The 72,089-nt window shown below is 46.2% G+C and overlaps 2 protein-coding genes across 2 annotated transcripts; both read left to right on the top strand.

Annotated features, from left to right (window-relative positions):
* Positions 1-6,868: 6,868 nt before the first annotated feature.
* LOC115312788 (U-scoloptoxin(18)-Er1a-like) lies at positions 6,869-13,875 on the top strand. The gene is made up of 3 exons (XM_040223225.1): positions 6,869-6,943; positions 11,066-11,297; positions 13,823-13,875. The coding sequence occupies exons 1-3, from the start codon at positions 6,869-6,871 to the stop codon at positions 13,873-13,875; spliced, it is 360 nt and encodes a 119-aa protein (XP_040079159.1).
* Positions 13,876-36,230: 22,355 nt separating this feature from the next.
* LOC115312789 (U-scoloptoxin(18)-Er1a-like) lies at positions 36,231-40,469 on the top strand. Its single transcript, XM_040223224.1, has 4 exons — positions 36,231-36,308; positions 37,343-37,354; positions 39,121-39,343; positions 40,414-40,469. The coding sequence occupies exons 1-4, from the start codon at positions 36,231-36,233 to the stop codon at positions 40,467-40,469; spliced, it is 369 nt and encodes a 122-aa protein (XP_040079158.1).
* The last annotated feature ends 31,620 nt before the right edge of the window (positions 40,470-72,089 follow it).

Consider the following 72,089-nt stretch of genomic DNA (forward strand, 5'->3'; position numbering starts at 1 on the left):
GACCTATACGCCACTTGTAAGTTGAACATCCTTTTTATTGCCCTACACGTTGCCTACAAAGTTTATATTATTTCTATTGACCTTTATTGTTTGTTGACTTATAGGTTGTTTACAAGTTTTGTGGTATTACTTTTGACCTATACGCCACTTGTAAGTCGAACATCCTTTTTATTGACCTACACGTTGCCTACAAAGTTTATATTATTTCTATTGACCTTTATTATTTGTTGACTTATAGGTTGTTTACAAGTTTTGTGGTATTACTTTTGACCTATACGCCGCTCGCAAGTTGTGTATCAGTTTAAAACTTCAACTTAACTTGTGACCTCTTCATACAAGAAGGCACCTCGCACGCTTATCATTTATTTATAAACTTTATTGCAGTTCCTCGTCGTTTAGGGACTCTTTCCTACTACCGGCTCACCATACATCGTCCCGCTTAGATCACCCTTTCAAAATTAACCCCATATTTGCACAAACCAACATGTTTAAAACCTCTCCACTACTCCCCGCTATATCAGACTGGAACAGCCTCCCCAGAGAAATTACCTCCATCAGTAAACCATCAGTCCTTCGTCTCCGCTCTAAACATGTTAAACCTTGAATAGTCTTGTATTACTACAATATTTGTTATTGTCAGTGTCTTGTTTCTGGTGTACATGTTTTTATTGTGCGCCACCCTTTTATATCTTATGTTCGAAGGCCGAAATTGCGCCAAATGCTTTCTACCTTCAATTTATGCTTTGAACCTTTGTTTTTTAACATTGTCTCTTTTTTTTTTTTTTTTTTGCCAGTTGGTTCAGTTTTACCAATCTTTGTATCACGTTTCCCTTGTGTGATTCCCGAAAAGGCCTTCAGGCTTGAAAAAAAAAAGTATAATATTTCTATAGTGTTTACAAGTTGTATAGTTCGCATTCGCCTACGCCACGTCAGGACAGCGAGCATACGCAAGAACCAGATCCGCGTGTACTGATGCGACTGCGCATGCGCCGCGCAGACAGCAGCGCCACCGCTGTTGTCTGACGTCAGAGTCACGTGTTGGTGTATAGTGTAATTGTCTGTTCTCACTGGCTAAGCTACTGACACGCAGTTTGCTTGAAATTATATACATAAGCTTTAAAATAATTAAAAAAACAATGCAACGTTTTTTTGTTTTTTTGGCAAATCCCGCATAGAACGAATCTCTGACTTTAATGACCTATAAAACAAGCGTTCCTTTTTCACCGCACGCAATAGAAGTCACAAGAAAATAATTTTAAAGAATCATGGGCTATTCCACTCTGTGAAGGTGGATCACCAGCGGAGCTGTTTGACACACCACGAAGACCAATACCACCTAGAAGACGAGGCCAGCGCATGACGTCATCTGAAGTAAACCACCGACCCGCCCCAAGCGGCAAACACCCCGAAGCTTGACGAGAGTAGGAGCCCCTTGGAGCGCTTGCGAAAAGTGATCGCAGCGCCCCTGGCGAGCTCGGAGTCTCCGCTAGCAGACGAATTGTCCACAACACGTTGGTTTTGCCCACCTCCATGCGAGGTGACCAACGAAAAAAAAAATTTTTTTTTCACGGATATTTGCTGCTTTGATTGTTAAAAAATAGGTGCCATATTTCATGAGTGAAGGACATTTTCTTCGCGTGGAAAAGATGTTACAGCTTCCAGGTTGCAATTTCGGGGCTTTTGTGAAGAAGATATATACTAGACAGTTTTAGTATAGCGTTGCTGGCTCTTGCGTACGCAATACGCAATAGTATAGCGTACGCTAAAAATGACCTGCCCGGACCGAATTTAGTTGTGCGTTACGTTTTCGAGTGAACACCGCGCAGGATCTTGGTTAGATTTGCTAGATCTGCAGAATTCCGCGTGCTTATCGCCCAACCATGCTCCTGGAAAGAAAGATTGAAAATGAAACCGTGTCCAATAATTTTATTTCAAATTATACCAAGCCACAGCTGCCTCGTCAAGCGTGCTTTTTTGCGGGGTACAGAGGCTACGAGTAAAGGCCGGTTCAGACACTTGCGTTTGAGTGCGTTTGACTGCGTTGCATTGAGAACCGAAAGCGAGTCACCGGCACATCTGTGCTTCGTATGAAGCGTGCAATCCAATTAAAAGAATCATCTTAGCACACGATATAAGTAGCAAAGATGTCCTGGTTTCTCGCTGCCGCAACGCAGTCAAACGCAGTCAAACGCAACTGTCTGAACTAGAGTGCGTAGCCAAATTCGAACACAGAGCCTCCGTCAATCGTCCCGTTGAAACAGCACCTTTTATCAATGCTATCGCGGAATGAAATTCATGACCCTGATATCCAGTGCATAGCGAGATCTTCGGCGATTTCTTTTAGAGTCGCTCGTCCGTCGGCGATGAACTGTGCGAATAGGCTTAGCGTTGAGCAGATCGCAGCGTTGACGCATATTCCGAGCGGCGAACATTTTCACTGTGCACTCCTTCAGCTGCACGACGATCTGATTTGACCGCGGTAGGTCCCAGAAAGAACTGCCGAGCTGAACACCACGCAATTTCACGTAACACAGAACTTCAAAAACACCACGTCGCCCTTGCTGCGCCAGTCGAGGTAACCACCATCTTGAAACTGGCGCTCTGGTTGGGTCCGAGATCGCTCGAGAGCGTCCCGCAAAGCCCGCTAGCCCGCCTCGCAAAATCCCCAGCTTTGCGTGCGTACGCAATACGCTAGCCCTTCTATTGCGTTCTGCGCAAGCGCACTCACGACCCGCAATTTTATTGCGTACGCAAGGCTTTAGCGTACGATCCACTAAAACTGTCTACTCTGTCACAACTTACGTAAGCCAGACAAAACAGAAAGTACCTGCGCGCTGCTTTTTTAAAAACAATTTTTAAGGGCATTGTACGGAAATTTCAGGACATAGCTATGTTTCACCTTTATTGTTCTTATCAGTCAATTTGTTTCGTTATTGCAATTCCCATTTCTCCTGAGCGTCTTGCTTATAACCGTTTGGTCCATTAGGCGCGCTGGCTAATCCCGTTAAGGTCGTCTCCGGAGGAAGAAGCAAAAGGCAATTTCGAACCAGGTACGTTACTGCGATGTCAATTTGTTCTGGAAGAAGTCGATTGTGCACACGTAAACCTGACGCTATTACCCTGAAATTTATGCGGAGGGCAAGTTCGACTGCTTCTCGCGCAGGGGGTAGCGGTGACGTCAGAACGCCGAGCCCTGATTGGCTGATCGCGACCCCCTATCTGAGCGTCGTCTGCTCCTTGGCAACGTCGTCTGCTCCCAACGTCGTCTGCGTCTGTCTCACCTTTCCTGCGGCTTTCGGAAGTGCAGAAGCCAGATTCACGAAACGACCTCACGCCAAAAATGTGCGTACGCCAAATATGTGCGTAAGACAAAACTTAAGAAAAAATTCGTATTCACAGAACGAAATTTTTGTAAGTTTTGCGCAGGTTACGACGAAATCGTACGACAGCTCCGAAGCTGTCTTACGCACTTCTTACAATGAAATCAGCATGGCCGACAGCGTCGCGGTCGCGACGACCCACGGACGTTTATTTTTCTACGTGCGCTTCTCACGCGTCCCGACTTCAAGCAGCAAGAAAAAAGTAAAACGTACTTGAAACAGACCACGACGAACAAGAACGCTGGATCCACAAACACTCGGGGAAAGCTCCAACGGCCACGATTGCACCGAACGCGACCAAGCGAGCACGGCAGTTAGGCCTAGAAGGCACTCGGCGACCGTCTGCCCACGACCGGCTGGCGTGCTGAATGGAATATGCCCGCGCGACCCTTGTGAACCCTTCCCGTATTATACTTTGATCGCTGACCTCAATTTTAGCTTAAGAGGTCAATGTCTTCCTCGTGTTATCTCCTTGTTTCCCGAGGCAACGGTGACTCTCGCCGGTGAAAAAGCGGTGAATCTCCGACAGACGCAAGAAAGGAAAAAGCAGCCATCGCTTTGACTAGCAGACGGAAAGCAGACAACGTTAACTGCGCCAACCCGCCGACGCCGTTAAAGAATGAGGGGTCTCGCCGCACACGAAAGGAGGGAAAAAGTATTTGGGAGGGAACTTGCGGGCACTAAGACGCTCACTCTCGGTTCTTAGCAAACAAACCTCCGCGCCTCGGGACACGTCGCCAGTGAGTCCTTTGACTTCCCTCCTTGATGCGCGTCTGCTAGTTGCTAGACAAAAACAACGTACCGCTCGAGTTATTTCGTCTGCCCTCTCTAAAGGCCAAGTCGAGCTCGCTCGTAAAGACTTGCACTTCCGAATGTCGCAGGAAAGGTGAGACAGACGCAGACGACGTTGCAAAGGAGCAGACGACGCTCAGATAGGGGGCCGCGATCAGCCAATCAGGACTTGGCGTTCTGACGTCACCGCTACTTCCTTTCTCATGCGCAGAAGACGAAAATGAGCCCACTTGCGAGGCGTATAAAAGCGGAGTTAAAAAAACAAAAAGCAGACTTCTCGCGCGTCCCAAAGAGAAAAAGAGGAGCGCGTAGTAGTGCAAATAAAGGTGATTTCGGCCATGTTATATAGACGCTTTCAGGTCGCTGTGCATGGGCGCCGCCATAACCGACCTTCAGTTTTTGTTCCCTCTTATTCCGTTAGCTCCACTTCATCATTACCACAGCAGGACAGGTTATTGCCATTTTAAGTGTTACTGTGTCCTTCTCCCGAGCATAGTCCTTTGTGAAGGCTTGTCAACGCCCGCTTCAGTGGCTCGACATCTTGGTAAGACAAGAGAAGGTCGGCTATGGCGGCTCAGTCTGGCGCGTGCTGAAAGCGTCTATACGGTTCACAAATTCCGATTGTTAGCGCCAGGATGACTAACGTCTTCTGCGCCTTCTATACGACCCGTTGGACCGCCTAGCAACTCCTTCCAGTTTTCAAAACCAATTTTTTTTTTTTGTTAGGCTACGTTAGGCCGCTGTCTTCTTTCTTCCTCCAGTTTTTATGTTGCTGTTTTGTTTTGTTTTCGCTTTTTTCCCCTTTTCTTTACTTGAAGTTCGAACTATCGCGTATTTTGCTTTACCTTGCTTGGCTTAGTTTTTACTCTCTTTCCGCCAGTTCGTCTGACAGACTCATCCCGGACATTTTGAGGGCCGTTTGCGACTTTGTTTTTGTTGTTGATTTCTTCCACCGGCCGTGTGCGATAACCTCCTATTTTCGCCTTCGATTGAGTTTCTAATTCAGAATCTTGATATTTGCTTTTTGATATTTATTAAATATATTAAAAAGTGCAAGCTCGTTATACATTTCTATTCTAATTTTATTCGTGTACGCCGGCACGTCTGCTATGGACCATCGTTTGTTGATCAGTTGGATGCCTTCGGGCATACACCAGCGCATACTTGGAGATGGGCTTGTGGAAACGCGGCACGTGCAACAAGCGGCGGAGAACCCGCTTGTTGCACGCGTCTTGCGCGTTTCCACAACAATGGTTGGCGGTACTTGTAAAAAGACTCAAGGTCGCACAGCGGTAAATCTCTGAGTAACCTAATTAATCTACTGAATAGACCTAATGCTAAATTACCCAAGCATCATGGAGAATGCAGGGAATGGTGTTCCACGCGCGGCATGTGCCGGAGTCTGCAACAGTCTGTGTTCTAAAGCAAATGCTTGATCAAATGGCATCTTTCATGCGCGTTCGTCAACGCTTATATTGGTAAATTACTTCGGATCTTTTGTATGAGGAAAGCCTGCGCGTGCGGCGCGTGCGGTGGTAAAAGCGTAGAGTTTCTGTCACGCGCACGAAAAACCCAAGGAGCCCTAGCCATACACAGCTTCGCTGTAACAACGAGCTGCTTTCACCCCTCAACTCGCAGTCACAACAAGCTACCACGTGATCTGGAGCCAATTACACGCCGACAATGCTGATTATAGCCACGCGCTGCGGTTGGCAAATCACAGGACGCGCGCTGAGTCCTAGACATTGTTAGGGTTCAGCTCTTGTCGTCATTGCAGCAGTTAGACACGGGCCACTACCTGAATGCCTCTCAAGCTATCGATTATCATGATCGAGTGCTCACACAATGGTCGGGTCTAATTTATGATTCGCATTTAAATATCGTCACTAGGACGTACTGCAACCCTTCAACTACGTTATCAAATCTTCCGAAATAGACATAAAAAAAACGCTCGCTTTTTTCCACGAAAATACACCGCAACGAAGAAGTTTCTTGGTGAGTGGCGTTTCGTGCGAGTATATGCTTGGTTCCCACTAGTGCCAGTAAGCTCGTGTAAAGTGAAACACTACCCAAGCGAATATCGTTGGACGGAACCGTTAACATGCATTCACATAACCTTTTATTTTCTCTACTTTCAATGTGCATCAAGTCCTAACAATCGACTATCCTCCGAAGAGCAAGCAAACTCTGCCGAAACAATTACCTGGGACCGTATCTTGCCCGGGTTTACGCTTAGGACCATTATGTCCGGGGCTATTTTGATGGGAGCCATTTCGTCCAGGGCCATTTTGTCCGAATCCCTGTAGCTAAAGCATAAGTTTGAATTAGATATATATTCATCTTGTACACTGCTATTTCATTCCAGTGCCAGTGAGTGGGCGGAACAGAAAAAAAAACAGTCTGCAAAATAATGTTTTTTTTTTGTTTTTTTTTTAACACTGACGATTGATTCTTTGATTCCCCGAATCACTGAAGACAGCGTTGCAAAAGAAATAATTTGTAAATGTAATTATGCCGCAAACTAATGTTAAAAACTATCAAGTAAACGTCATACAAAAAGATCATACACGTTTTCAAAGAAATGTCATGAGTGGGAAAGAGGGAAGAAGCTCGACTTATAAAATGGGACAGGGATTGATTTCATGTTAGCCGGTTCGTGTGCGTCGCGAGTAATTCAGCAAGAAAAAAACATTGCAATGAAGACCGATTTAGCAGCGCTCGCTTTGACCTTTGTCGTGTCCTCTCTGCTGGCCGATGTGATTTCATCTCAGGTAGGTGCGAGTTTTCGTCGCCCAGTATGGTAGCTTGCCACTGAAAAGACGTTGGTGACGCTTGGAAGCGAGATGACGAATAATTACCGCATTTGAGAATAATTATACGCCTACATTGCTTGCAACAGAAGACTATTTGAGACAGTCACAACTATCCATAGAGGAAGCTGATATGATGAGGAGGCTAAAAGGACGTGGTAACCTAAAATTGTTGTCTGCATTGCAACAATAAGCATCTCGTTAACGTGCGTTGGCGCAGCGTCACAGAGTAAACTTGATCGAGTTTGGGTGAATTTCTTTCGGTCTTTTATTTTAGTTAATTAGGTCTTAGTGATATATTTATTTATCTTTTTTATTTATTTAACCCTTTCATGGTCGCATTTTTGGTCCAAAGACGCGCCTTCGTGGTCGGGATTTTTCACTCGGTGCAATAGCAAAGAGTATACGCTAGTTTATTGTCGCATAAAAAAATCTAAGACTTAAAATAAACAGTACACACACTTCAAAATATCTGTGGCTCACTCGCAGGAGGCTGAACAAAACAAAAAGGACTAAAACTTTGACGCGCCCGCTTCCAAGACGGTCTAGCAGACGGTGCGGCTGTGTGTCAGACTCCGGACTCCGAACCGAGCTGGTTTCTAGTTGTTCGTCGGATGTCGAGCTGTCATCCGACTCGGAGACCGAGAAGGGTTCAAAGTCTGACCCCGAAGAGCCATCGCTCCCATCTCCACTACGCTGCCCCCGGAGCAGCCAGCACGCGCGGTCATCCCGAAGGTATCACTTGCACAGAGCGTCCAGTTTCGCAATTTCAAAAAGCCGCGCCAAAACAAACACGACCGGAGTTACATGCTCGTAGTTCCCTACAAACCTACCAGATGGCAGCACGTCCCCGCGAACGCGCCCGTTCAAGCAGAGGCGCGAATTTTTGAATGAGCAGTCACGGACGTACCGGTACGTCAGCAACCATGCGGGACGCTCCCGCGGTGGTGTACAGGTACGTCGGTGACCATAAAAGGGTTAAATAAGCTCAGGGTTCATAGTTCAGTATAGAGCAGGAGGACACTCAAATTCATATCGAAAGGATTACCGTAATTAGAATACAAACTAATCAATTCTGTTAGCAAAATATTAGTCCGACGTGTTAGCAAAGATGGTTAACGTTAACGCCTCTTCAAATAGTTCAATAGACCGATATCTTCACTCAGTTTTGTTACGTCACCGCTGCCGACATGCATCGTGGAAACTGTATTCTTGCTGCACGCGCGACAACCCTGCTCCGGGTCGGCAGGAGAAGACCACGAACAGGTGCGGGCTGTCCCGTGCACAGTCGTCTACCCCCTGTGAACTACAGTTATGGCGGCATCACCCATGAGTGGAACATTTAGTGAAATCGGTCTATACATAATTCTAATATCTACAAGTCCTCGCCCAGCGTGCGATCTCCTCAACCCAGCACGGGCATGTTCGTTGCTTCGGAAAGCGAGCAAATCACTCGCCATACGCACGGACACTTCAAATGGAACAGTCCAGGAGCCCTTTCTTGGAAAGGTCTTTTAATGTGTTTCTCTACCAGAGGTATTCCAAGGCGGTTCCAATCAGAGGACGTTCTTGGTATGAAGTTTGATAATGAGGTATGCCGACTGTAAAATTATGATCAACTCGCGCAGAAATGCATTAGGAGTTAAGGTATAACTCCCTGGTTAAAACGTTAGGATTAAAAAAATTGTAGAAACTACGTAACCGAGATATTTTGCGACGTAAAAAAGGACTATTCAATCATTGATTATCCAAGTGGTTGGCCCGAACTTCGACGTACGCAATTTTTAGAGTCAATAGACAGTCTGAAACTCCGCTTGTGTTCATATGTATGTTGCCTCTCGATCACCACCTGTATTATATATATATATATATATATATATATATATATATATGTCAAAGATACATTTGGAGTTACTATACTAGGAAGTTTATTGAATATGTTACGCCAGTTTTGCACAGAGGCTCGACTTTGTCAAGAGACGACGTACATGTGAGGACATCAGACTGCGCAGAGCAGTAAGCGGCCAATAGGGCGAGAAAGACGCGACGTCAGAAAAGGAAAAAGATATATAGAACAAAGCAACACTATGGCAGCAGAGTCAGGCGCTCAGTATAGGGCGAGAAAACTTGGCTTGAATGCGTTCCCATGAGTAGGGTGGCGGGGTTCAAAGCCGAAAGAGGCGTACCGGAGGTCTTCTGCACTGCGGGGGGTACAATGGCTCATAAACGGTCGGAACAGGCTCTGCGACGACATCTTCGATAATAATTGCGCGTAAAGCTAAGCCTCCAAAACCATTCGTTGAACAAACTACCGGCAAGGGTCCTTGAAATCGGATTTAAGTGAAATCGCGAACGCGAACAGCACAAATCTCATACCGATTCAACGCTATTGATACAGGAAGAAATGAAAATGTAGGAACACTTGCAGCAATTAAAACGTTGTTCAATGATTAGCAATAGCCAGGGAACGTCAATACTAACCCTGACCAAATGGCATTCTATTTTCAGTTGTAATCGGACACTGGATTCTTCTTTTTTCTTTCAGTCGTGTATACGTACTTTCACCTCTGCCGCAGTTGCAGTCGCGGGTGTGCTGCTTTTGAAAGGGCGTTTCAGTCAAATAAAAAAGTTCGTCCCTGTGTCCTCCAACACATGCAACATCTTGCACAGTCGTTGCAGCAAAGCGCATATCTCCTCACACACGTCATCTATAACAATTACATTGAAAGGAAAGAACTGGGGCTGGGCGATTGATCGATTAACCTACCGATGGTGCGTTTAATGCTTGAATCGCGATTAATATTTTTAACCGGTTAATCGGTAAAATTTCGACAACCCAAATATGAAAATAAATATTAAATGCTTTCACCGCGCAAACATGCACGAGTACCCTTATATGAAGGGAAAACTTTAGGTGAAATTTTAACCTAAAGTGAACTGCAATGGAGAGATTTGTAACTCCAGACAAGTGCAGAAGGTTTCACTTGTCCGGGCCACTTCGACGTCGTCCGTTGAGGGCTGCAGGGACAATTGTGAACAATGAAAGAAAACCACTCCTGCGGAAAATATAAAGGTACCTCTCTGTTTCATGCAGCTGAAGTAATACCCTGTAAGTGTGAGTGTCTTTGAAGTGCTCTCAACTACGTATCGCAATTGATTCATAATCGAAATTGAATTTTTCGCTGTTTATTACACATTGAGCAGAAGCTAAAAATATGTCATTTTGACTGCTAAAAATACGCTATGCATTAAATAAACGAGACCGATTAATTGATTAGTTATACGATTAAAATTCGGCTATTAATCGGGCTAAAATTTTACAGCGGAGCTGTGAAGGGCTAGGTTCCCCAGGATCGTGTCCGGTATGTCGACACAAGCCTACCTGGACAGCTACCGCCATCTATAGGCGACAGCGGCAAGCACACAACGAGTATGGTTTCCGCCGTCGCTCGTAGATGGCGCCAACCTTTCCAGCTCCAATATAAGAATGGATAGTTGAGCACCGTTGGAGGGAATTTATCGTAGGAAACAGCGCGAAAAACAGACGACGACGAAGAAGAAGCACACAGTGTATCGAGTACAGCTCCGCTGGTCTTCTTTATTCACGAGAGTGGAAAGGCTGAACGTCTTTAATCGACGCCCAACCCTAGAAAGAACCCGTATCAATCACTTTGCAGCACACTGTCTGAGGGCATATCTCTATCAACATGCCGTTCCACAACGCAGCAGAAACAGCCGTCGATCACAGCGCACCTTGGGTGCTCGTTTGCAATTTGTTTTTTTGTTTACTTTTTTTTTTTGCTCGTCACGTGCCGGAGACCAGCTCGGGCACACATTATACGCGAATGTTGAGTCAGCGTTCGACTGGGGCTCCCGTTCGGCCAGGAAGATGCGAATCCCAGCAGAACGCTGATGTCGCACTTGTGTGACCCTCTTCTGTAACTGGAATGTGTTAGAATAAGTGTAGGCAGGAGTCAGCTATATATGTATAACACATTCCATTTTAATATATTCTTATGCAGAAATCTTTCCTAGGATACTCTAAACCTCATACGTATCGGTCTCACGTGTTACGTTTTTCAGGACCAGAAACCGGTCTTACCCGGCCCTTTTACCAGGCCTACTCCCTCTCCTGGAGGAAAGGGTGAACCGTGTGGCCCTTACAGGAGTTGCCGGAGCGGCTTGTGCTGCTTACTAACAGAGAATAATGATGGTGCTCGGTCCACCTGTGAACCTAAAGGGAGACCCGGACAGCAGTGCTCAGAGGACCAAGTCAAGGGTGGCACCTATTCTTCTCTCTGCCCGTGCCTCACAGGTGATTGCTGAGTCTCTTTATATATATATATATATTGTAGACTAGGATTGGGGAGTTGTCGTGCGCAGGAGATAGGGTCGTTGCTAGAGCGATTTTAGTTTTTGTTTTGGACAGGAAAAAATCGATGTTTCAGTCAGCTTTACGGAGGTAAAAAAAAAAAAGCTTTAATTTCTTTTCTTTTTTCTTTTTGTAGCTTGAAAATATTATAATATAATGAATAGCGGTGTCAACAATACCCACTGCATGTCAGTTTTATTCTTTTGATGAGTTTTATAGCCGCCACAGTTAACCTACGGCAAAAATTAAAGTTCTGAAAGAATTTCCATGAAAGCCATCGGGCATAGAGCTTCAAGCTAAACATAGAACTAGTCAGAGTTATATTAGGAGGAACTTGAAAAAGATCCTCCAAGAGGCGAATGAGCCTCTTAGCCAAGAAACGTAGATGTTTCATGGCTATGTATCTTGTTAGAAGCCTCAGAAAGCTGCGAATATTTTGCTCTACTCTTGGTGAAGTCATGCCTGTCACTCTGAGGCTGCCAAAATGTTCCCAGGGCCACACATAGGTAGGACTTTTCTAAACAATTTTTGCTGGTAGTTAACTCCAAAATGCATTTATTATTATTATTATTTTTCTTTTTTTTTTTACAGAACAGAATTAAACGTTCTATGTGAGACTCTGAATGGAATCACTATAAACGGTGTTTTCTCAAGAGGGTCCATAATTTTTTGTGGGACGATGCCAAAGAGTTAATATGTCGCTTTGTCTAAACTAGAGATCATGGGTAAAACTAGAAAAAAGGATAAATTGGTTAATTAGTTAGCTAATGAACTTAAATGTTTTACTTCACTTTTTTTTCCTGGTACATAATGTAGTTGGAAAATGGTCGCTCGACCTACTTAGACTCTAGCCGTGACTTAAAAGTTTCATTAAAGAATGCGTAGTGGGCGCGTTGAAAGATGGGAGGCGTGCCGTGGGGGCAGAGGGGGAGCGGAACTGTTGACAGACTCTGCTTGCACGAGCCACGCCCTCCTCTCTTCGTATTTCCTTATTCCCCGCTAGTGCCTTCGCGAGGCGTTCAGTCGTTCGGTGCTCGTGAAGTAAGCACGAGTGATAGCAAGCCTGCCAAAAAATGCCCTCGCGCGCAGGATGCTCGTGTTTGAGCATAGCCTCCTTTATTCTCTAAAGCCTGTGAAATCAAGAAATATTCTAGTTTGAGGCTGTCGCTGTTGTTTGTTTCTGTTTGCCGCTCTAGTGGGAGTCGGGCATAAGTGAGCTAATGTAATTAGGTTGCCGTGGTCGCGCTGGGTTCCGCGACCTGTCAGGATCGGTATGAAGTAGTAGGGTGACCATAATCCTCAGTGTAGAAAACAAAGCAGGGAGAAGGGGGGGGGGGGGGGGGGGGGGAGGAGGACAGTGCGAAAGGAAAGCTCTGCTTCTATTTCTTGTGAACGAAAGCTGACGGGCAGTGGAGGTCTAAGCCATTGCTTTCATGGTAATGTGATTTGTCACATAAATAATAAATACCAGTCCCCATAAACCGAATTTGGAAATTTTTTTATTCAATTTATTGCGTGTTTCGATCATTTATTTTTCACATCTGCCTCAAAACATAGTGCGATTTCGCATGTGATTTCCAAACAGCAACATCGCTCGCGCGGCAAAAAAAAACAAAAAAAAACAAGTGTGGCAAACATTGTAGTGTTTAAAGTATTATTTTTTTCTGGAACCATTCATTTCTTCCCGTACCATTGTTCCTACCCCTCTCACGTACAGGCGTCTGTGCAAACTAAACATATCAACAAAGTTAACAGCAACAAGAGCTCAAAACTGTACCGGTGTGGAAGCTACCATTTTCATAGTATGTTTACATGTTTATGAAAAAAACGTCTGTAACAAGTAAACTTTCGTCGGTTTTCTTCCACTCACCTAGTACTCAATTTGCAACTGTACACATTCCCATAAAACGGCTCACGAAACTTCATTGGGACAAAATGAAAAGACGACAGGAATGAGCCTCTACAATGGGACTGTCGCGACCAAAACAGGACTTAGAGTCACCCTATGATAAAGGCAACTTCGACCCCTGAACATGCCTCCTTCTACAATCCCCGCTATTCCGAATCTGTCTGAATACATCCCCTGCATTCCGAAAGAGTAAGAAAGTCGCTAACGCTGGCCTTCGTTGGCGAGGGCGCAGAATCTGCCACCTTGAACTGAGCGGAATTCAGTTCAGTTAACTGGTGTAGGCGAGCTCAGTTGTTCAGCTGTCGTTAGCGACTCAATTACAGTTGGCACCGCTGTGTAACTGCGGCCCAATCGGGATTGCCTACTATAGCTTTAAAGTATATCAGCATTAAAACAAACAATTTTACTCCGAAGTCTATGTTTGTTTATTTCTAATACTAAAGATATTGCCAATGTAAAACATAAGACAATTATTTCTAGTTGTAACGATTATTTCTGCTTCTTTTTTTTAGGTGCGATATCTTTGCAATTACGTTGACATGATTATTTACTTTTTCAGGTCCATGTCCAGCAAGTCCGAATAACAGATGTCTTTATTTGCCAAATAATTGAATAAACAAAGTACGGTTATAAACCTCCATCTTTTGCCGCGTGCAGCTGCCGTGAACTACAGAATCAAAGAGAGTTTATATGGCAATCGCACGAAATCTTATCCGGTGTAACGCACAAATGCCAAAAACAAATGGTAATTTCTCAAAAGAAATAAAGCTTTGTATTTGCACCGTGCCTCGTTACTCTAGTTTTGTTTTCACTGACAAGTCGCGCACTCTTTTTCTTTGTTTCTTCGTGAGGCTCGCCCATTGAATATGTCACTCCCTAAGATAACGGGAAATGGGCCCGATGTGCGAATTTTATCAAGATACTTACAATGTGCAACGCCGGAGCGACCCTAGCAGCTGAAGGGCGATCTAAAAAACGAATGTCAACGAAGAGCTCAGTTTTTGTTTCAACAGTCGTATCGCGGCGTCATATCGTATCGTACCTAACATGTCACCGTAGCGTACGCGTAATAAATAATTGGTGTTGTGTGGATATTTATACAGCGTGTGGTTGGTCAGCCATTTCCAAGTTGCGACGAGTCACTCCCTGTAGATGCGTAATTTAGCCAGTGCAGTAGAACCGCTAGCCTGGGGTCTTTAACGTGCACCACGCAGTAGTGATACACGACCGCACGCCGGTACGATGCTCATCCAGATCGAAACGGGCAGGGTTTGGGATTGAAACCAGGATCCCTGGGTTCTGCGCGCGAGCTTTCGCTCCACGTTCTCTGATCTGGTGTGGACTAGCACAATTGGCCACCGATCCCCCTAGCATTCGCGTACCCTGCCATAGCTTTCGTGGATTAATCGGCATGTGCAAGTGGTGCAGAATGCCTACCTTTCTTATCGTGACCTTATTAGACGGTTAAAGTTTCAAAGCGAAAATAGACGACGTCGCCACAACGAAGCCTAAATCACCGCCGATCGGCATACGCCGCTTTTCGCATCAACTCTGTGCGTGTGCTCGTTTTCGACTTCGATGCACTTTGAGGACGGCCAACACCAAAATTAGCTTCGGTTTTTGACAATACGCTGAGTTTATCTGCCATTCAGAATCCTTCTTTCACTGTGGCTATTGTAATACGGTTTTTTTTTTTTTGTCTTTGAGTAGCTCAACGCCTGATAAACCCAGGAAAAGAAAAACATGCTTACCGCACCCCGTCCACACCTGGAGAAATCCACCAAGACTACGAAGAGGTACGCCGCGATCGAGTGTGAGGAAGAGATTCACGGTGTCCGCGGGTGGTCGCTGTACAGTGAAGGGAAAGGGAAACTCTTGGACAGCCGTTTCCCAGAATGCATCTCAGCATTCAGGGACGCTCCGGCTTTGCGCATTTTTCATTCTCTAAAAGACAAAACAAACTCAAAAACAACTTTCTAAGGCACTTTGAAAATAAGTATAGAGCGCGCGCGCACAGCCGTCATGGGCGCCGCTGAAGGTGCGTACACACACGTGCGCCAATAGCTGTGACTGCATAGCCTCAAAACGTCCGCGTGTATGCACATTTACAAGCATGTGGTCCCGACTGGTTCGCCATGCGTTCAAGTGCGTGCAGAATGCTCGTGAAGTTGGCTTTGGCAGGCTTCCAATAGACCCTTTACGAAAGTCAGTCTACCCACCTTGTGCAGAGCCAGACCCGACGCTCTAATGGCGGAACTACACTGTTTCTCCACACCAGAAAAATCGAACGTCTTCGAAAGCATAGAGCAGAAAAAAGAAAAGATGTTGGTCCTTTCACGTCACCTTCGATGCACGGAATCGAGGGTGTTTGATTTAGCCGCGCATGATCTCCTATCACCGCCATTAGAGCGGCAATAATGGAGCTTTTTATACAGCCACAAGAGGACTCTGACTTTTGAAAAGGGTCTATTTCAACTGCTTCCTCACACGAGCCAGGTGCCCGACAGACGATCATCATCGCGTGCATTCCTGGGGGGCTAAGCTCGGCATCAAGGCGAATTCTCCGCCGAACTCGCCACCCGTCGCGATTGGTCGGCGCCGTACATGACGACACGCGCCGTCACTCCCTAGATCGTGACTTCAGAACGGAGGGTTTGAGGCGGTCGGAGAGTGGCATATTTAGAACTCGCGGCGAGATGCTGTGTCGTCATTATAATGTGGCGAAAGCCGCCGCGGATAGGAATAGCTTGCCGGCTCCTACCTAGGCGAGTTAGGGCGAGTTGGGCGCGAGATGAGGGAGAAGCGTTCCAAATGGCAGCGTATTTGTTCGTGTTTCGCCGCCGGCGTAGCTATTTAAGCCACGCCAATGTGCTTGACATGGACGACGTTGATTTTTAACCACACTATCGCCTCTCGAAAGACGTAGTAAGGTGGCTGTGTGATGAACTGCGTGGCGAACCGGGCTTGAGGCGATGGAGCCATCAATGGACCGTCGTCCCCGTCGTGAATCCTACAAGCGAATTCTACAAAGTGAATCCTACAAACAAATGTGTTTTTACGGCAACCTGCAGCCAGAAACGCAATTTATCATTGCCTCCAGGCTTTTACAATTATTTTGAAGGTTTGCTGCGCTGCGTAGATGCAAGATAAACGCACTTGATAAAGTTGAAACTAAAACAGATGATAGAAGAAATGCAAATGCACGTGAATGGCGCAGTCTTTAACCTAAAGGAGCTGAAAAAGAAGAAAGAGAAAGCCCGGAAAGAACGTTTCTTCGCGCTCCTACCTTCCAACGCCCCCCCCCCCCCCCCCCCCCCCCCCCCCAATCCCACGAGAACTTCCACGATGTGAGCAATTGGTCCTGCACAGTCTACAGAGTCGCTGCATGGTGACCCCCATTTGGCGTGCCAGGTTCCGCAGGCCAACGGACCAGCAGGACACAAGTCCTGAACCGAATTGCACGCACTGTGGCTTCCCCGCGACTTGCTATCACCTGCTATGGTTCTGTCCGGGGACATCTCACGAACGGGTGGCGGCGATCAACAGTCTACCACCGCCCCTCCGACCGACGACCCTACAAAAATGTACTAACCCGAGGACGTCAGTGCCTGCTGACCGAACACTAGTATTTTTATCAATCACCTCCTACCTCTGGTCATCCGGGACTGAATGATACATCGTACCCATCGTCAGCTCTAAACTCCCCTTCCCCTTCAGTATGCCATATGAGACTCAACAGGCCAGGGTATAGTTCACTAAATAAACGTTTCAGTAAAGTTGCTACCCTGGCTACTTACTATAAGTTGCGACGGCAAGTTCAATATTGTGCTTAAGAAGCACATGTGCTTCTTAAGCTATGGCTCCTAGCTTACTACTACTAGCTTATACTGCTATGGCTCCTAGCTTATACTGCAGTATAAGCGAAATACTATGGCTCCTAGCTTATACTGCAGTATAAGCTAGGAGCCATAGTATTTCGGAACTAACATCGTCGAAGCTGGCAGTCTGATAATGCTCTTATGCCCGTGGCTTGGCCAATCATATAAAACTGACCTTAGCGGCGCTTTTGGTCGGGCACGTCGCTAATAGCATTCAATGTACTAAAGCGTATAAAAAAAACATGTGAGCAAAAATCGCATCGAGTCGCGTCGCTGAGCGGCGTAACCATCACAACCATCACTGCACTTTGACGAAGTGACGCGGCATTGTGAGCATATTTAAAAGTACCCAATATCTTGAAGTGAATGAGCGGGAGTGACCTGATGCACAAACAACGCCATAGCAATAATTGCCCGTGACCGCCAAAATTGTTATACAGGGAATTTGTGTCTGTAAATTGGACCGCGCCTTCAGCAACGAACTAAAAAAGCTCAGTTGGATCGCTGTGGGTCGTTGTTGCTCTGTGTCTCCCAAGCGGCAGGCTTGAGCAAAGGTGCAAGCTGCCGTTGCTGGAAGGACCGTAGTGTTCACCAGTTATCTTTTGCTGAACCATGACTGTAATAAATATCGCTTAGAAATGCAACAGGGTGCGTAGTTGGGCTAGTTGGTTGGTCATGTCGAAAAGGTATTAAAACACCGCAAAAAAGTGATGAAGCACCGGTGGAAGGAAAACACAAAGCGCTGACTTACAACCGAAAAATTAACTTGTGCACTGCACACAGATAAACATAAAAAGAACCGAATAGACAAAAACAATCAACCCTATAAAACACCCTTCCCCCACCATGCGACACACAAGAGCAAGTCTGCCAGGGAAATTGACGAGGCCTTTTGACCTGATGTGAGCGCTCCGTTCATAGCCCTAGCGAGTGACGAGGTTTCTTTTATCAGGAAGTCGGCCAAGTACGTATAGGCGTGTGTCGGCATGATGGGGGAGGGGTGTGTTATCGGGTTGATCCTTTTTGTGTCAATGTGGTTCTTTTTATGTTTACTTGCCTTCCAGTGCGCAAGTAAATTGTTCAGTTGTAAGTCAGCGCCCTGTCTGTGTTCTCCTTCCACTAGTCCTTCGTATTTCTTTGCGCTGTTTTATTACCTTTTCATCTAGAACCACTAAGAAAGCTCTAAGCTTTTTTAGTAACGATCCTGCAGCCATTTTTGTGCGTAACATAATCTTGCCAGTCACCTGAAGCTTTATCTGGAATCTCAGGAAACGCATTTTTGTTTCCAAAAAAATGGTAAAACAGACCGCCGCAGAGAAATCACACATCACCTTAGCATCGGGGCAGCGAACCTAAGCTCAGACAGTCCCATTTGCACATGGTAACTGTCGCCAACGGCGTACGCGCTGCCCAAATTCTCAAAATTGCGGCGCCCAGAAGACCGTTTCCAAAAATCCCCGCAAGCAACATTACGCGCGTTGCACTATGGTATTTGGCTGATTATGGAAAGGGGTTGCATGGTTTTTGTTTAGATCACCTCGATCACTAAAGAGTGCATCTGCATAGAAATAACCACAGCTCTCGCTTTCATTGGACCCATTCATCTTCGTGAGAGCCCTTGTTGAAACAGTACATTCAGCGGCCGTAAAGGCCTGCCTAGACTTAGCGAGAACTAGGAGTTGGCACTGCCACTTGCCATACAATTCTGGAGGCCTGGTACCACTGCAGAGTGCAGAACGACGTTCCCGGCTCGTAGATATTTTATAATGCTTAGGAAAATTAGGTGACGATGAAATAGGATAACCAGCCCAGTATACTTCTTCCATGTACCCTGCACGTAGTGAGCTCTAGAAAACGTGCCCCAGCGTTATATACATATCGGTAGTCCACACGCACAGCATTATAATTTAAGAAAACTCGCATATCCGAAAATGCGAGCACTGCGTTTGGTCGTGATGGGGTGTTATGAAGTGATGTTAGCACATCGAAACCGAAACCTAGTGGCCAACGCGTGCCGAATATGCTTTGCATGGTACTAAGCCGCAAGGATCGCTTCCGTTCTGGAAGAGGTTTATTGAGGAACCGAGTGTCGATCCTCTAAGCGTAGTTCTTTATAATCTCTAATGCAGCGCCTGGAAATTGTATCGAACTGGTGTGTTTACCGCGTCCAAAAGTGGTTCCTCGATTTCCGCTTGATGGTGTCATAGAAGTGTCATGCTCTCGTCACTCGCGATCTTGGTGGGGTTACAGCAGCGGGTCGTGGATGCGGCAGACGCTTGTTCTGCCGCAGGTCGCTCTCCAGCTTGATAGTTCACAGAAGCTTCGCCAGTCAGGAGTTGTGAGACGCCGTGACGACAGCGTCACTCACGTCTGCTCCTGCTTTTTACCGGAACTTCTACGACCAGCCGCAAAGATCGCAAAATCCGGAACAGCATGACACTCCGGCTTTTGTGACGTCATTTGTTGCCACTTCGAGAGACCACTTTCGAGGCACCGGCCGTATAGGACGCTAAACGCACCAGTCGGCGACGTATTCCAGGCAGCGCATTGGCAGTGCCGAGTCGAGCTTTGCGTCATTCTTTGTCTCGGTGAATACCCCAAGCAGACGTTGGTTTCACCGTCGCCGTTGGTTCACTCTGGAGAAGGAGCCCGTCCCCTCATTAGGGAGTTCATTTTGACACAAACGGTTTGCCAACGAATACTTTGCCAATGCCACTGCACATCCATGTACGAATGATCGGAGACTTCGGGATTACTATTTTTTTTTCTCCCCTTCCAACCGCTGGAACCGTAACCGTAACCAGACCAGAACCATCGACGACCCGGGAAAAGTACAAGATGGTAGTCGCTGCGACGATTACCGTGTGCCCCGAATGCGGAGGAATATTATAAGGTGATTGCATAAATTGGCTTGTTGACGTGTCGCGCTACGATTTACAACAGAGGTGCCTGAGCGTTATGGAAGTGTCGCATCAAACTAAAAAAAAAAAAAAGCTTACCTGAATAAAAAGTAATAAAAAAACAAAACGATAACTGTTAGTTTTTTTTATTTATGGCGCCCGTCTGCTAACCGCGCACCCTCTGAGTGTCAAAACAACGGACAGATGGCGGCAGTGGCTCCGGCAGCTTAGTGAGCCTTTTCCAGCTGTCAGGAAGGGATGGCGGACGCGTGCGCGAGCACATACTTATCGGCGGCGTGAAAAAGGTCGGTTTTATTTGCTTCGGAAACTTCTATTGCGATTCTGTAATAGCCCGGCCGGGCCTAGTTTTGAATCCATAAAGACCTGCTGAAACAAAGCTGAGTTTGAGGAGTATCTCAGAAACAAACCTACGTCATCAGACCCGACTGTATCCCTTCCCGTCATCAATGTTTTAGGAAATACCCAGCAGTATCACCAGTGTCACCGGCACCCGGGGCGGTTGCTCGGGCTAGAAACCCTGGTGAAGAATATTGGAATCATAAGATGGGACAACTTCAGAAAAGCCATAGAGTATAATAGAACAGCTTTATTTGCAACATATATCTTCTTGCAAAGTAGAATAACGAGCGGCGGGAGCCTCAAGCGCTTCTGTGCCTAGCTCGGCAGGTGGCGAAATTTGGTAGATTGAAAATAAAACATACTTGTGAAATGAGTTTACATTCAAAGTAGCACATCTACAGAGTGACTTATTAGAGAGATCAAGAGAAGACTAAGCAAAATAATCAAAAGCACAGAATATATTAGATCCGAATCAGTTATTGAAGACAGCGACAATAAAGTATATAAAAATACATCTGACTGTTTTAAATATGTTTAATGATTTCCACAGTTTTATCTAGAAGGTATAGAAAAAACGATGTCAGGAAGGTCATTGAAAACATGAGGTACATATTTTTTACATATCGCCATATTTTGTTTTGATTCGCGGGAACATCATATCGAATGAAAGGTCTTAGTCGCCGCTGCAAAGCGTGAGACATTAAAACAAAAAAAAACCCAAGAAGTGATAATGTATGACTGCTTCCCCAAAAAGTTCCAAAAATAAAGGCAGATGAAGTGCGCTAAATATACATGGACTTGAAATTTTAGGTCTCTAGGCGATACGTTTCAAAATATTCTTTAAAGGAGAGTTCACTCTGGTACGTCAAAACAAAGAACAACTATAAAATATTGTTATAGCATGACGTAAGTAACTATGCGCCAGGGGTTCTACTACCATTTTTCCAACAAAATACGCCATGAGCATTTTTATATTGTACACACAGCGTGAAATGCTGCCTAATTTTTTACATCAATATGTTATGTGGGTCCACCAAGAGTAATCAGTGTCGAAGTGTATGCGTAGATATTTTACCGAATTGACATTCTCAATGGAGCCACATTCAAACTATCTACAGCTGGAGGCATTTAACACTATTAGATATAAAAGTTTAACCTGTTTAAATTATGGCTTTTAAAGAAACAAGCATTTGTTTTGGAGGTGTTTACTTTTATCAAGTTAGAATTAAACCAGCCCGTCACGAGATTGCGACTATTTTGAAGTTCTTGAACAGCAACCTGATAATTTTTATGACAAGACAGCAAAACCGCATCATCTGCGTACTGAAATACTCTACAGTAGGAAATGCCATTAGGATGATCATTTACATATAAATTAAAGAGCAAAGCTGAAAACACTGACCCCTGCGGAATTCCCCGTTAAGACAGTTCTGCAACTCTGATGGTTTTTAAATGCGACAACTTGAGTTCGTTCTAATAGATATCAATTTAAAAGTGCAAGAAATCATGAAACTTTGGATTCCGCAATCCGACAACTTCAGGAGCTGTTCAGCCGCTCTGGAGTCCCACGGACTGTCCTCACAGATAATGGTACACCATTTAAAAGTGAAGAGTTTTCTCAGGTCCTAAAGAGGAATCACGTGAAGCACTACCGGACGGCGCCCTATCATCCACAATCAAATGACCTCGCCAAACGAGCTGTCCGTACGGTTAAGGTTGCCTTGAAGAAGACCACCGGGTCCACACTGGACGTCAAGTTGTGCCGACTGCGTTTCAATTATCGGCGGACGCCTGTGGCTTCGGGCTAGTCTCCATCCCAGCTACTTTTGGAATACCAGATCCGGTCACGTTTGGACACGTGCCTTGCGGACAAGAGTTCAGGGCCGACTGCACGGGGCGGGAGTCAGCTTACTCCGACATTTTTTTAAACCAGGCAGAAATATCTTCTTCCCAAACTTCGGTAGTGGCTGCCGGGAGTCGTCAAGAGCGTGGAAGGCTCACGCATGGTGACGATACAAGTCCATTCGGAACTGGTCCGTCGCCATCTTGACCAAGTTCGCCAGGGGCTGACAGAAGACCCCCTTGTGTTTCCCGAATGGACTGACCCAGAGCCGCCACTCACACCTACAACATCAGGGGGTGAGGTTCCCTGCGACGGAGCTCTAGCTGAATGAGGCCTGGGCCCGTTGCCGGACAAGAATCACACTAATTCAAGTCCCGCAAACTCAAGTCTCTCTAAAAGTCCCTCAACAACCCAGAACCACCCTCTCTCAGCTCTTGTGCCACTTCCACGGCGCTCGACTAGAGGTAGGAAACAGGTTCAGGCCTTCGAATCTTCTTTTTAAGGTGGAAGAGATGATGGGAACTGAGACCAGACGATGACGACACCGCACACTCTTCTGGAGCCAACTGCGCGAGCGGCGATGTTCGGGATCACCGTGTTCGGAATCCACCACCATGGAGTAAAGACGTTTATTTTCCTGGCTCTTCATTTCTTATGCCCGTGTGCCACCTGAGCGTGAGACAGATACAAATGACAGCGACAAGCCTCAAACCAGAGCTTTTCGCAATTTGAGAGGCTTGGTAGAATAAAGGAGGCTATGCTCAAACACGAACATCATGGCAGACTTGCAGTCGCTCGTGCTTACTTCACAAGCACGGAACGACTAAACGCCTGCCAAAGGTATACCGCGAGCATGCTGCACGGGTTTGACGCTTGTCGCTGTCTTTTGTTTCTGTCTGTCGCTCTAGTGGAACACCGGCATTAGTAAAACATATTGCCACACCGGCGATTCGGTAGTACTTTACAACACGTACTAACTACCATTTTAAGCGTTTGACTGGAAGTGGATGTAAACGGGCTTTGTGAATTGGTTAGCCAGAAACCAAAATTTTGACAACAGACTGAGCTTATGTAACGGCCATTACAGTGCCTATAAGTAACCCAATATTGTTTTGGTTCACTCGTTTATATTATATATTGTGCTTTCAGCCTGCCAGCAGTTTATGGGTGATCTCATGACCTCATTGTTTTTTAGAGCGCAGCTCTTAGGCGACCGTTTCTAGCTTGAGCGGCGTCGCCGTCGCCGTCGGCGTAACCGCGCGGTGCATTATGGGTAAATTTCCCCGCTAAATCTAGCGAAAAAATTTACCCTCTAAATCGAGCGGAAAAATTTCCCCGCTAAATCTAGCGGAAAAACTTCCCTGCTAAATCTAGCGGAAAAATTTCCCCGCAAAATCTAGCGGAAATATTTCCCCGCTAAATCTGGCGTAAAATTGTCCCCGCTAAAGCTAGAGGAAAAATTTCCCCGCTAAATCTAGCGGAACAATTTCCCCGCTAAATCTAGCAAAGAAATTTCCCCGCTAAATCTAGCGAAAAAATTTCTCTGGGTGTCACGTGACCTCCGAGGTCACGTGACACCCACAGGTCACGTGACCCCCTTAAGTCACGTGACCCCCCCTCCCCAGGTCACGTGACCCCCACGTGATTTTGGGGACGGGGTCACGTGACCTCAGGGGGGTCACGTGACCTTTGTGGTCTTGGCTCCTCCTCCTCAAGAGCTGCGCTCTAATTCGGCGTTGCAGGGAGTTGTAAACGGCTTTCACTTTTTCTTGTAATTTTAAAGGAGCGGGGCAACAATATTCAATTGGAATGTTTTTCACTTGACACGAGCTCACTGGCACTAATGGGACTCAAGGATAGTCACACGCAATGCAACTGGCCAAGAAAATCCTTTGTTGCGGTGTAATTTCAAGGACAAAAGCGATCATTTTCATTCAATCTCTCCTTTGCAAAATTCGATGACGTAACGTGGGGATCGCAGCACACCCAAGTGACGATATTTGAATGCGGTTCATAGATTGGACCCGAGCATTGCGTGGGCACTCGACCTGGGCTCGTGATAATTGCTAGCTCGAGAAGCATTCGGGTAGTGACCCGTGTCCAATCGCTGCAACGACGACAACAGCCGAGCCATAACAATGTCTGGAACTGAGCGCGTGTCCTGCGCTTTGCCAACCCCAGCGCGTGGTTATGATCAACACTGGCGGCATATAATCGGCTCCAGATCACGTGGCCGCTTGTTCTGGCTGCGAGTTGAGGGGGTGAACGCTGTTTTTTTTCTTTAATTTTTTTTCTGGGACTTCTATTGCGTGGGGTGAAAAACGAACGCGTGTTTCATAGGTCATTAACGTTAGGGATACGTTTTGAGCGGTATTTGCGCAAAGTACAAAAATTGTTGCATCGCTCCTTTAAGCAATTGGCTGCAGAAACCACTTTTGTTAATTGTCTATGACTTGAGATAGCATTCGTTATAAGACTAACGACGCAGCTCACTTCGAATACTACGACGCAAAGTTAGAATAAATACTTTATCTTATTAATGGTTTACGACGCAATCAATAACGTCAGCGCGACTGCAACAAGCCACTTCGAAATTGAGTAATTGCTTCGTCTCTGTGTAATCGTTTAATCTGCAGTCTCTGTGTAATCGTATAATGTTTCACCACCATCATTGTTCATGTACCAATTAACTCAACTCAAACCGATAATTGCTTCGGAGTTGGGGCGCAAATGTGAATGTCTGCGTAGCGCCGCTTTGTGTATGCGCGCGCCGCAGGTTGATCTGCCTGCTAGGACCACGTCGAGGATGACCTCCTAGAGTACGACGTCCTAGGGGACGACTTCCTAGAGGACGACCTTTAGGGCAATCTCAAGGATGACCTGAAGGACGACCTTAAGGGCGACGTCTGGGACGACGTCGAAGGTGACGACGTCAAAGACAACGTCTAGAGTGACCTCGAGAGGCCTGACCACACTAGCAGCAACGCCGCTGCCGGTCGGCACAGCTGGGCGGCACCGCCGTTCGGCGACTGAATGCGAGAAGGCCACATTGGCCTCCGTTTTGCCAGCCCCTCGACTGCTCGAGATCGCACGCGTGCCTCCGCAGGATTACCCGCACTTTCGTCGTCTGCTCTTCGTTAGGTTCTTCCATTCCGGCTCCCATCTTTCGAATATACCAGCGACGAAACCGCACTCGCTTCCTACATGCAGGTGTGATTGATGACCTGGCAATCAGCGTGAATGTGATTATCCTAACCTGCTCGTTGATCTTGTGATGTCGCCGCACTCTGAAGGGAAGGAGGCGCAGGCCCTGAGTTTGGAAGGCAAAGGAAAAAAAAAAAAAAACGCTTTTGGTTTTCCTAAATGTTCACTTTAGAATTATTTTGCAGAGTTCGATGCTGTTACAAAAATCTATTATTTTGTTAAACACTGTAAAAGTACACTTGAACCTGACAAAATTGTACGCTCTTATGGTAGAAACTGTGGTGAGCCGCGAAATTATGGTTCAAATTCAGGCCAAAATATTTTTGACAATGGGACCCTCGCAGCTACCGTCGGACGTGAGCAAGCATCTGAACTGCTTACAGATGGTCTCTGCTACGCCAGAGATTTTCAATTTTTAATTCACTATCCAGCGTCATAAGAAATGAACTCCAAAACATTTTGGTGTCGAACTGCAGAGTGAAATATTTGGTGATCTAATTAATACCCTAGTTACACTAGCGCTCTTAACTGTCATTAAGCCAACGATCGTTGGCATCCTAACTCATTGATTTCAACTAAGATGTTCGGTGTTACGCGTTGCATATGCCTAGCAACACCAGTTGAGATGCGCGTCAAAGGTGTCAGTCAAATAAATTATATGCACACTTTTCATTTATTAGAAACGTTTAAAACAAAATAAAATAAACATCTTTTTTTTAGAGTAAAGAAATAATGATCAGAACGTTTCACATGAATTCAAGCAAAATAGACATAACGAAAGTATTATCGGCACCGACACCTCGATTGCCACCTTCGCCGAGTCTTGGCTCCCGCGACGTGTCGTGATCGCTCTAGCGGCAGCTCCGGCACCGAATCATAACGTTTCTGAGAATATTTGCTGCTACGATACTTACTAGATACTTCCCCAAATATTCCGCAATAGTAAGTGCTTTGCGGGCGCTGGTTATGGGCAGGGATGCGGTGGACGCCGCCAAATTTAGCTTAATTGGGTGGAGCCTCCATCAGTTAGCTGAGGTAAACCAGCTCAGTTGAATTCACTTACCGTTAGCGGCTCAATGACTGTTGGCTCCGCCGTGTAACTCCGGCCGATCGCGATTGCGTCAAGTGTTGTTGATTTAAGGACAGTTAAGAGCGCTGGTGTAACTAGGGTACAAGACGGATCATCACATAAATCTGGGATGAAAAAGGCGCTGCATTTTAATTAATATTTTCAATCAGGATTTTTTCTTGTTATCTGCGCAACTAATTTATTGGATTTTTTTTAGTTTTTACACAAAGATTTCGCCCGTAAGTTGTATTTAAAACGTTTCACTAATTAATACTTAAATCCTGCACGACTTCTCATAAGATGCTAATGTTCACGCTTTAATGTTTCAAGCATTGTTTTCTACCAGTTGTAGAATTCTTCTCGACTGACTTTCAGCACGCGACGTTGCAATAGTCAAGAGCGTGATCTTTTGCGTTACGGAGTGGCGGTTATACTATCCGATATATCGCCTACCTCTGTTCCGTGTCAGCTAATAGCGATAGGACACATAAAGTTGCAAGTTATAATGAAGCGTTTTAAAATATTAAATGATTACAGAATTCCAGCATGACTTCCGAAAGTGATTATAAACTGTAACTCGATTCGCCAGTTCAACTGACACCTTTAGTTCAATAGTTGGCAGGACAAGGCAGATCACCAGGGTTTTTCGGGAAAGTATATGTAAACCTGCAGGTGGTGCGCGCCACGGCTCATTATGTCATACGAACAGACTCCTGCTTTTAAAGCTGATTCAATGAATCGGCCATTATCTACTAAAATGGACGCAATACGTTGACGAAAACTGCACAAATTCCGACACCCTACGTGTGGATTGCGGGGTACCAGAAGAAAAACAAGGCTCAGTCCTTGCCTTTTAGGTGACATCGGTAAAGACCACTATCGGTCATATGGTTCTAACTTTGGTAAACATAAAAACGTCGGCGTTTTGTGGGGAACGATTCTATTCCCACTGCCAAAACTCCTATTTATATCAGTGAGAAAGTGAGAGCGCAGAGCAGAAATCGCGTAAAAAAAAGCAGAATTTATTAATTTTTTTTATAGTCAGTACATAATATTTTTTTTTTGTGTTTTATCGCAGAGAAGTTGAGCTATAATTTGGCGGATGCGTCTTGTTTATTATTGAAGTCTAACATTATTTTATTATTTTAATGGCAAAAAGCTATGTTATTTCTAAATTAGCAATATTTAAAGTAATAAACTCTGACGTTCGTTTTTTCCTAACTCATTGACAGAAATGTCGTTATCTACCTAAAATATTTTACACCTATATCTAAACATCAAGGCACCCAAACAATTGAATTAATAGGGAACAATCTGTGAACGTTAACATGGTTAAGACTAAACCTTTGAAACATATACAAAGGACTTTTTGGCAGGCCATACATTGGAGGTCCTGTACCACTACCATAAAGGTTTTTGCTGTCTGAATTTTTTTACAGAGCCGTTGCAATCTTCTACAGTAAAGAAGCTGTTTTCAAAGTTAAAAAATTGGTCACTACAAGATGAACGAAAATCTATAATAAATATTTCATTAATTTATTAATTAGGGAAGAAGTGCCTATAATATACCTCCATGATTTTATTGAAAATCTGAAGCGGACAAGTCGCCTTATCATGCGGTTTGGCGTGGAATAAACCGGATGCATTCATATTTCCGTGCTTGTCCGTCTTAGTTCTTCAGGTACTTTGGGCATTTACCATGATACTCTATCTTAGAGGTCTGCACGGGCTTTTATTTAGGGGCCCGGCAGAGCTCGACCCGCTGTCTTCTGGCCCGGGGCTCGCCCGCGGCCCGCTATTCATGACGAAAATAATGCCTGAAGAAGGGGAACTAGGGGGAGAAAGGACAAACATAAATCTCCAAACACAGCTAGGTAACATGTGCGCGACCGCAAAAATCCGCCTGGTCCTTGTTTCGGTCGCGCACCAGTCATGTAGCAGTGTTTGGAGATCAGTGCTTGTGCTTTGCACCCCTTGTTCTCCATCTCCAGGGATTATTTTTGACAGACTTGTCCAGGTCGCTTACACCTTCACATGTAGCTGCAGTATCTCTTTTATTCATTTCCAACAGCCGGCCCGGCCCGGCCCTGCCCGGCCCGGCTCGACGCTGAATTTCACGAGCCCGCCCGCTCTGATTTCGCCCAGTATGAATAGCTCACAAATTGCGCGGCATGACAGCTCGCTTGCCACTGCTACACATGTTGACTACGCTACCCATAAATCAATGCAGTCAGCATACTCTTTTTTAATGCGAAGGCATGAACTGGGGGGTCCTATGGAGCGAGCCGACGTCAGCAACTTTGAAATCGCGCCAAACGGCACCTTAAACCTTTTATCCAAGTGAAGCCAGCTCCCGGCTATGAAACCACGCTAGAAGCCTAGCCAAACGGCACCACCGATCCCAAAGGAGCGGAGTAAAGCTGATGGAGTTCGGCTTCAGTCCCATTGGCTGGCGCGCGTCGACGAGGCTCCCATTGGCCGCTGAGCGTCAGTTTCAACGACGGCCACCCCATGGTGCTGCGTGCCCCCGAGGAAGCGGCTCCACCGCTCCACGCCCATGGTCAGCGCGCCTACTCCACCGGCGTGCATGCTTTCGCATTCACAACTCATAAGAAGTGCTTAGGTGTACCTCGAGCCTTTTTTTTTTTTTTGCTGCTATTATTACCTGGTCCAATCTGTGGGCCTATATAGGTAACTTGTTAAGAAAAATCACCTCTATATCGTTCTTGGTTGCGACCAAACCCACTCATCGGAAAGGATATAAAAAAATAGCAAGCAGCACTAAACAAAATTATCTGTTCAAGTTGAAAAGGAAGGTGAACATCGCGACGGGTTCGGACAAAACACGAACAGACTTCGAAATTGTCCATTCCCGCTGAGTGCAACCAAAAAAAGAAACAGTGTAAAAAAATACCGCCTTCTTTTGCGGTGGTGTGACACGTCTTGAATTTAAATGGTGACATTTGTGACCGATAATGGTAGTGTTTATTGCAGATCGTGTCGAAGTGCAAGTTTTTACGATTGGTTACCACGTAGAAGTAGAAGCCCTTTACTAGTTCAAAAAACTGTTAAAAATGAGATTTCATGCTATACGTCAGCAACAAATGCTTACAAATTCTTACCCAAGCTCCCAGATTAGTTTTCGCGGGCAGAAATAAAAGTTTTGAGCCCATGAGCAGAACATAGGTCATGATGACGTGTTGTAGAGAGTGATCTTTGACGAGCTAGGCCAACCAGGTGCAACTAAAAGAGTTGAACATATATCATTTCTCAACGAACAAAAGTAAAAAGCAGAGATTGTCGAACCCACAAAATCTACCGGAGCAAACAAAAGATTTAGTTGTTGTATTGTTTTAAATATGAGATTAAAAAGTACTTTCTACAGAAACACTCCATTTATAATTGCAAAATATCCGTTGTGTCCATGTGGTTTTAATCTCGAGCTTAATCGGTACCTACTACAAGCAAACGATAGACGTTGGTGTGAGCATGGCTGTTTAGGCGTTCTCTGCAACAGCAATCTTTAGAAACTCGCACTGTGTTTTACCGTATTTTCCGGGCTATAGTCCGCGGACTATACATGTTTAAAAGTTGAAATTTGTGGCTGTGCGGGCTATCTACGCGTGCGGACTAAACAGGAATTATGTTTTTCAAGATCGTTTATTATGACGAGACGTGACGAGTTTTGTGCACGAAAGTGTATGTCAATGATGATTTATGCACATTATAGGCTTTATTGTGAGCTAAAAAGCAAACATTTGTAAACGTGTGACGTCTATGAGAAGATTTTCGTGTCGACTAAGCACCAGGTACTATGCACCGGGTGCGGGCTATGCACCGGGTGCGGGCTATCTAAGCAAAATCTTTTATTTTTGACCCCAAATTTCCCCCTGCGGACTATACACCGGGTGCGGACTATAGTCCGGAAGATACGGTAATAATGTCTCCGTAAAAGAGGTGATGCATCGATTTTTGTACTTTGTGCAAACACCGCTTGCAATTAATCCCTGGCGTTTCTGAACTACGAAACACGCGTTAGTTTTTCTCACTAGCGCAATAATAGTCACATTAAAAATAAAAAAAAACGAAACAAATAAATAATACCGAGCTGCTTTCAATTACTCATCTCGCCCCAGAGCAGACGGTCATGTAATTTGAAACCGATTATATGGCGCCAATTTTTATTATAGCCACGCGCTGGGGTTGGCAAAACACGGGACAATTGCCGAGTTCCTGACATTGTATAGGGAGTATTCACTGGCGGCCATATTCGCTGAGCACGTGTTACTGACGAGCTTCCAAAGTACTCTTGCAACGTGTATTTCACACTATGAGGATTTTCGAACTTAGCCAGTGTTAGCTATAACGCGTTACACGTAACGGCGTTACCGGGAACGCGTTGCCTTTTGCGGTTACGTATAGTAACGTACTCGTTACTTTTTTCAAAACAGTAACCGGTAACGTACTTACGTTACTTATTTTAAGTAACGTGCAACGTAGTTACGTTACTTATCACTTTTTCTTCCTAGGACTTAAAAGAATGACACCTAAATTGTTTTGTGTTTATGTCGCCAAGTCATGTGGATTCCCGAGTTTGTTTCTGTTTTCTTTGCGTTTTTTTTTTTCTTGAGTATTTAGAACCCTAGAAACGATAAAGTAATTATATTTAATTTTTGCATCAACATAACATATCTTGGAATATAGCGTCTAGGCATACCTGTACCGTCAAAACAGTAAAACGTGTTAATTCATAATTAAAGAAGTAACGCGAAAATACCTGCGTTACTTTTTATCGGTAACGTTAATGGTAACGCGTTCCTTTTATATTGAGGTAACGTAAGTCAATAACGCGTTACCTTTACTTGCAAGCAACGAGTAACGTATTTCGTTACTTTTTTCGGTAACGCCTTTAACACTGGTCTTAGCAGCCTTATATTGTGAGTTCGCTCTGAGCATGCGCTTTAAACAGCGCCCTCAAATATGGCGCCCAATGAATACCCCCTAAAAACAAGTAACAACTAATAACTTCGGACACGACAGCTTGAGAGCGCCTCGCGAATACTAATGTTGAATCCGGGGTACCACAAAAAAAGGCAAGACTCAGCACCAGCTTGCTAGAAACAGCATCTCAGCTGAGACTGAGTAAAAGGAAGAACTCCCAAAGCCACCGCACGATCTGAACAGGACTCAAACCGCGTCTGAAGACGCTCGCACGGCCCAGCCTTTGCAGCTGTTTTTTCATCCACTGTCTCAGCTGAGACACTGTTCTAGCCAGCCGGCCCATGCCTCGTCTTCTAGGTGACACCTGTAAAAGAGCACTATCGGTCAGATTATTCTGACATTGGTAAACATAAAAAAGGCCTGCCTTTTATGGGGAACATTTTTATTCGCTTTGCTAGCACTGCAGTGTCTCCGGGCGAGAAAAAGAAAAAGGCTGAATAAAAATCACTGAACTGATTTAGGGCAACGTATCTTCGTCATCCTTTAATATTTCATTGCTGAAGAGGGAGCTATTATGGGAAATACACAGGGTGTTTTAGGCTTTGCAGATTCGTCTTAAAAAGCCGTGAAGGCTCCACTAATTCGGTTACTATAAATGAGTCATATGGCCAGGAGAAGATGGAGGTTAATTGTCGCAATAAATGAGACAATTAAATGATTACCTATAATCTGTTAATTAACAAATAAAAGTTGGGGCTCCAATCCATGCTGTGAAGATGGTTACTCAGCGAAACTGTGGTACCACCTGCAACGATTGCCTACTGCACTATACGAAATGCCGCCGTCGGTCGTAGCACGCCGCTGTTGGTCGTATTGCCGTTTCTTTTCCCTTTGCCGCTCCTAGTATCCACTCTGCTCCTCGGGAGTCCTGACTACGCGTGGCCTATTCATCGCAGTACTGCAGCAACAGTAAAATCAGTTGCTATACTCCGTTTCATTTTACGTTTAAGCGCAGCGGATGTCACGAGCCATCGGAGCCAATCGGAGGGCGTGTGAGTATCACGTGACCTTAGAGAGGGGGCAAAGCGACGCGCGGAAAACGTATCACGGGCCACGTCCACAGAACGGGATGGGCTAAGAGAGCTCGTAGCCTCCGCTGCGTTCGGACGTAAGGAGAAAAGGAGTATTAGGCGGGTTCTTCTTTTATGTATGAAAGGCTGGTGACGTCACTCCCCACGTCGCAAGCTGCCGTCGCCGCGGCAGGTAATGACGTCAACCCCTTTCGAAGCAGCTGCAAACCTAATCTTTACCGGAACGCGTGGAAGGGCGTTCCTATTGTTCACACGCGCCTTATCCTCCAACATGTGGTTTCGATGCTAGTTTTGCGGTTTTCTTTATTGAAACGGATACTGAGCCCTATGCTGTTGCGCCTGATTTCAAAGGAAATATCCTGTTTTGCCTTCAATTGTTGGCCGGGAGTTTTTTGCTTACAACTCTAACGACACGAAAATTTCCTTGGCTGGTAGAAGTATACAGCTTCGCTGTAAAGCCCGTGCAACGTGGCCGCTAATCTTTATAACAGCACGTAGGGGGATTGGTGGCCGAGTGGGCTGGGCAACACCAGCTCGGAGCACGCGGATACATTGAACTAGTAAAGGCTCGTTCACAACACGTGGTTCACACAGACCCGTTTTCTTACGTTACGTTACGAAAAGACACCGGGAAATGTGTGCTTCGTATTAAGCATGGCAACCAATTCAAGGAGATCGCCTGGCACACGACATTGGAGAAACGAATGTTTCGGTGACTTAGACGTAACGTAAGGAAATGGTGCTGCGTGAAATGTTGAACCGAGCTCGACTCCTTACGTTCCGTTACGACGAGCCTTGCGTCCTTGGTTGCCACGGTAACTCACCGTCCTAGCTCGTCGTCACCGAAACATTCGTTTCTCGAATGTCGCGTGCCAGGCTATCTCCTTGAATTGGTACCCACGCTTAATACAAAGCAAAAATTTCCCGGTGACGTTTCGTAACGTAACGTAAGAAAACGGGTCTCTGTGAACGAGCCTTGAACAAGCCTTAACGCGGAGAGAGAGCTCGCGTTGCACGATTTTGGGTTCCATCCCCACCCCTGCCCGTTTCGATCTGGATGAGCATCGTACCGGCGTGCGGTCGTGTATCACTACTGCGTAATGCACGTTAAAGACCCCAGGTTAGCGGTTGTACTGCACTGGCTAAGTTTCTCATCTACAACTGGAAGACTCGTCGCCCATATGAGACAGAACAAGTTCTAGGCTTTATAAACGTAAACACAACCCAGTTTTTTTTTTTTTTTTTTTTTTGCTAACAGCACGTGCTGTTTAGAATTATGTGACGGCAATTCTCGCACTTGCAAGCTTTTGGGGAAGCACAAAGAACGCTGTTCGGAATATCCAATCAAGGACAAGGAACACCATCCGTGGAACCTAGGTGATCGCAGTGTCCTTTTTTATGCGAATCAAGTAGAATTTTGACAATGTTGCGATCGATGCAGCAAAGAGCGTCATTTCTAGTGATGCTTCTTTTAAGCTGCATATGGAGCGACTTACAAAAAAAATCGATATGATTTTAAAGTTTGTGCGACAAAAAACCCATAGAAGCAGCATGCACTTCGGGTGCCAACCACGGTTGTTGTTTTTCTCACGGGCGTTCCCGCAATCACTGAACAGGCTTCCAGCGTGCAGATCAAAGTATTTTATTTGTTTAATTATAATACAGTCTACGTCATAAAAAACGGACCATCGAGATTTGCTTGGTATTTTCACATAAAAAAATAAGATAGGTAATCATTAAATTACTCAAGGACAACTATCTGCTCGCTTCACATCTAAATTCTTATCATCTCTCTTGGGGTCCCCACAAACAGCAACTAACATAAACAAACTTCATGTTCTCCAAAAAAGGCCATTCGGTCTACCAGTAATGTACCATATTGCACATTCAAAATTTTAAAAGGACTGCACATGTTTCTAATCATCCATCTCTTTGATTACACCTTAATTCTCAGACTCATTAAAAGCAGAAAAATTAATATGTACATAATTGACCAAATAGCAGATTTAACGCAAATTTAAAATTTATATACCATTGATAATACGGACGCTTGCAAAATACCACAACGCAAGACATATTACGGAACCTAGATGCTAAGACGTAACCTCCCATCATAACTAAATGAGTTATTAGGAAGCAACGTCACTGCTAAAACGCTACCACCACATTTTATAAAAATTATGTTTACGTAACATACTGAGACGTGTGAAGACTGTAGCAATGATCAACTTTTTCATGTTTTTGAGTTTTATATTTGTTTAATGTTGTTCTTTGCAGTTAGATTGTGTTTTTTATATTTTTTTAGTGTCTCTCTGCCTTTGCCGAGGAAAGTTTGATGGGCCTTGTCAAGCCAACATATGCTGGCTTTTTCCCCACGTCTCCCGTCGCCTGTAAAAATGTACAGACGAAAATAATCTGAATTTTACTTTGAATGTGAATGTTAAAGGGAATAATCTTAAAATTCTGCATAATCAACTATTTGCGCGGTAATTTTTTTAAATTATATTCAGTAAGCGTTTTCTCAGTCAGCCGCAATAATAAGATTTTGACGAATTCGTATTGTTTTGTAGAAGAATATTTAATATTCTGTTATATTACCCAACCTAACACCTAAATTTTAAACGGATGCACAGATAAGCTACCACAGCATTTACTTTGATGTTCTGAGCTTCTCTTTCTATAAGTTTCGATTTTTAAATTGACTTTTGGCACAGGTCTTTTTACATCTTTAATAACATTTTCGTATTACAAACTGCAGGTTTTTTTTCATTCTCATCTATCTCGCGTAAGCTAATTGATTGTGCACGTCGATGCAAGTACACGAATATATAGCATTTACTTTATTATAGCAATCTAGTATGGCTTAAGAGAAGGCCGATCAGTCACCACTATTCATTCATCTTTAATTAAATTATTGGCATGGGAATCTAAGGAGCAGTGCTTTACAGTCACTGCAGGCAATGAAGTGTTTGTGATGGTGGTCTATGGCAAATTGAAACACAAACAAATTTTTCTAATATCAAAGCTCGTTTAATGAACTGGCACTTTGTTACGCAATCGGCAACAATATGTTGAAACAAACGTCACCCCTTCAGACACCCTACCTGTCGGTTTCGAGATACCACGGAGAACCTTTCTTGGGCCACGCACGTTTTTAATGTAGATTAATAACGTCAAACTTTTTTTCTCATAGGATTGTGCACTATTTTGAGCTTTGTCGTCCTTTGGGTGTCCAGAATGTTGAAAATTTGTTTTGTTGATTAGTTGTTAGTTGACAGTTAGGTCCCGAACAATGCGTGTCTGCAAGGCTATGGCTTGAGATCCAATTGTCTTCTTCCGAGAAAGTTACGAAAGTCTACGACCCTCGATGTGCGTCACGATGACGCACATCGGTGGGTGAGCTCAAAAAGTAACTTTCACGAACAATCGACCGCTATCGCCGTCCTGACACTCTATCTAAGAATATTTTTGCAAATGTACATTGTGTTTTAATGTGACTTCATAAGAATCCATCGTCATATATTCACAGCTGGAAGGCAATGATTTTTATCTTTATATTTATTTTCAATCAATATGCGCGAGAAACTATAGAGAGGACGCGGAGAGGATCTTTCTATAAAAGGAGGCTGGGGTTGGGGTTCGGTTAAACTATTCCTGCGAGCCGAACACAAAAACAAGGCCATGAAGACACTTTGCACAGCTCTGGTGTTGACCGTCATCATAACGGCACTGCTGCCAGAAGTCACTGCTTTTTTTGAGGTAAGTTATCCCTTTAAAAATATTTGAGGAAACATTTTATTTTTGTTTAAAACCCGTACACCTTTATACAAATTGTTGTCTTCAAGCACCCTTCTGGGCTTTCATTATGTACAACTCTCCACACACTGCTTTTTTGCAACCTTTTTTTGGGCCTGGGGACTTGGATTGTTAAGTGGCGCCTTGTCCCTGGTAAAGCAGCAAACAGAGTACATTTATTGCAGTTGAGTCCAGTATACCCATGGCTGACAATTGATTCGACGCCTAAAGTTAACGCTGAACTCCATGGAGCAAATATGCGACGAGTAACTGACGAAGTTCGCCCGGCGTTACGCTCGCTTTGCGCGTGACGCAGCAGTTACTGCACTGATTGATGTCACGCGCAGAGCGAAAGCCGCCGGGCGAAATTCGTGTCTTTGTTTCGCTCCACGGAGTTCAAACTTTATTGACACAATCTGGCCGTAATGTTACATGTTGGCTCACAATCGATACCGCAGAAGTTTTGCTGGAATACCAAGCATGCTCTTTCAGAAGACTTTGACGAGCGTGTTGGGACAGATGTAACAGTAAGAAAGCACAAAACAAACAGCGGGACAAAAACAGACACGATAAACAAAAGATCCACGTTTTCAACCCTGATGCCCTCTAATTGTGCAGGGATTCAGAGCATAGGTTGGAACCTATTGTACCACGTGCAATTGCCGGTTTTCGATAAGCAAAAGGTCCACGTTTTCAACATTGATGCCCTCAAATTGTGCAGGGATTTAGAGCATAGGTTGGAACCTATTGTAGCACTTGATTCGCTATATGTACATACGCGAGTAAGGTACGATTATCAAAGTATGAGACTGTGGTTAAGTTAGATAGTGGCGTGAGGAGGATGTGGAAAGCGGAGGTCTGCCTTGGACGTGACATGATTGGAATCACTTCACATCCTCGGTTAATTAAAACATAAAGCAAAATTCTTAAGATTTTACCAGGCCGTGCTGTTAACATAAAACCGTGTCGGTTTTTTTTTTTTATTTTCTACTTTACAGGGACAGCGCCCAGTCCCTATTGAAAATATTTCTAAAGGGCCCGTCAGCCTTGAAGGATTATGGGACCTCACAGGCCTTCAAAACCCTTCAAAAATACCCTACAGAAAAACCCTTCAGGGATGCCCCATAGAAAAACCCTTTAGCCCCACAGCCCTTCAACCCGTCAGACCCTTTAGCCCATCACCCCTTTAGACGCGCAAATGACTGTGAACCATAGACAAAATGCAGTTCAAAACGTTATTCAAAATTTATTGCAGACATTTAGTTTTACATGCATATTATAACTCAAAAAGGTGATAAAAAGCAACGTTTGTTGAAACCCGGCGCAACGAGCGGTAGACGAAAGAGATCACATCAAACAGGGACAACTGACTTCATTATCACAAAGAAAAATATATTTCGAAGTACTCACAATGCCGCTGGGTATATTCCTGATGTGTGGTAGTTCAGCTAATAAAACCGAGCAGGTGCACCTCACGTACACATACACAGTCTTAGTAAGCGCGTTTAGCGAAAACCACGAAGTCGCAAGCGCTAGCACCCGCCGCCGTTGAGAAATCCCGAGCACAGTCACGGTTTCGTCCATGATGACAATACGCCGGCGTCTTCGGCGTATTTTTCGCTCGCTGGATGCTTCTGAAGTCGGACGGACGAAGAGGCGCAAAAACCAAGTCCGGACAGCGACCGTCATCCACCGTCTCAGGGCCCACAGCGCCATAATCCCGGTGCGCAGGCACAACATGCGGTGGGACGCTGACCCCGACTGCCAGGCTTTGCAGCGAGTAAGCCGACACCGGCCACCATCTCCTTGAATGCGCTGAACACGACGGCGCTCGAACGGTGCTGAAGGCGGCCAGCGCCGAACTATGGTGCACCTGCGGAACCAAGGAACAATCAAAAGAGACCAAGGGGCGAGCCCTGAAAGGCATGCATGCTCACCTTGCTGGAGGAAATTGGTCCGCTCCAAAAATCCGCTGTGTGGGCTAACCGGAACTGTCCACGAGCAGAGAGAAAATGGCTGTACTGGCGGCTGGCCTCCCCCGCTTGCACACACCACCCTCTCCCGCCGACCGCTGGGCTGGCAGCCCTGCACCCTCTCCCCATCGCCGGGCGGAGAGAGGGGCAGTGTGACTTGCTTTTGGGGACCGTCTCCCGTGGAAGAACCGGTTCCCGGAACGAGTCGCTTCCGCGTGGGTCCCTCTTTCTGGAAAGCGCGCAGCTTGTTTATTTTTTTTTTTTTTTATTTAAGGTTCCACGGATTTCGCCTCCAGCGGACAGGATTGCGTTCGCCTCAAAACGCCGCTCGGTCACCACCACTCGGCCAGCGGCTCGTTGATTCTCTACGTGGGGCGGTCGCCCTCAGTGGCCTCCTTGGCGACCGAACCCCCGGGCAGTGACAGACGGCCCACTCGTATTTGATAGAAGAGCAGTACTACAAATCTGACCGTACATACATACGATCGGCATTCTCCAAATACTTTTTTCCCCGTAGCGCACAATAAGGCTATATTCTAATTCTGCGAAATGTGTTTTCTCGACCTAAGCCGTGGCCCGCCGACATCTCAAGAAGCCTGAAGGTTTTCCCGACCCCATTAGAAAAGTTCTTGACAGGCTTCCAGACATTTCAAGGCATTGTAAAGGGGACTTCAGACATTTCAGGAGAGCCTCTGACGGGGCCAACGAACCCACCAGGAAATATCGGTGCACCTTTCAAACATCACAAGAATTCCTGAAGTCCCTTTCACACCCTTTAAAAAAATCCTGAAGTCCCATCAGAGCGATTTTCAATAGGGGTGTTTCCCCCTGGCGGTAAACCTGCCAGTCCTGGAGACGTGGGCGATCCGTGCACCACCGGCTTCGATTGCAAGAATGGCACGTGCTGTGTACAATCAAGTCGCAGGCACTCGCGCACATGCGAGAATTTAGGACAATTCGGACAAGTGTGTTCGGAGGAATCAATTAAAGGTGGCATCTACACGGAGCACTGTCCGTGCAAACCAGGTGACTGCTACGTCCCTTTTTGTGTGCGAATAGAATTCCTTCAAAGTTGTGGTCGGCGCTGCAGAGGGCGTCATTTCTTCTATTTTTCTTTTTTATGGGGTAAATTTGGAACACTGATGTTTTCGTCAGTTTTGCGGTGCTCAGGAAGCTTGCTTTGTCACTGATAATTATTATATAATGTTGAGGACTTTAACAATATTTGGGGCGTTGTCACGCAAAGTTGTGTAGCATATGGGCGGTGGTTTCCCCACTGCGAAGATGAAGCTTCTGAAAGAGGTTAGATTAATATTTCGTGTATACAACTCTAAGCAAAGCATGAATGAAGGCAAATCTGTAGATAAAATCTAAACCAAAACACCCCGAAAACCTTCCACGGGCAGTCCAGCTTTTATTTGTCCATTTAAATTATTTTCCAAGCTAAGCCTCTGAGTGGAAGCATAAAAGGGGACGGAACGTTAAGCTGCAAGACTTTCTCTTGGCGAAATGTTGGCTGATACTTTCAAACCGGGGTAACACTACTTATAAATCATACAAACGACAGTCTACATACAGATTCGAACGAAGGTCACCGCGAGATCCGTGCTTCGAATGCCGTATGGCAATGAGTTCAAGGAGAAAACTTTGCACGAGGCATACGAACCACGGAATTGCGCTTACTCATGCATGCAGACTATCGTTTCTATAATGTGTGAGCAGTGCGACCTCGGCTTTAGGCTTCAGAGTGAAAAAGATTGCTGGGGGTTCACTACTGAGATGTAATTAATATAATTTAAAAGAAACCCGAAACGATATGATGCCAAAAAAATTTGTGACGACGCTTTAAGTAGGTTTGGTATTAATGTGGTTAGTTATTCTCAAAATTTTAAAGAAAGCAACTGCACGACGATCAAAACTTCAGACTTAAGTCACGCGAAGACACGCAAATAAGCTCGAAAGAATATAATGCGTAATCTTTGAACAAATATTTTAAAGGTATGTAAAACTTTCTGGTGATTTCAAAGGTGTATTTAATTTCCAAAAGACGCACTTACTTTGTATGCACATTTATGAGATCCAATACTTCCTTTCAGGTCTGCAATGTCGGGACTTTTCAAGCAGGACACATATATGTGTGAGAGGAAAATGACTTCCCCGGTGAAATACATACCTTGCTCAAGCATGAAGCCTTGAGAGCATCATGTAACGCTCAGACGGTTAGCTTAAATAACAACTTGGACAAAAAAAATAAAAATTCATTACAACAATCTTATTTCGTGACTTTTTTTCGTTACATTCCCATCTGTCGGATCCGCTAGAAATAAGAAAACGTATAATCTTTTTCAACACTAATTTATAATGACTGTATCAATTAGCGAGATAAACGGAAATCCACAAAAAGGTAAAGGACATACAAGCCACGTACACATATAAACCACATTCGTGCCTTTAGAATAAAAAGTGGCGAGCAAGTAGAAGCAAACATTACAATCCATTTACAAAGGATAAAAAAAATATTTTAATCCTCGCTATTGTCTCTGTGTATTCAAGTGGTACCTTTCTCTGAATTTAGTGAGAGGGGCAGTGCAACGATTTTAGCGCTGCAGGAATCGGCAGCCTGTTACTTCTATCTTGTCAATCTTAACAAATTTAAAAGGAAACACCATGCTTTTCCCTGAAATACCATGATTCCACCGTGAAACTGCAGTGCCAAGAACAGATTATTTACCCACCTACAGTCGTGTACGGCGGCCATAGGAACCCCGACATGACGTCGACGAGGGTGGGGCAGGCTATAGGGAATCGATATGGTTGTGCAATTATCTGTTGAGTTTAAAGCTAGTTCTATACATTTAGTTGCCATTTATTAATCAATGCGTCAAAGTGTTATCGTTGTCAAGATTCAGTTAGGCGTAAAGACCCCTAAACACGCTTTGCGTTCCTTACAAGTTCCGCGAAATATTATTATGGGAGCGCGCAAGACATGTTACGAGCGAGTTTTCTGGCACCGTTCGGTTGCAAAGGCCGCTGATTTCAGTGTTGTGCCGCCAGTCGCATCCAAGCGCCACACAAGGCAGGGTCCTTGGCGCTGGCCCATTCGACGCTACTTATAAGACGCATGCGAATACACCAAGAGGATTTAGTTAGCTGTAAAACCTTTTGATAAAATCCAAGTTTAGCGTTTCTTGCAGGCACACAAACATCGTTGTGCGAACATGCGAGACATGCGCCTCTTATACGCGCTCCGTCGACATGCGCTTCCAAGAACCTTTCACATCGCTATTGGCGGGGAGACCGAATTATAGGGGGCGGAGTCCAGGCTTCTTTGCAGCGAGCTGTTAAGGGCTAGTTTCCCCAGGATCGTGTCCGTCCTAAAATAACCAAATGACACAGAACTCTGGACCGCTTCCGCCATCTATGAATGACGGCGGCAACCAGACAATCGGCTTGCCGTTTTTCTGGTTTTCGCCGTCGCTTATAGATGGCGGCAACCTTTTCAAGCCATTCCACTCTGGCTTGCCTACCTGCGGCCGGCCATTACTTCATTCCCACCATAATACAGCTTCGCTGGTCTTCCTACTTCACCAGGTTGGAAAGGCTGAAATTTTTTTAGAGCGCAGTTCTTAGGCGCCCGTTTCTGACTTGAGCCGCGTCGGCGTCGGCGTAACCGCGAGCCCCCCCCCCCCCCCCCCCCTCCCACCGAGGCGCTCGGGAGGACTTCGGGTTCCTTCGGGAGGACCTCGGGGGTGGGGGGGGGGGGGGGGCACGTCACGTGACCCCCCCCCCTTAGTACCCTTCCCTCCTCCTCCTCAAGAGCTGCGCTCTAGTTCGGCGTTACAGGGAGTTGTAAACGGCTTTCACCTCTTTTTCGATGTTTTCCCAGAGTTTTATGTCTAGTAATACAAGGCATGAGCACCGAATTCTTAATTTTATCTTTTTCGATGAAGCGCGGAACAGAGATGGGGCACGTGTTATTCCCCATTTTTTTTCCCGCGCTCAGTCGGCAAAGGTAAAATAACAAAACATTAAATTAGTGTCTGTACAGTTATACAGCCGGCTGTTAGTCTGCCTCAATATATGTCTAGTGTCTGAGCTGTAGATGAGCAATTTAAGCAGTGCGGGACAACCGCTAGCCTGTGGTCTTTAACGTGCACCACGCAGTAGTGATACACGACCGCGTGCCGGTACGATGCTCATCCAGATCGAAACGAGCAGGGGTAAGAATTGAACTCGGGATCCTTGGGATCTGCAGCTCAAGCTTTTGATCCACGTGCTCCGAGCTGGTGTGCGCTAAAGTCACTGGAACCTGGGAAAGCATCGCCATTGCCTTCCCTGCCTACTAGCCGAACACAAACAAATACTAACATACAGACGACCAAAACCTCGCAAGGCGACTGTCTGGATAGAGAATTTTATTTACACTCTGTGCAAAGGGCAGTGATGGACTTGGTCACTGTGATAAAACAATGCACTTCACCTTGAACGGAGAGTGGCAGAACTGACATATCTTGAGGGGACATGATCTGCTATCCGGAAAACTATAGGTTTTTAGCTCTTAGCCTACAAGGCAAAAGAAAAGAAACAAACTAGGACAGCACTTCAAACACAGCGAGAGGAGTGCACAGAGGGGCTAGAACAGCGGGTGAGGGCGGACATCACTCAGGCATATGTGGAGACGCGAAAACCAAGACGGCTCATTCATGGTCAAGTGGGCCGTAACGAAACGAGCATCGCCGCGGAAACTCCTCCTCTCCCAGCCAGAATAGCTCTGAATCCAGAAGCCGGTACAAAGCTCCACGCAACCGGGAGAGGAGGGGCGACATTGCTCGGGTTCACCGGTTCTTATCCAGTCCAGAACATCGATTTAGCCAGAGCATGCTGTCCAATGGCCATGAGCAGTAACCACGGCCATGTCAACCACGGCCGGAACCCATGGGCTCCGGCCGTGGTTGACATAGTTTCTTGGGCCCAACGTCCGAAAGTCATGATGTACTAGGCCTCAGGAGGAGCACGCCACCGAAGAGTCCCGAAAGACGCGGAGGTTCGGTTCCACCTGCCAACAGTAGGAGCAGTGTGGGCTGGGCACCATGCCCCAGCTATGGAGGCGATGCTTTGTGGGCCGGACCTACGGTGGCCGAACCTCCCAACCCCAGCGCCACTGAAAGTCATTCACAGATGCAAGGAAACGGCGGGAAACGAGTGAGGACCATGGAAACGCGGTGGCTCGCGCGCACTCCTCGGCTGTGATGCGAGCTGCGGAGAGTTCCTTCATTACCAGGGCAGGAGAAACGTCACGTACTGAGAGGTACGGCTACGAGTATCTCAATTGGTCGGAGAGCCCATCCGCCCTTCGGTAAAAGCAGGGTCGTCTCCGCGCTCGGCTAGAGGTTACCCAGAGCGCGGGAAAAGAGAACCCAACGCGAGGGCCCCAAGGAATATAGCGCCAGAAAATGAGCTGGGTGCTCCAGCTCTTCTAGCACCCCAAGAATTGTGTCGAGGGCATGAAGACGGGACGCAGTCTCCACACAGCGCGTACCTTTGTCCTCAAGAGACGTCGGTAGGTGGAGCACCGACTGGGTCACCAGCTCCGTGCCTCCCCTCCCCCCCCCCCCCCCCGCCCCCTTTTTCCAGTACAACCGGTGGTGATCATTTCGCCGGGCGAGCCGAGACGGAGGGACAGCGACGAGGGAGACGAAAGACAGTTGTCCACAAAAAACTACCTTCACCAAGTATGCTCTGTCGCGGAGCGAAAGTTTGACGTCTTCCGCGGCAGCGACCTGACGCTCTAACGCGGCAAGAATAACTTCCGAGTTACGGGGCGCTATTCCACGAGGGTTGAAGGTGACGCCTAGGACACTATCTTCGGACATGACCTACAGGCCCGCCGACAGAGTTGGAGAGCTGCCATCGAACATTCGGACTCTACCCTTCGAAGAGTTTAAAAGAGCTTTGGAGAGGGCACCGTATTCTAGGAGAGTGTATGCAGCAGCATCGAAGCTCCCGGAGTCTCGAAGGAACAAGCTGACGTCATCAGCGTACGCGGCAACAGCCATTGTGTCTCGGCCGATCAACGGAAAGCCACGTATCTGAGCCACGTCGCAAGACGTCGAAGCAACGGATCCAGGCTGAGGACGTACAGAAACTAGGAAAGGGGTAGCTCTGTCGAACTCCCCGAGTGACGGGAAACGGCTATACGGAATTCCTCCGTTCACTTGTAGGTCGCTGGCAGGCACGTAGCCAGGGGGGCGGGGGCATGGGGCTCGCTTTCGGATTCTTCCATTTTGCTGGGACCTCCTTTCTCCCCTCCCCATCATACACCATTCTATCATGCCCCCCCCCCCCCCCCCCCCCCCCCCCGAAATAAAATCCTGGCCACCTGCCTGGTCGCTGGTCAGATCACTGTACAGTGACTAAATTAAGGATATGAAAGTATCTGCGAAACCAAAGGCTCGCGAAATCTCCAAGGATAAAGAAGTGTTCGACCCGGTCGAAGGCTTTCACCTGCACGAGGGAGACGAAGGTCTCCGACAAACCGGTGAAGTTTCCGTACGCAAAAAGCTCTCCAGTTTACGGACAACGAAGAAAATATATTTCTCTCGGGTAAAGAGCACACCTGCAACGTACTGTCGACCTCTGATAGGACGAGGCGAAGGCGCTTGACGAGCAACGACGCGACCATCTTATATTCGATGTTTGACAAGGAAATGGGTCGCCACGCCGCAGGATCAGAGGGGACACCCCTTCTTTTGGTAGCAAGGTAGCGTCCACGTCCTCGTTTGAAGGATGGTGGGACTGCGCCAGTCTCCAAGACTTGATGAGAGTGATTCAGTAGATCGTTCCGTCATTCCCGCTACGCTATCCGCAATCCGCTACGTCCTCCACTATATGTAGCGTAGCAGAACCACCATTTCAAGTTTTAGCAGACATTCGCAAACCGCTACACATTACAGCGTTCAGATAACTAACGCAACGCCACTACCGGCACTTTCAGACGCCAAGGCTGGCGTAAAACAAAAGTTTGTAAAACAAATTTTGCCTTCTTTTTATTAACATCGCTATCTTAATAGATAATCATTTTTATCGAACAAAATGATAATCTTTGCTTTTTTAAGTAAATGATTATTATGTTTGTAATTGAATACAACTTACGGCTAAGCTATCCAAGCCAATCCGTTATGAGTCAAGCTCAAGCGTCAAGGCCATCGAGAGCGTTCTTCAAAAATAATTGACTACGACCGTAGCTCTTATGTTGTGTCAACGCCTGGTTGTTTCGCTGCGATCGGTCTCTCTTTCATCATTCTCAATGTTCAATAAAAATGAAATGCCACGGAAGTCACAGAAAAGAAGACGACTACATACTCTGTTTTTCTTTCCTTCTGCCTTCTCTTCGTTCTGAAATCACGAACTGTTAAACCAGCGTAAACGGCGTCTTTACCGCTTAGGTGTTTCACATGCCGCACACCTGAACGTCAAAATGCGTAAAGCAGACGCTGGGTCACCACATATTTCCGGAAAGATCTATTGTGTAGCTTTTTTTTTTCTCTCGTGGTTGTATTTAGCATGTCCGCTATAAATCGCTACCTATTGCAATCCTGGAACGGCTTTGTCGCGGTTAATTCTCGCAGCAGCAAAATATAATCCGCCCCTCAGAGCCGCCATCGCGAAAAGGGCAGGCGGCGTGGCGGGCATCTTGAATTGCTCCCCTCGCTGTCTCTCCCTAGTCTCGCCAAAACTCGTTCTCGCGAGACCCACGCTGAGACACCGCGCTATGCGCGCTACGCTACGTTTCTCGCAACTCTCGTAAAATAGCGCGCCTCCGCTAGCTTCCGCAGCACATGCGCAGTAGCGTCGTCGCTCTACCGTATAGCGTAGCGGGGGTGCCTAAACGATCTACTAAAACTCTCTATTGACAGGGTGAACGAAAGGGTGAGCAAGAATGTCTCATAAAGAGACATAAAACTCGGCGGGTAAACCGTCCGGCCCTGGGGCAGACCCTGTCTTCATGCGTCGAAGGATTTCAAAACACGCTGAAGGTGTGGTAGGAAGAACGAAGGCCCACAGTAAACTTCTAAACACCTGTATAGGTTTAATCGGCAATTTATTCAGTGTGTATAACCCACACCTTATGATAGATTTTGTTACACCTTTTGATAGGTGTTGTTGCATGCCCCATTAAGCATTGTTGTTTCCCCTACTTTAGATTTCCCTGCATTTCTCTGTTCTATCACCTTTTCTAGAAATCAAATGCACACCGCCTTAGAGACCACTTCAGCTACACATGACACTTAATGTTTTTCATTGTTGGAGAGCGCCCTAACGATAGAAGAATTCAATTTACGCGAAGTCGCTATCTGTGGGTCTCTTGCCAAACGACTAGAAGACCGCTTACATAGTCCCAATTCACAAAGGTGGTTCTAGGAAAGATGTCGGAAACTACAGGCCTATTTCATTAACCTCCATCTCATGATAGGTCATAGAACATATTTTATGCACTGAAATAATAAATCATATCACAAAAAACAATCTAGTATCTAGAGAACAGCACGGTTTCCGTAAAGGCTGATCTTCGACCACGCAACTTGTCCAATTTTATCATGACTTGTCATCTGATGTTGATGAGGGAGGCCAAACAGATTGTATATTCCTGGCTTTTCGCAAGGCATTCGATACCATTTCGCATTCACTTCTGCTAAATAAACTTAAGATATTAAATATAGACTTTACGGTACTAAGATGGATTGAAAATTATTTGCTAGAACGTTGTCAGTGTGTATTAGTGAATGGTAAAAGTTCGGCATACGTTAATGTTACATCGGGAGTCCCACAGAGCTCTGTCTTAGGGCCGGTTTCGTTCTTAATATATATCAATGATATTTCCTTGGGTATTTCATCTTGTGTTTGGTTGTTTGCCGATGATTGCGTGGTGACAAAGATGATGCCACCCAGTTACAAATAGATTTAGAATGCATTACTACGTGGTGCTCTAGATGGTAAATGACTTTAAATCCCCAAAAGTGTGTGCATTTATGTTTTACTGAAAAGAAGGAACTTGAAACCCAATATTATATAAATTAACAATATAGTAAACAAGGGCTCCAACTATAAATACTTAGGTGTCACGATACCAACTGACTGTTCGTAGAATTCACAAGTGGATGACGTGATTGTAAAGGCTGGCAGGGCACTGAACTTTATTCAACGAAGCCTAAAATGTTCACTCCTTGACTTAAAGGAAACCGCGTTTTTAACATGTGTTAGGCCGATTTTAGAATATGCCTGTGCCGTCTGGGACCCGGAACAAAAAAACATTAATAGACAAACTAGAAAAAATACAAAATAGAGCTGCTAGGTTTGTTCTGGGACGGTACGGGCGGAGAGACAGCTGTACTCGAATGAAGACTGAACTGAATTGGGAACCTTTCTCAGCCCGCCGTAAAAAGTTCCGTTTAAAGTTTCTGTTTTGATATTTAAAAATAAAACTGGAATTAACAGTGAAACTTACTTAAAAGAACCATAGTATATTTCTAGACGGAACGATCATGCTTTCAAAATTAGAGAGTACCACGCCGGGACGAGCATGTACGCCAACTATTTATTTATTTATTTTTTTGTTAAAACGATACGGGTGTGGAATGGGCTGTCGGAGTTGCAAGTGTGCAGTGAAAATTAAGAAGTGTTTTTTTTTTTTCTTTCAGCATTGTAACCCCACTGCTGTCATGCCCTCGGACACTGCGGGGTTATTTCTAAAAAAAGAATAAATATAAAATAAAGAAGTAACATGCAAAGAGTCGTGCGCCGCTCAATTGCTCCGCAAGGCTGTCGGTGTTCGTTTTCTAAAGAAAAAAGTTGATACAACAAATAAATGTATGCTACTTTAAAAATGTAACAACATTTAAAGCGTCAGACATATCAGTCAATCAATCAATCAATCAATCAATTTTATTTCCTCTCCATCTGAGAGGGGAAGGCAGGGAAAAAAAGCAGCATGTCGCTACATGACGAAGCCCCGCCTCCCCTTTACATCCGCAGAAGAAACACAACATATCAGTGAAAGAACAATATAACATATATAAAGACATGTAATCGAGTGTTTAAACAAGACAGTGGTGTCAATTATATACAGTGCGAAGGGTTAAACAAGGTAAACATTATTCAGAGTAGCACACGCTTGCTCCAAGAGTTTAGTAATGAGCACATGCACTACAACGCACATCGACTTTGAAAAATATATACGCAACTGCCTCTGCACCTTCAAAACATGACAACACCTAGTCAATAGATCACTCAAATAGGTCACGAATTTCCTTTTTGCTTGTGTTGGCCACGGAAATTCCCTTTCCTTCAAGGTTGTTTAAAATTCTTGGGAGAGTAAAAGCCAGTCTCTGGTGGAGCGCGGTGCGGCCCGGTTTCGAGAATGGCGAGTGCTGTATGTTGCGTCCGACGGCTCCAAACCTGAGACTGAATTAAAACGCTAACAGGGTTGTTTAATAATCTTTTATATGACATCAAAAACTTCTAACTATAGTAATTCGTGATTTTTAACGTGACAAAACATGACCACACCTATTCAATAGATCACTCCACGAAACTAAGATTTCGTGGAGTGATCATACGCTACAATACATATTATTTGTATTGCCCTCTTTTCCATTATAAAAAGTCTCTAAACGTTCGTTTTCGTAGTGGTACCCCAAACCAGGAAACAGTAATCGAAATATGTGCAGAACAGGGCGCGGTATATAAGCAGTGAAAGTGACAGTGAAGGTGCTGCATTAAGCAGCACTTTCACTTTCATTTGAAACAGTAAAAAAAAAGTCTTGTCGATGTGTTTACTTTGTCAGTTATGGATGCCCGGACATTTCGGCGGAACCCATGGTCATTTTATCTGATCCAGTAAATTTTCCAGAGTACATGTCTCGGACTGCACAGAAAAGCTTAAAAGGACCATGAAATGATTTTTCGGCTGGAGTAAATCGGAATTTTACTAATTGCATAGCGTTTAGTGCGCCAAAATAAAACAGTGCACGAGTGTAGAAAGCCTCAACCCTGCTATTCGGTACGAACATTTGTAAATTTAGCGGACTACTTCGTACCACCTTTCCTTGGAAAGTTCTCTGCCTTTTCACTGTCATGCCTCCGCGGTGCCCGAACACGTCAGCCGAACCCAGCTCACGCACTGGACACAAGCACTGCGTAAGTCGGACGTATGCCCTCGTCAGCATCCAATACGTCGACAAATATTTGAATTCGCGTTCCTGGTCAATGAGTGGCCTGACGGAACTTATCATCACTTGAGAATGACAAGTTTTGTGGCGTGCCTTAAAAGCACGGAGAAAGCTTGGAGTCATCGCTTCCGGTGCTCATGCAGCACGTCACGATCACGTGATTTCTCATTCCGCTTTCGAGTTCAGGAATAAAGGTAAGGCGGAAGAAGTTGAAAAACCACTTCATGGTCTCTTTAAAGAGGAAATATTTCATACCAAACTGCACAGTGAAGCTTTGGGTTTTCAATAAAAAGACATATTTTTTATCCTTTTTTGAAACTGAACAATAAAAAATCGCTAGATATAAAAAAGGCACTAATGACACAGCAATAAAATTGATTTATTTAGTAAGGCGAATGCCCTACTTGTCCCATTGAGCTAAAAATCGACGTATAAGCCGATAAAAATACGATTGAGCGGCACGCACTGCTCAACGGGCGAACCTGCGTGTCCCATAACCTCTGCGTCGTCCTTGCGGTCGTCCTAGAAGTCGTCCTAGACATGTAGGACAACATCACTTGTAACATTACGTGAAAATCAAGCGTCGACGTCGTCGTTGTGCCCGTCATTATGCGTGATCAACGTGATGTCACCGACGGAGCACCGTGTGCGCTGCGGACACCTTCTGTGCTCGTTGTGTGCTTCGTGCGACGTACTGTGAGGCGACCGCGTCTATATCTACGGCTTCGACATCGGCAGCAGCGTCTACATCTACATTCCGTTTTGCAGTTCACTAGGTTTTACCCCATTGTCTGCCCAGTGCTGTAAACGTTCTCTTAACATACGTGTGAACTTTCGATAAATCACCGAGATCACTGTTATCGGACGATAGTTTTCAAGGATCAGCCTGACTCCGTTTCTTTTGCACAGCAATCTGACACGAGACTTCAACCAGTACTCCGGTGCCTCACCTGTATTCATCACTTGTGAGGGTCCCTCCCGCAGTCGTTCCCTAGATTTCTTCCCCGGTTTTGCAGCAATACTGCTGGGATTCCATCGAGACCCACTGCTATTGCCCCAACCTGCTTGTCGTATAATGTTGCCAAGCGTTACTTGCTAGAGAGAAACAAATAACAACAACAATAATAATAATACTATTTATTTGCATACAAAAATGTAACCCTGGGAGTGGCAAGGTTGTGCAGAAAAGTTGAAACGTGTACGCGAATGCGCCTGAGAGAAATAAAAAAAAATGGAGATGAACGTTTTTGGAAACGATTTTAGCGCGTGCTACGGGCCATTCCCATTCCATTTAAAACCAAAATGAAAATATAAATGTTTCCAAACGAACGCAAACAAGGACATCAGAAGCAGCATGGCCATTGCAACAGCAATGGCTGCCGCCTGGCTGCGCTCGCGGCTGTGCTGTCTTCCACGATGTGCTAGAACGGACAGGGCTGTAAACATGATTAAAATAGCGCAAATTTGACAAGGACAAAAAGAAGGCACACGTAGAACAGGACTGGCGCTTTGCCTTCTTTTTGTCCTTGTCAAATTTGCGCTATTTTAATCATGTCTAGTAAGAACCAACTAGCCCAAACAAAAGTCGTTTTACAGGGGTGTAAAGGTGGGTGAGGAGGAGTGGCGAATCCCGTGCGACGACATCCGGAGTCCCGAGTGAAAGATCGTGAAAGAGAGCGACAGAACACGAGAGAAAGACACTAATGTTGCCAGCTGAAGGACGACAGTCGCAATGGTAATTGCGAAGACTGAAAACTCTCAGCAATATAAACAGTGATAATTTAACGTTGTAAACTAAATTCTGAGCTATTCTAACGCTTATAAAAAGCAATATACTCATTACTCTGATTTAATTTCCCTTCTGTCGAAATCTCGAAAATCTGGTTGTTGCGCGGTTTCGTATTCCTGGGGCGCGCCCACTCGCTAAACGAAACCAGATAACCCGCGAAGCCGGTTATCTGGTTTAGTTTAGTGTTGACGGGAGGCCGTACTTCTGCGCGCTATGCAGAAAGAAAGCTTCGAAAGGAACGCGAATATCTTTCCACCGGTAAGTACGTGGATTGTTGAAGTTCATGAAGCTGCTCTGTTGATAGAATTATATTCGTGCAATTGAAGGCGTGTGTGGGACTCCGAAGGTGTGCCTCCATGCTCCGCCGCTTGCGGCAGCCAGAATGCACGGGTAAATGGCGGCCCTTTACCTCTAGAGTTAGTATGTATAATCTCTATGGGAGCGGAGGCTGCGATCGTTGTAATGTCAGCTCCAAACCTTAAACATGCTATCTCCAACAATACTTGATTCTAAGATCGTGGGCGGAACCCTTCCCCTGCTTTTCAAAACAGCAAGTACGTTGCTTACGCTGATCATTAGTGATGCATGAGACGCCGCCATCTTGTCCCTGACTCTAAAGTAATGCAAGATGTCACAAAAAACAATTACGCGCTAAAATAGTTTGCAAATATTAGAAACTTGACAGATCTTGTAGCAACTTTTCTCAAAATGTCTTTAACTCGTCACATTGTTGTACCAAAATTTTCAAATAGGACCTTCAAGTACAAATTAATTTTAAAAAATTCAAAGGCAGGTGTCGGGAAGACACCAAACGACCACCATGTTTTTTTTTTTGTTCTTTTTTTTTTTGCCTTATCCAGGTATGGCATTCCAGATTCACTGGACGTAAAGCCCCTCAATGTGGTTTGCGTTTGTCTTGGAAGTAGTGTTAAATGCGCCAGTGAACGAGGCCCGTGGCTCGAGCGGCCCTTGGAAGCAAATGGCGGCGCTGCACTGCAATGAATGGTAGAGTGCCTTCATACACACGCGGGGGAGGGGGGGTCGGTGGCCGAGTGGGCTAAAGCGCACACCCAGCTTGACGCGCGTGGAGCGAAAGCTCGCGCTGCTGAAGACAGTGCACAAACTGAGTGAGACTCAAGGCTGTCTTCCAGGACTACGAGAGGAGGCTGGGAAGATGTGTCGAAGTTCGCGGTGAGCACGTCGAGCTGGGAGACTACTTGTTGTTCTTCTTGCCAGTGTATGTGTGTGTGAATGGGGCATTTCACCGCAGCTACGAAGACCGTTATTCACATTTCAACGGCTCTTTTCAGAGCCACCAGATTGCTGCTTTTTCGGGCACACTCCTCTCTGCCTTTCGTGTCTCATTCAAAAGTCAAACTGGGAAAGCAGACGATGCACGAAACACGAAGCGTCGCAGACGAAGATACCTTATTTCAGGAGCAGCATTTGGCCGTTTTATTCATTAATATTTTTGCCGTGACACTTTCTGCAATGTGGAACTTAACTGAAAACCCAAACAACTTTATTTTGGCAAATATCCCACGGAAAAAAAAAATATCGGATGAAGGCGCGTTTTATCGCTCCGCGCGTCCACTCTGCATACAGTCCATCTAGTCAGAGCCGTTTATCGAGAGAGTTTGGCCATACATTGGTTTGAATAGGCGAGCATGTTTGCGCCAACCACAGGCCGGTTGGCGCAAACATGCGGTGGTCGTGAGCTCTAAATTTGTGACACGACTAATTCAAGCCGTTTTAGCGTCGCTAGAGTTAAAAGGTGTAACTCTCAGTGACTGAAAACTTTGTGCGTGCGAGGTTTTCGTCACGCCCGTCACGCCAATATTCAAGTGTAGAATAAACGAACGTGCGCTCCAAACCAGGGCTAACTTGCTAGAAACAGCGTCTCGGCTGTGACGGTGAAAGGAAGCACTGCCAAAGCCAGCGCACGAGCCGAGCGGGACTCCGCGTCTCCAGACGCTCGCGCGCCCCACCCATTGCGCTGTTTTCTTTCCGCCAGTCACAGGACGCTGTTCTAACTAGCCAACATCAGCAGTGCAGAGAAAGGCATGGGCACGAGCGCGTGGCTTTGGAAAGAGGCTCCTATGCACGAGCTCTCGTACAAACAAAAGCGTTTTGCTGAGCTAGGTTCACGCGCCTGTACCTTTGTCTTCACTGCCGACATTTGTGAGATGGAGCAGAGAGGCCGAGATGGAACGCCTCTATTGCACGCTTTGAATGTCGTTTGTCGAGGTCTCCTGATTGGTCGACGCTGTGTCACAAATGTAGTTTACGCTCTAAGCACGGGGGGAATATTCGGCGCTGGCGGCGGCCTTTGCTCCGCCTATTGGCCAAACTCTCCCAATACACGGCTCTGCATCCAGTGAATCTGTAGCGCCATCTCTGGATAAGGCAAAGAAACATGGCCGCCGTTCGATGTCTCTCCGGCGGCTGCCGCTCCGCCATTGAAAAAGAAATCCGTTTTTATTTCCTTATTCTCTTTGCACTCGGAATTCCGACTTGAACTTTGAGCACAACAATGTGACCAGTTGAATACATTTTCGAGAAAACTTGCTACATGATTCATCAAGTTTTTTTGTTGTTGTTTTTTGCAAATTATTTTAGCGTGTAAATTGTTTTTTGACAGCCCTGTAGGTGGCCATTAAAAAGGAAGTAGCGATCAGATAATGGATATAACGGCTGCATTTATAAGCCTTTTACTAGCTTTTTTCTAAGAGTGTCCGAAGAGTCCCGAAAGACGGGGGGGGGGGGGGGGGGGGGGGGTCAATTCCACTTGCCCACAGTTGGGGCAGTGTGGGTTTGGCCCCATGCTCCAGCGAAAACAGCTACACTTCGTGGGATGAACCTACAAACCCCTGCGCCATTAAAAATCATCCACAGATGCAGGCAGACGACGGGAAACGACTGATGATCATGAAAACGCGGTGGCTCCCGTGCGCTCCTTGGCTGTGATGCGAGCTGCGCATAATTCCTCTATTACCCTTGCGGGAGGAACATCACCCACTGCGAGGTCCTGCAATCAGTGTCTCAGTTTCTCAGAGAGCCCCACCGCCGCCCAGTAAAACGGGGAAGTCGTCTCTGCAAACAAATGGAGGTAAACCAGAGTGTGGGAACGATCAACCAACGCGGGGGCCCCAAGAAATAGAGCACCAGGGAGCGAGCTGGGTGTTTCGTCTTATTTAGCACCCTCAGAATACTGCGGAGGGCAAGAAGACGGTTCGCAGTCTCGACACACGGATGAAAGAAGCTAAGACGTGCGAATCTCTCGTATCATACAAATATATCTGCAGAGCGAATGGTTTTTGCCTGATTCTGGCGCACAAGAAAGATGACCTCACATTCTTCAAGGCCCTTGTTAAGCCTTCTCATCCGGTTAATCAGAAACTCCTAGAAGCCTGGATCTGTGCGCGCAAATCTGGGAAAGTCCTCACAGCAGCCTACACCTGCGTGGCAGGCCAGGCACGGGTCTGCAGTCATACAGGTGCCATTATGTGGAAAGTTAACATGGCTGTGAAGCTACGTCTTATGGGAGAGTCTTGTACGGACGGTACTAGCACGTGTATAGAAATATTGGCTTACCACTTGGGAATGCAGCAGCATTTTTCAGATGGTCATTACCAGCTTGATTCAGGCTGTCACAGGTCGCATGCAGCGTCAAAACAGATATGCTTTGATTTTTATGACGTGCAATGGACATTATTTAAATCTGCAAGACTGTCTCACTTGGAAAATACTATTTTCTCGTCTGGTTCAGCAGTTCTAACTCTCCATGTGGACATGTTACAGTACCCGTTAACTGACCTAAGACAACCCATTTGCACACCGTATATATTGAAACGTAAATAGGGAATTGTAGTAGACCGTTTTTCTCCTCCGCTACGGTATCCCTGAAAAAAAGCCGCAGCTGCGCATGCGCGCCGCCAGCCTTGTCTGCATAGTTCAAGGTCTTGTGGCGGATTACGGAGTGCTATCCCGGTGCTTAGCGGGCTGCGGCAACGGTCTACTACAATTCCCCAATACTTAACTCTTGGCACGCTGCAGCATAGGTCAGACAGTCATCAGCAGCTGGATCCAGGTTGTCGCAGGTGACATGCTAAATCAAAACAGACATGGTTTGATTTGTGTTACACGCGGTGGAGGTTATTCACATCTGCAGAACTCTCCACTTTGAAACGGCAATCTTCTACTTTTGTGGAGCAGCCATAACCTGTTTGGGTCTGTTACAGTAAGCTTTGACGGACCTAAAACAACCATTTGCACACTGCATAAATCGAAACATTTTCACTCACCCCAAGCTGGAGCATGGGCCTAGCATGCTACATACTGAAATTATAAAGCGCAAGGAGAGACAAGGACATGAAGCATACAGGACAGCGCTAGTCCTGTCTACTTTATGTTCGTGTCTGTTCCTTGCACTTTATATTTTCAGTACGTTGAACCAACTAGCCCACCCTAATATTTTAGAGCATGCGCATCAAAGAAAGACAAATTGTTTTTGTTTGTTTGTTTTTAATGGAGTTAACAGAGTTTGTTTTTTTCTCGAGATTCTCCATACAGAGCAAAATTCTCATTGCATTTGGAACCATCTTCCACTCTTTTTTTAGGCTCTCTTTTTGTGTCGAGACGATGTCTACGCCCATGCAGAACCTATGTCTAGAGGCGCTTTGATAACTGTGCATTCGTTTTTATTTTATAGTCAGAGAACGAATTTTCCCATTGAACTTTTTGCAGGGTACCGGTGTCTGGTGATAAATGGCGCAAGTGGTCTATGTCCTTGATTGTTGGGAATGTCAAGGACGTGGGAAGCTCGGTAGGCGGGAGCTAAAGTTGCCACTTGTGCAGCGGGAGGAAGACCGGCAATGCTAAAACACAGACGGTATTGTTGTTATTCACGTTTTCGCATGGCCCCAGCTGTCATAACTGGAATCGCAAGTGTTCCAGTGTTACCCGATAGATGGAGCTAGTGTGTTATCTCGTCTACATTTCCTTTATAGGCTCCCTACGGGAGCCAGAGTTCCGCGTTCATCCCCGTTACGCCGGCTGTCCGGCGTAACGGGGTGCGGGCGACGTCTAAGCGGGGGAACCTACGGCGGGGTGCGGGCGACGTCTACTTTCCTTTGAGTCGACTCCTCACGTGATCGGATCTCGCCCATTAGCGGCGTGACGGCACGTGGAAAACAGGCGCGCAACTCTGGCGCCCGTAGGGAGCCTATGGAGAAACTATGGAGAAACTATGGAGAAACAAGAGGTCCCTAGAAGGTATACACCAACTCACCTCCCTGACGTCAGGCGGCTGCGGTGGCGCTGCTGTCAGTACTGCGCATGCGCAGATGCTTCCTCTCACGCGAACATGGTTTCTGCGCACGCGCAATGCCCACACCTGCTGTGGCAAACGTAATCTTATTTGTAAATAGTCTGTTGGTTTCTATATATGCACAGGCAAGTGCCCCCTGTGCTGCCTGTCAATGCCAGCCCAAATTCAACATCACCATCATCGGGAGGGGCACAGACAAAACCACCAGAGAATTATTGGAAGAGCATGCAATTATAGAAGAGGGGCAGGATGCATGCGGCAGCCGAACATTGGTCTATCTTCACAAAAAACAAATTGCTTATCTTGACACGTGGTGAAGCGATGGTGCGGTTTACTTTATTGGTGTGTTAGAGCGCAGCTCTTAGGGGCCCGTTCCCGGCTTGAGCGGCGTCGGCGTCGCCGTCGGCGTAACCAAGGGCACTCCAAGGTCACGTGACCCCCAAGGTCATCCCAAGGTCACCCCAAGGTCACGTGACCCCCCGAGGTCACGTGACCCCCCTCCTTCGAGGTCACGTGACACCCCCCCCCCCCCCGAAGTCACGTGACCCCCCCGAGGTTACGTGACCTCGGGGGGTATCACGTGACTTCGGGGGAGGTCACGTGATACCCCCAGGGTCACGTGACCCCCCGCCGAGGTCACGTTACCTCCCCGATGACGTCATCGTCACTGATGATGTCACCGGCATCCGCATCGTCATCATCATCATCACTGATGACGTCACCAGTGATGTCACTGATGACGTCACCAGCATCCGCGTCGTCATCGTCATCATCACTGATGACGTCATCTGTGACGTCACTGATGACGTCCCCGGCATCCGCATCGTCATCGCCATCGTCACTGATGACGTCATCAGTGACATCACTGATGACGTCACCGGCATCCGCATCGTCATCGTCACGGATTACGTCATCAGTGACGTCACTAATGACGTCACTGACATCCGCATCGTCATCGTCATCATCACTGATGACGTCATCTGTGACGTCACTGATGACGTCCCCGGCATCCGCATCGTCATCGCCATCGTCACTGATGACGTCATCAGTGACATCACTGATGACGTCACCGGCATCCGCATCGTCATCGTCATCATCACGGATGACGTCATCAGTGACGTAACTAATGACGTCACTGACATCCGCATCGTCATCGTCATTATCGCTGATGATGTCATCAGTAACGTCACTGATGACGTCATCGAAATCCGCATCGTCATCGTCACTGATGACGTCATCAGTGACGTCACTGATGGCATCTTCGGCATCGTCACGTGACCCCCCCAGGTCACTTGACCCCCCCCCCCCCAGTACCCTTCCCTCCTCCTCCTCAAGAGCTGCGCTCTAATTCGGCGTTACAGGGAGTTGTGAACGGCTTTCACTTTTTTTTTCAATAAATGTTTAGTGGTGAGTCCAGCGGTTGTGTCGTTCGCATCCTCCCTTCGTCCTTGTCTATATATTTTTGCACCCTGTTTATTTCCGTTACCATGAACCAACTCGCCTACATCACGACACTAGACCTTGGCTCACGCCTAGCCTACTATCATTATACGAAAAAAATAATTTTTTATATCAGCCTTTAAAACTTGTCGAAATAAACTAACCAGTCAGCTAAGGACTGCTAAGCGTGACTATCGCAGCATACTTGTTTGCCCCTTTGAAACAGCAAAACCTTATATTATGTGGAAGAGAATGCGATCTTTAATAAACCATTAGCCACCCCAAACGTACCTCATGAAGTAACCGTAAGCGGCGCTCAATATAACAGACGTCACCATGGCGAACGCGTTTAATAATTTGTAAATGTTGGTACGGTAAACGTTTGTGTCATCGTCCTCCATACAAAAAGCCCTAGAGTTCATGAAATCGTCGCAGACGAATGCCATTCTTTTTGTTCCCCACTGATGAGGCAGAAGTTTGCTCAACTATCATGAATCTTAAAAATAGTAAAAATATTGACGCCGATAACATGCAGATAAAGCCTATAAAATACGTCATTGATAAAATTGCACCATATCTGACACCGAAAAAATTCGGCTTCAAGGGCAAGGTTATAGATATATAACCTTGCCCTTGAAACCGAAATTTTTCCACTTAAAATGCAGGTATCAAAAGATAGTGTCCTACATGAAGGCGGTGATACGTTCGATATAGGCAACTATGGGCTCATTTCAATTCTTCCTGTCTTTTCCAAACCACTCTAGAAATTTCTACATCAAAGACTCCTAACACATCTTGATAAACATGCTTTAATATCTGAGTCACAATTCGGATTTTGTAAGTATCGATCTACTGAAATAGCATTGCTGAATCAAAAAGAACTCATTGTAAAAGCATTTGACGAAAAGAAGACATCCTTGGGCGTTTTCCTCGCTTACTCAAAAGCAATTGATTTCATTAATCATGACATTTTGATTGCAAAATTTCCATTTTATGGAATAAGAGGCATAGCTCTCGATATTTTAAAATCCTACTAATTTAATAAAAATCAGAACGTGTCTTTTCCAAATTTTCATTCAGATACGCTAACCATAACATCGCGAGTTCCCCGGGGCAGCATTTTAGTACCATTGTTATTCATTTTGTACACAAACGACATCATAAACGTGGCTCAAAACAGTGAAGTAAAACTGGTAATTTACGCAGATGATAACAGCAATTTTTCTTCCCATAACGATATCCGCACTTCCACTTCCACAATGCAAGAAGTGTTAAAACAAATTACTGGCTGGACACTCAACAACAAATTAAAGTTAAATTGTAGTAAGACCAAACACTTCTGTTTAAACCTAGAAATAAAATGGTAAACGATCCACTTTTCTTAAAATCAATAACGAACAAATGAATTTGTAAACCGTATTAAAATACTGCGTGTGTTGTTTTCACAAGACATGAGCTGGAATGCTCATATAGATTACATCTAAGCAAAGCTATCCAAGAGCGTTGGCCTAATAACAAAGATTAAAACAATACCTCCTAATAAATCGTTAGTTTCTTTCTCTTTAAATTACTGCAACCTTATTTGGGGCACTCCGACCCAAAACAAACCAGACAAAGTTGCACCTTTTAGAAAAAGGGTCTGTACGTCGTGGAATATCTTCTGTTTCCTCTCTCCATCCAACTGCATTATTATTTGAAGCCCTAAACGTAAACTACAATTCAGCGAATATATGCGTTCAAATTTTTAACAACGTGTAGTAGGGCTGTTCAGCAAAACAACGTTCATTACATTCACTTAGCTAACCTAAAACATCACATGATCCTGCGCGACCTCAGGCGAAATCAGCCCTAAGTAATCCGTCCATCCCGCAGATATTACCTTGATCAGACGGTTGATTTCATTTTTTCCACCATACTAAACACTCTGAACAAAAGCAGTATACATTTAGAGGCACTCTCCCATAAAAAAGTTAGGAAATTTGCTTTTTTTTCTCTGACTTTTTGAATATTGGCGCTGTTCTTATCCTGTGTGCTTTCTTTATGTACTTGCTGACCGCTCTAGTGGTTTATTGTCGGGTATTGTTTGTTTGTTTTTTTGCCTAAAGTGTCAATTACACCTAACGTTTGTATAAAATGTGTCAACATTTATGCAATATTTAGTTTTTTTAGTTTTTTAGTTTTTATTTACTTTTTTGTTCTCCCGAACTGCACGGGGGCTGGGACCTCGTCAAGCTGCTACCCAGCAGCTTTTTGTTTTAAGTTCCCTGTTGTAGTGTAAGGAGATGTGACAACAAATAAAACTTGATTTGATTTGAACTGCTGATTAATGACCCGGTAGAAAAAAAAACAAGTCTCTAGCCAATGTCAGTAATTGAGCTTCACATGAAAGATGTTTACGAAATCCACGCTGGCAAGCTGCAGCAACAACAAAAATAAGTCAAGAAAAATTATTAAGTTTTCAGTATATTACATGCTCACGCCGGTACCCAGAAATGGTTGTCCTAGTAATTTAATCAGTAGTTTCTTGGGCAAGCGAGCATAAACAGACCGGTGCGCTGAAAGTCTGAAACCGCCTTACCCGCCTTCCAGCCGTTGCATGGCACACTACAATGATTGCCTAAATATGTGAGGCATGATTACAAAATATTAAGTTCCAGTACTTTCAAAAATTGTCTAATTCCTTCTGAAGATGAGCCTTTCGCATTCTGGATCAGTTTAGCTATCCTAACCCAGCAATCCACTCAATTAAAATAAGTTCCTTGCGCGCGAGGTATGAATGATGACTGTCTGGATCTCTAGAAGCATAGGTGCTGTAAAATGAGTGAAATATAATATGAATGTATTATTAAAAAGTACACCACTCATAACGCGGTACTAAAAAACCCCTGTCAAATTTTAATCGAATGCCCTTTGTTGCCTAAAGCCAGAGTCACACTACTCATGCCTCGTATACAAAAGACAGTCTGCAACCACGAGTCCCCGGCATATCCGTGGTGCGAATGCCGCCTGCCAAGTGTTCTCCCTGAACTTGTTTCCACACGGCATTCGAAGCACGATTCACCTAGTGACTTTCGTTCGGGTCTGTATGCAGACTGCCTTTTGTATGATTTGTAAGCACTGTGACCCCGGTTTAAAGATTGATGACATTCGAGGATCTATGCGGGCAAATATAAAAGAAATTACTTAAAGATATTAATGACAAAGTGGGCTAGGCTCAAGCAGGAACTCGTTTTCATTCCAATATGATAGATAGATAAGCAGACCACTTGTTTCAAAGTTTAAATCATCTTCAGCTACAATGAAAAGGTTTACGAGGTTGCAAAGGCACGTTCAATTATAGTAACCATGCCGAATAAGATATGAGACGGAGAGTAACGCCTGCATATTCGATTGTAACACTGACTTCCTGAAGAACTTGTCCGGTTAGGGGAAATAATAACTGTTCTTTTGTAAGCCTTTCTGTCCATATAAGACCAAGGCGTATTCAAAGCGGCACAGCCTACAGACAACAAAAAAAAAAACGGTCACCAATCTGACCTGAAATCTCTAAAAAGGTCACCTTTCTATAACGGCCTTTACAATTGTGTGGCAAAACACTATCTGTGCAATAGAAACGGGCATTGCGCATATGATGGCTGCTCTTTACACTTCGTGTCACATTGCACTGCGATTGCCCTTATGTAAAATTATATTCACTCAGGAGAAGCTCAAGGTGATTCTTAGGACTTCTACAGCCAATTATCCCCAATGGCGTTCAAGTTACGCGACAAACAATGCATGTTTACGGGCTATGACTTGAGATGATGGCCGCTCCTTCCTTCAATGTAGATGGGAAAATTTACCGTCCACAAACAAAGAAAATGTTCATGATGACGCGCATTAGTCCATTTCTGCCTACCACATGTCGCTACCGGACACGTGAATTTGTTGTTTCAACAATGGAAACAATTAATGCAGAATTGTCTAACCAAGATGATCCAAACTTTCAAAAAAATACAGTTTTTGTTTTACTTACAGTTAAAAGGATCATTAAAATATTTGTTTTATCTTATTAAAGACGATAACTTAATCTACGTGCTGTAGAAGTCCTAAAAGCCCAGACGTACAATCAAGCGCGTCTTATTTGTTGCTGGTGTTTTTATGCACGATCAAAGATCAGGAAATGCTCCGAGAGTTATCCTTTTCTCCTAACTCTCGGAAAAAAAGAGGTGTTCTAAATATAAATTTGGGCACGCGCACGATCGCACTTTTTGCACTTTTTTTAATACTTAGAGCTTAAGGATCGAGTTATCGTCATAAAAAGACGAAATGAACATTGTTTCTTCCGTTTGAAGCATGCTGCATCAAATTAAACACCCGTCTGGTTGTTTTATAGGATGCAGAAATAAAAGTTAACATCATATTATGTGACGGAGAAGAATTGAGACGAAAAGTAAAGTCACTAACAACCTTAAGAAAGGCAGAGCGTTGTGGCATTCTTTGTTCATGCTCATTGCCTCGTGATTAGTACTAAGGCGTTGTCTTTGGCTAAGGCCGCCATCGCATTGGCTGCTCAGAGATTTTAAGAGGCTCTGAATTTACCACGCCCTGCGTCTCCTGAGCTCTCAGCTACTGTATAGGGTGGCACAAGCGGATATTCTGCCGTAACACGGGCCGTAAAAATTGGTGCCTGCACATACAAACCTCACATTTTAAACGAATGTGCATAGAGCGGCTCTGTTTAACTGTGCGAAATTTTAAGGGGCACCCTAGCAGCACGTTAGGAATGGGCCATCGGTGGCAAGTGCACTATGGCCAACCAGATTTTCGATTGCCCAAACTTGGACAAAGTGCTTGGCAATAGCAGTGTTTTGGTCCTTGTCTGGTGACTAGCCATTTACTTTAAGCCAGTCGCTGCCCATTCACTTTCGACCAGTCACTGGCCATTCACTGGCCATTCACTTTCGACAAGCCACTGGCCATTAAAATTTGGCCAGGCACTGGCCAGGCACTTTCGGCCAGCCAGTGGCCATTCACTTTTGACCAGCCCCTGGCCATTCACGTTTGGCTAGTTACTAACCACTGACTTTCGGCCAGGGACTGGCCGAAAAAGACCTCTAGGATGACCTTACTTGTCCCATTACGCGACAAAGCAGTGTCGTTGTGCCCGGAAGATCGCCACAGACATACGTCAGCAAGCACGTGCCGCTCCCGCTCACGCTCAAGTGCGAGAGCGTGATGTCACCGCTGCAGCGCCGTGTACAAAAGGTGCACTTCGGACTTCATTTGTGCTCGTTGTGTACTTCGTGCGATGAACTGTGAGGTGACCGCGTTTACATCTACGGTATCGACATCGGCAGCAGCGTCTGCATCTCCGGCGGCTTCCGCAGGCAATCGTAGCCGCCCACGCAAATGCGCCACAGCCTCCTTAAAGGGTAACTGCATAGAAAAATGTGTTTCTTTAAGCAACCTAATTGGGACAAGCATGTGAAAAAACAAATCTTCCGCGAAAAAAAGTTTCTTGTTAGAATATTTACTACACATTACGTAATTTAGTCGGAGTTACAGCCTCTCCACATTTGAAACTCCCGATCTTTCGACCCGCACGGAGAAGTACCCATTGCCCCACACTCTTGAATTTGCTCTTGAATTGACTTGGCTGCGGAGTTGAACGACGTACGCAGCGTCTCGACTTCCGGTGCGTCTTATCGAGGGTACGCCGCGGATACAGTGAGGACGGCTGCCAGCAACGAAGGCGGCGCACCGCCTGAGCTTCCCGAGCCTTTAGCGCGGTTGGACGACCCCCACTTGTAATTGAACTCCAGCTTTTCTTCGTTAGGCGGGTCAAAAGACTGCGTCGCTGCTACCTTCTCGCGCGACACGCCGCATGCTTCGGCTAATCGGCCTGGCCACTGAATGGCTCGGGCGTTACCCAACTGCCTCGATTTGTCAAGACTGAAAGAAAAAAGTTAGTGTACTGTTGCTATTGACTCTTGCGATATTACATGCAACCAGGTGCCGCTGCGGCAGCTGCCAAATAATGCCGATGGCCCGCGAGTGCGTCTGCTGCCTGGAGGTTCCACAGGTCACCTCCAAAACTGCATCACGGATCACGCCGATTTTTTTCGGTGGCATCCTACACCCAGTCGTGCTCCAGATCGCCTACCGGATGAGAGCGATGGAGCTGAACGACATGGAGCTGGTGTGAAACTTGTTTTATTGACAAAACTAAAATCGGCTTCATCACTCAATAAGAGCAGTCAGCTGATTCTGGTTTCTTGTTTATCTTTTGGAAACTAAGGACCGGTTGCACCAACGGCACTTACCTTAACCTGCCCCAATATACCGCTGAACGAATCTCGCACTCTAGTCGTTACGAATTGTCGTCGCCACGAATGAAAGATATAAAACAAAAAATTCTTAAAAAGCGTGATCACCAGAAAAGTTACGGTTACCGAACGATACAGTTTTCTGAAGCCAAGATTCTACTCGTGAGACAAGGAAAATTCACTCAAGATTGTCTCGAAACTCAGAGAACGAAAGAAATTAAATTTTCGCTGTTTTATTATTTAAAAGCTCCGCAATCTGATACAAACAGCAGAACTGTCGACAATCAGCTGATCGCCGAGATCATGTTCTGCCACTATTCAACGGGCTGATCGGATTGATGGATACGCGTTGCAACTAGAAATAAACAAGGTGGTAAATAACAATACGTTACAGTTATGCGAAAATCAGTAAGTACATTTGAATAGGCTCGTTAACAGAAAAACCAACGGGAAGACAGGCGTGAGCCCCACAGCTCCTTACGCATCTCAGTTAGGGCTAACACGCAATGAGAGTGGAGAGCCAACTTGAAAACAGGGGTCGATAAACACTTCAAAGACAATATTTTGCGTCCTTGTCACAATCAAAAGTAACTTTATCGAGACTCTCCCGTTGTAGCCTAAAACACTTTGTACAACGAATCTTGTCCATTGCGTTGACCGCCGCAAACCAGCCTCCATGTTTTAAATTCAGGATTAAGGAACAACCAAAAGCTAAGCTCCCTATGGTGAGCGCTTACAATAAGCGTAGTTTAGTGCTAGGTTTAGCGATAAGCGATTTTGGTGCAACCGAGCGAAACCGAAGCTTAGCTGACGTTCCCGGCTAAGCTCCGCATTGCGCTAAGCGGCGTTGGTGAAACGGGCTATTAATGTCACAACTCCGACTGCGTTTTTTGGTAAAAACAAATGTTTCGGCGTCGTCATTCGCTGAGCTGCCTCCGTAAGTTGCGGTGATTGGCTCTCCGAGTGTGGTGCGGGAAATTAGTTGCACGGACCTTTTTTTAGAGTGTCGAATACGGTCTACTAAAGGTCTCTACTGGCTTGACGCATATATCGGGTTCCTGCTCGCAGCCAATGAAAAGCGCACGTCCGGCGCTACGCTGCGCACATCGTCGGAGTATAGCCGAGCCATAACAATGAGCGGTACTCAAAGCGAACCCTTTACTTGGTCAACTCCAGCGCGTGGCTATGATAAGCACCGTGCAATGACTGCATGACTTTCAGATCAATCGCTCCGGAGAAGTTCAAAAGGTCTACTTGACTTCTAACACCAACTATTTTCAATTACATTTCAAGTTCAGCGATGAACATTGCGTGTTTACAGATTCGGACTTGAGATTCGTTCCCTTTCTTTGACGAACGGGTTAACGTCTTCGGCGAGCAAACAAAATATTATGACGCACATTTCTGGGCGAACTTTGAATTTTTCATCCAGCCCCATGGATCTACCTATCTTTCAAACTCATTGTTGCTCACTAAAGAAAATGCCGAGTTCAGCCCCCATGACGCAAACACTAAACAGGATCAGTGACTTCGGTATTTTTAGAGCGCAGCTCTTAGGGGCCCGTTTCCAGCCTGAGCGGCGTTGGCGTCGCCGTCGCCGTCGCCGTCGCCGTCGGCGTCGGCGTAACCGCGCCCCTCCCTCTCCTCCTCCTTCCCCTCCTCCTCCCTTCCTCCTCTTCCTCCCCCTCCTCCTCCTCCTCCCCTCATTGTGTAGTATGGTCCGGGCGGGTCACGTGACCTCGGGGGGAGGGGGTCACATGACCCGTTTCCAGCGTCGGCCTTGGCGTCGGCGTCGCCCCTCCCCCTCCTCGCCAAGACGCGCCAAGACGTCATGAGCAGAGATCAGTACCTGGACACAATGCGGAAGACGAATGAGGAGCAGTACGAGATCGTCCGAGAAGTCGTGCATAGACTCACTATACCGGACTCTCCGCCACTACAAATCTTCTTCACGGGAGTGGCTGGATGTGGGAAGACATTTGTACTGCGTCTCATCATGGACGTCTACAACAGATATTGCAACCCTGCTGGTTCAGATAATGTAAACGCCTATGTTGCCTGTGCTACAACTGGAAAAGCGGCGGTCGCGCTTGGTGGAATAACTGTACATGCAGCGTTCAGACTTACCATAAATAGGGATGGTGGACTCCGGGACAACGAGTTGAACACGTTCCGCTATGCGTTCAGGAACGTCAGGTGCGTGATTATCGATGAGGTTAGCATGATGTCCGCCGACATCCTTCAGAAAGTGGACTCGCGACTCCGCATCATCACTTGCAAATACCTAGAGCCTTTCGGCGGGTTAGACATCATCCTCTGCGGAGACCTGCGCCAGCTTCCCCCCGTTCGTGCCGCCGAGGTTTTCAAGCGCGTCAAGACGAACAGTGTGTTCAACACGGAAATCGCATGGCACCATTTGTCATACTTTGTCCTCACGAAGGTCGTAAGGCAAAGCGATCTCAGGTTTTCCACCATACTTACCAAAATTGGAGACGGTGCAGAATTGGATTCCGAAGAAATCGCATTGATCCAGAGTCGGTTCGTCACGCAACAACAAGCAGAAACGTGTTGTCCCGGTGGCATCCGCTTGTACTACTCCAACAAGGAATCGGACTACTACAATACGAACACGGCCATTGCAACCGAAGATAATTGTGTGGCATGTCCGGCGCGGGACACAATCGTTGGATTCAGGTCTATGCAGGAGAAGACAGAGGCAATGCGCAAGGCCGAAACGCTGCCCAAGGCCGAACTCGGAAACCTGCCAGCTAATATAATGCTATGCATTGGAAAACCATATATGCTCACACTCAATGTCGATATTTCCGATGGTCTGGTCAATGGCTCTGTTGGAATACTGCAGTACATACAATACGACACGCTCCGAGAGCCGGAACGCATCTGGTTGCATTTCGGTGAGCTTGGTTCCAAAATTGCGATTGGAACCGTGGCGGCCGCAAAATCCCGGCAGTTACGGGCACTCGACAGAAATATTCAGCAAAATTGGACACCTATCGAAAGACGCACAGTCACTTGCGTCATTGATAAGAAGTCAAGGATATCCCTGAGGAGATGCCAGCTACCCGTTGTGCAAGCAAGTGCTATCACCATTCACAAATCACAGGGAGGCACGTATGAAAACGTGGTGTACTCGTATGCCAAGAGTCATCCACAGAAATTGGTATACGTGGCACTGAGTCGTGCTACAGACATCAACGGGCTCTACCTCACCAATGTGGACAATGACTTTACGTTCTACCACGGCAAGCCCAATCCCGACAGGGTACTACTTGATGAGTTTCGTCGGCTGCAGTCACACAAACTCCAAACTGTCACTGCTAAGTGCTACGCAATGATTAAGCAACCGCACTTGTTCTCGGTCGCCGCACTTAATGTTCGCTCTCTGCCGGCGCATTCCAAGGACGTGCACCACGACCCCATCCTACGCCATGCATCTGTACTTTGCCTCTCGGAAACGTGGATGAATCCAAAACAGGCCGTAGAAATCATGGACTACCAGTACTGCTGCGGCGTCAGTAGAGAGCACAACAGAGCGGCAGGGGTGGCCATCTACGTGCGTAAGGGTCTGTCTGCCGTACCCATCGAGATATTTGGAACGTCAGACGAAGTTGGAGAACTTTGTGGCTACAAGTTCGACAACGGCTTGGCAGTGGTGGCTCTGTATATCTCGCCTACAGCACTCACCAAAGATATCGTGCATTTTCTGCGACTTGCGTTAAGCACACGTCGGTCCACACCCATGTTAGTAGTGGGGGACTTCAATGCAGACTTAAAGAAGAATAAGAACTTCATACCACTTATGCAGGAAAACCTCCCATTTCTCTCCCTCGTAACAGCTCACACCGCTGTGACGACCTCTCGAAACACGTGCATAGACCTCGTCTTTCAAAATCAGCCTTTGGTCCATCACCTGGAACACATATCCTGTCACTTCTCAGATCACAAGGCTTCCTTCATAACAATCAAGGACTGGGATAAGAGTGCTATTTAAAGCACCAGTATAGGAGGAGCTTGCTCTAAATTTGTATATATTGTGGGGATTTTGGACGCCGAACTTTGGCGACCATATGGACTGCACGCTAGGAAGAAAGCAGGAGGAGAAGAACGAAAGCTGGGAAATTGTTCCCTCCGACGGTCTTGCGTACCTTGAGAGGTGTTAGGCGGGCCACTCGGAGGAGCATTTACCAGCTTCGTTATCAGTTGGAGCGTGCAAGTCGTACAAGACGAAGAGGACGAGGAGGAGGAGGAGAGGAGATGCCAGATACGTGTTGTGCAAGCAAGCGGTCTCATCAATCGTAAATCACATTGGAGCTTCCAGATCTGACAAATATATTCCCTTTCTCCGTACAAGCGGTGAGCAAAAATACCACAATATATTACATAGTTCAGTACGGTATATCGCAAAATCGAAATACCTGAAAAGAGGAGGAGGAGCACAAGAGGAGGAGAAGGGCACGACGAGAGAGTACGGATGAGGAGGAGGGGCATACCCTCCCCTCCGTCCCCCCCCCCCCCCCCCCCCCCTTGCTTGGAGCACATTTGGAACTTAGGGAATGTCATAGCTCGGGGCCTCTTCCTTCCTTTGCTACTGGAACTACACACTCTAAGTATCTAGAGCTTGAATATTTTCATTCGAATTTAACATGGCCGACAGCATTGTTAAGATGTTCGACGAAAACATTGTAAACGTCATTAACACAGCTCAGACCGGCTTCGCTACATTTATTGTAGGTGTGCTCCAAGCATGTGACGACTTTCATGACCCTGTTTCATCATCAAGTATTGAAGTTCATCTTGTGTCAGATCTAAACAAATTACAACACCATGTTTGGGGTAAGTCCCTTATCAAGTTTAAGATGGTGTGCCTGCCTGTAGCTTCTCTAAAGTATCTTTTTTTACGCTTGTTTCACTTATTATAAGTGTTTTTTTTATATTATACTCCGCCGAGTGCCCATCTTCCAGTGTCCATCCCACTTTTAGTCTGGTGATCACGTCACCTTGAAACCCTTGTAAGCTTAGAAGTGAAAAAGTTTTGCTGCTCACGCACAGCAGACAAAAAAAAAGGTAGGCAGCATTTTAACTTCTAACTGTCTAAGCATGGATGTCAAGCATAAACCCTGGGAAGATTTGCCCACTGCTTAACTACATGCTTTTTTTTCATGTCCTGGTTGGCTGCTACACTGGAGAGCCTGCTGAACATCGTACCACGGCGGCTGATCATGGCGTTTTAGTTAAATTAATAATGGGGTTTTCATCCAGGACGTAAATTGGAAACTCGCGGAGCAAACTTTAAGGTACATTGCTATAACAATTGCGTATGTTGGCTGTGTACGTTATTAGCGTAAACCTTGACTGGATATGCAACGCAGTTTCCAATATACACCACGGTTTTTCCCCAATCAATAAAATTTCAACCCTCCAAAATATTTGTCCTGACTCTATATTTCAGAGCGCAGCTCTTACGCGACCCTTTCCGGCTTGAGCGGCAAGGAGGAAAGCAGTACGAAGGTGGAGGAGGGGCGAGGAGAGACGAGGAGGCGGAGGCGAGGGGAGGGGAAGAGCTTGAAGGACGAGGAGATGGTAAAGGAGAGGGAGGGGGAGCAGGAGGGGAGGAGGACTAGCAGGCATGATCACGAGGGAGGAGGAGGAATATACCCTCCACTCCTCCTCCTCAAGAGCTGCGCTCCAATTCGGCGTTACAGGAAGTTGTAAACGGCTTTCACTTTTTCTGAAGTTCTCTCTGTAGAGTACACCTTGTCGCAGGACGAAGGTCTACAGGGCTCGTGAGAAAACACGTGGCATGGTACTCCCGCGCCCTTCTAGGTGATATGTTAGTGCGCACAGCTCAGGATCGTCTCGTTGACGTCGTGCCATGTCGTCGGTGTTCACTGCGCCTAGGAAGCACTCGTCTTCATCGTCGTCGCTGCTGCCGGAAGGATGTTTCGATGGGCGCTCGAGACAGGCAGTCGACATCGCTGGGTTTGCGGCCTGACTTGTAGACCACAGTCATGTTGAACTCTTGTAGTCGGAGACTCCATCGAGCAAAGAGTCCTGAAGGGTCCTTGAGGTTGGCAAGCCAGCATAGCGAATGGTGGTCCGTGACTACGCGGAACGGGCTCCCGTACAAGTACGGAGAAAACTTTGTGATTGCCCAGACCGCAAGGCATTCCTTCTCAGTCGGGGAGTAATTTTTCTCCGCCTTGGACAGTGTCTGGCTTGCGTAGGCGATGACTAGCTCGGTGCCTTCTTGTAGTTGAACCAGTACCGGGTCAAGTCCTGCGTTACTCGCGTCCATGTGAATCTCGGTTTCCGCATCCTGTTTGAAATGTCCAAGAACAGGAGGAGTCTGGAATTGTCGCTTCAGCTCGTCGAATGCCTGCTGCTGCTCTTCGGCCCATTGGAACTTCTCGCCGTCCTTCGTGAGGTTTGTGAGCGGTGCAGAAATCTTTGCGAAATCCCGAACGAAGCGCCGATAGTAGGCACATAGCCCCAGAAACCTGCGCACGGCCTTCTTGTCTGTCGGCGCTGGAAACACTGCGACAGTGCGAGTCTGCTCTGGGTCCGGGCGAATGCCTATCACTCTTCCCAGGAGGAATTGAAGGTTTCCCTCCAGAAGAACGTCGCCGCGGGTGGCTGCATCGGTCACGACGGTTACGAGAACACTTGATCACGGCGGCAGGTTCACGTGGAAGGCAGCGACTCGGGCGGCGGCTTTCGCTGTTTGGGGCTTCCCTGAAAGCATAACAGGCGTGCGAAGCGTCACACTGCTCTCACCGAGGTTCAATGACAGCGCCGTATTCACACAGGAAGTCCATGCCGAGAATGACGTCTCTGGCACAGTCTTGTAGAATGACGAATTTCACAGTACACGCCTCGCCGTGGATCTCGACGCGAGCAGTGCATCTTCCGACTGGCGTGATGAGATGTCCCCCGGCGGTCCGTATCTGTGGGCCATCACACTGCGTCGTCACTTTCCGAAGGCGTTGGGAGAGCCTCCGACTCAGGACGGAGTAGTCTCCTCCAGTGTCTACGAGATCCGACGCGTCGTGGCCGTTGATAACGACGTGTAGGTTATTCTTCACCGTTGCAGGAGCGTCGTTTCGGTCTCTTCTGGTGCTTGAGTGGGGGCCCTCCGACGTTCGTGCAGGCTCTTAACGTCGGTCGTCTTCGGCAACTCTACCTCCAAACGTTGCCGTGCCTAGTTTCCCCGGCGAGGAGAAAGGGGCGACAAGCTTTCACGTCGGGGTCGGTGCATTGGCGAAGACGGACGTCGTGGCGACGGCGACCGGGACACGCGGCGAGCTGCAGGCGGGGGAGACTGAGGTTGTCAGAGGTAGTCTTCGATCTCCCGCGGTCGTGTTCATCGTAGCGTGGACGTGGATCGTTCGGATGGAAGCCACGCAGCCCTATTTGCCGGTAGGGGCAGCGGCGGTAGATATGGTCGGCTTCCCCGCAGTGGTAGCACAACGGGCATTGATTGGGCATCCTCCACACGTCGGTTTTCTTCGGCGATAGTCGTTCCGGGCGGACATACTGGACTTCTCCTTCCGGGCGTCGAGGATGTAACGGCGTCGGTGTGTCTCGCTGGAGTAGCGCCGTGGCTTGGCGGTCAGCTTGCGGAGGTCGTCGGGCCATGGCGGCGTAGCTTAACGTCGGT

This window comes from Ixodes scapularis, unplaced genomic scaffold (genome assembly GCF_016920785.2).
Source record: "Ixodes scapularis isolate PalLabHiFi unplaced genomic scaffold, ASM1692078v2 PGA_scaffold8__174_contigs__length_109621045, whole genome shotgun sequence".
In the NCBI taxonomy this organism is placed as follows: domain Eukaryota; kingdom Metazoa; phylum Arthropoda; class Arachnida; order Ixodida; family Ixodidae; genus Ixodes; species Ixodes scapularis.

Bases quoted from the DNA above. Each gene is read 5' to 3' on its own strand.
- LOC115312788 (XM_040223225.1), top strand. From the start codon at position 6,869: ATGAAGACCGATTTAGCAGCGCTCGCTTTGACCTTTGTCGTGTCCTCT. The intron at 6,944-11,065 runs GTAGGTGCGAGT...TACGTTTTTCAG, and splicing joins CCGATGTGATTTCATCTCAG to GACCAGAAACCGGTCTTACC. The intron at 11,298-13,822 runs GTGATTGCTGAG...TTACTTTTTCAG, and splicing joins TCTCTGCCCGTGCCTCACAG to GTCCATGTCCAGCAAGTCCG.
- LOC115312789 (XM_040223224.1), top strand. From the start codon at position 36,231: ATGAAGACACTTTGCACAGCTCTGGTGTTGACCGTCATCATAACGGCA. The intron at 39,344-40,413 runs GTGACTGCTACG...ACTTCCTTTCAG, and splicing joins GCACTGTCCGTGCAAACCAG to GTCTGCAATGTCGGGACTTT.